Source organism: Cavia porcellus, unplaced genomic scaffold (assembly GCF_034190915.1).
Source record: "Cavia porcellus strain 051 isolate PalLab524CR breed Dunkin Hartley unplaced genomic scaffold, mCavPor4.1 scaffold_5, whole genome shotgun sequence".
NCBI lineage: Eukaryota > Metazoa > Chordata > Mammalia > Rodentia > Caviidae > Cavia > Cavia porcellus.
This window is the reverse complement of record NW_026947488.1, coordinates 65,701,446-65,773,534: the sequence shown is the minus strand read 5'-3', so window position 1 is coordinate 65,773,534 and position 72,089 is coordinate 65,701,446. Positions and strand designations below refer to the sequence as shown.

Genomic DNA, 72,089 nt, shown 5'->3' with positions numbered 1-72,089 from the left:
ACAGAGCCTTGCCCTTTGGGCAGAATGCGAGGGCATCAATGTCCTAATTCCAGGGAAGACAGAGTAATTCCTGGAACTAGGATTTTGGACAAGCCCTTAGGAAACTGCATTTTTCTACTCTACCTGGTGTTCCCCGTGGATTCTGGGGACACAAATTAAAGCTCAGGTAGAGGATTGTAGTTGATGCCTTCAATTCTCTGGGAAGACTGTTTCTTGGGGGTACACACCCCATGGTTTCCATCCAAGAAGGTGGCCACTTCTGTGTGATAATGATTGAACCCAGGGCTGCTGCACAGAGCTATAGAGAGCCTTTTCTGGTCCTTGTCTCGATCTGGCAAATTTATATTTTGTAATCCCATGCAAAAGTTATTGGAACTCCAATAAGTTAATTACCATCTACCACTTTCAATGTACTCATGGCAAAAATAATGACACTAAGCTATATTTGTAGTTATAGGGAGCCAAGGGGTCCTAAGTCTGGCCAGGATGAAGGTTCATCGGGACCAAGGTTTTGACCCAGGGCCCAATGTGAATTTTATTAACTCCTGAAGAAGATAGTGGCTTGAGGATGAGTGACTGTGAGAAAGGTGGGAAGGACCTGAGTGCTGTGAGCTAGGCTAGAGAGGAGGCCTGAGATCACCTATGCAATATGCAAAGGTGAGCATATTCAGAAAGACTAATCTGCATAACACAGTAAGGTGGCAGGTACTTCAGTTCTGATATGTAAAATTTTCTGGGAAGTCATAGCCTCTTATCTTGAGGCTGGATCCCAGTTGACAGTGTGGAGAGGTGAGCTCAACCGTGATTTTGGAAATCAGGGTGTGGAGAAACAAAGACTGTTGCCTAGTTTCAAAGCTTACACATCAGCACTTTAGCCAGGCCTATTTACATTGCTTAGAGCCAACTGAAGGGAAGAGGAAATGGCTTGGCCAGCTCTGTACATATCACATGGAGCTAGGGCCAGGTTTAGCCAAAATGGAGATAATTGCTCTTTATTCAAGGAGAGGTGTCCAGGTGGTCTTCCACACAAAACTATTCCCTTGGCCCCTTTTTATTTCTTATCTGAGACAAGATCTCAGTGTCACTATATTACTGAGATGCTAAGCGTGAATTTAGGATCTTCCTGCTTTAACCTCCCAGAGTGCTGGGATTACAGGTATGTTCCACCCAGAGCATCATGTCAGCCTTTGTCTATAGGGCAGAAACTCGAGTGAAGACATTTCAAACTCACTGTCCATCCTGTCTTGATTCTTCTGATGGTGTGATTCATCAGGACCTGGTTACATGGAATGGTGCTCACTAGGAGCAAGGTGTCATGGCTGAGAGGCCATAGGCACATGTCCTTGTCACACCTGGGGCCAAGGTGTGGGCTTTTTGTTCCTGCCTATGGCTCATGTGCAGGCGACAGATGCTTCTACAGCACTGGGCCACTGCACTCTTTTCTCTAATCCAGATGGGTAGCTGGGTAGGTGAATAAATTCAGAATCACTTGTCAGAACTGAAGCATTATACTGGAGGTGTGAGATAGAGCTTGGTGGAGATAAATAGAATTTGTTGTTATCCTACCATACTGCATTCTGGGGGGTATTGTATATCCTATAAAATGTGCTGTTGTGTTATACAGGGCTCACTCACACATTCATTCTGTTTATGCATTTGTCAACAAGCACTTTTGTGCCATGAATCTGCTGAACCCATGAAGAGCCTGGGCCTTTTGCTCTTCTTTTTCATGCTCCACATGCCCTGATTTATAGCTGGTCATCCAGGAGTCCTCTACAGAGCTAAGGACTGGTCTTGGGCTTTAGCCTCTGTAATCCCTTGGAATTAATCTAGTCCTTGTAGGGTCTTCAGAGGCCCAGTTACAGATTCTGCAACTGTGGGGTCAGACCATATGTACTTCACTTCCCAACCACTGGAGATGTTAGATTGAACTATGAATCTCTGAGATTTTAAAAGATTCCTGTTTAATGACCCGGCTTGGCTTCTGTCTATAAAAGTCATGGAACCTTACCTAAGCCAGTCGTCATGACTGGCAGACAGATTCATGGAGAAATGGGGAATCAGAGATACAGGGAAGAGGACAGAGCACAGCTGTTTCTGCCCTGGGAGTCCCAAGAGTCTAAGCCAACACCTCAAGGAGGGGCCAACAAGCAGGACTTAGTGATGGATGGATGAGCCTCATTGTTCCTAAGAGCAGAAAAGAAAAGGCTGGATGGAGCCACAGGTCATTTGTCTTTCCAGGGGAAGGGACATTCATCCCAGTGGAAAGAAAAGAATTATCAGCCTTTGAAGTCTTCAGCTTCTTGAGATAGAACTGATCAGAAAGTGGCTTCCTGGGTGACCCAGCAGCTCAGGTTGAACTAAGGAGGTTAGGAACCTAAGTTCAACCTTTGGCCTGGCCATTTTGGTTTTATGACCTTGGATAAACACATAAGCCTTACCTGTTTTTTCTTTATAATGGTATCAGGAATGCCGTCTTAATGGGGCTGTTGTGAACACTGAAGGTGGTGTTCTTGCCATAGGGCTGGCACTTAATAAGTAGTGGTTTTCCTCTTTCCACCCTTAAGTGACCATATTTCAGTGGAAGCTGGTCTCCGAAGACAACTATGTTAGTCAGATTTTCATTACTGTGATCAAATATTTGAAAAGAACAAAAGAGAAAATATTAATTCGGTTCATGATTTCAGTTCATGGTCAGTTAGATCCATTGTGTTTACAAGCTTTTGGTGAGGTAGGAGCATCATGGGAAAAGCATGGCCACCTTAGTGGAGCAAGGAAGGAGAGAGAGAGAGAAAGGGAGGAGGAAAGGAAGAGGAGTAGGAAGAAAAAGAAAAAGAAGAGGAAAAAGAAGAAAAGAAAAGAAGGAGAAGGATAAGAGGAAGAATAAGAGAGAGACAGAAAGGGGGGATATTTTAAATCCAAACCATAACAGTGGCTCTCATAAGCCAATCCTCTTGGCATTCATTCTTTGGCCATGGTCTGGAACAAACTGAGTGCAGGAGTTGTTCCAAGGCTAGGTTACTAGGAGCTGAAGCTCTTCATCTTCTCTTGGACCCTTTGGAACTCTTGCTCTTGGGATGTCCTTTCTGACAACCAAGCTAACATGATCACATGAAGAGACTGATAGCTCCAGCTAAATTTTTAGGTAACATTCAATTGCGACCACCAGCCATGTGAGTGTGCCATCTTGGATGTCCAGTCCAGCTGAGTCTTAGAAGTTTCTGGCCCCTCCCACTATCTGAGTGTCATCCACTAGAGACCAGAAGTGAGGGCTGTGTTTACCTGCCCCTCTGTCAGTTGCTGGCTCCAGGAGCATGGTAATGAGGACTCCCCATATCTCTGAGTAAAGCAGTTCCTGTTGGTCATAGTCAGCTCTTCTCAGGATTCAGGATTTTCAGTATTGCAACTAAACATTTCTGGGCAAACTGGACCGAGATTTCTATACTGTCTGACATTGAAGAGGGCCTGGGTGAGACACCAATATTATTTACTACATTGAATGGGGGTCTTAATGTGTGCAACTCCTCCAGCAATGGAGATGGAATAGTTACTGGTGAAAAGACATAGTCCTGTCCTAGGGGCCCACAGTCTAGCTTGGAGCATCACAATCATGATCGTGACTGCAGTGAGGGGAAAGAAGCTCTGGGGGCCCTGGTGATTCAGAAAAGGAACCACTGTCCAGCATGCTGAGGGAGTTTTGAGACACAGAGCTGGCCCAGGGGAAGATACCCGATAAGGGACTCAGCCAGCTGAAGAAGCTGAGAGAGAGAGAAAGGAAAGGAAGAGTGATGGTATACTCAGGAATACGACCAAGGTGAAAGAGAGAGACTCAGACTAAGGAGAAACAGGGAAAATACAAGCACGGACCTGGAGCAGCTTCATGTATTTGCTACCTAATGTTGAGAAGCAAATTGTCCAATATCAGGACTCAAGAGCACATTTATTGTCTCACAATTTCTGAAGGTCCGGATTTAGGAGCAGCTTAGCTGGGTGGTCCTGGCCCATGGCCTCTCCTGAAGTTTCAGGTAAGACACAGGCCCTGGGGCATCTGAAGGCATGGCTAGGACTGGAGGTTCCACTTTGGAGGTGACTCATTGACAGGGCTATGGACAAGGCACTTCTTTTCTGGCAGGGGGTCTTATCATTTTACCAAGTGTGCCCTTCTATAGGACTGATTGGATGTTCTCTGATATGACAACTGTCTTTTCTCAGAACAAATTATCTGAGAATCAGCAAAGCCTTTGGGACCCACTCTCGAACGTCACAGCCTGTAATTGTCACCACATTTGGTTCACTGGGAACAAGCCACCAAATGTAGCCCACACAAAGGAAAAGGGAATCAGGTTCCACTTGTTTAAGGGAACAGTGTCAAATAATTTGTGGGCATATTTTAAATTCACCACACCTTAGATTTGACTGGACCCAGGGACAAAATGAGGTGTCATTCTCTCTTTCCCTTCCTCTCTTTTTCTGTTCTTCTTTTTTTCCTACTTTAGTTCCCAGAGCCAACAGATCTCTTTACACTGGCACAGAGAAGACAGGCTGGCTTCTGGACTCCTAGCTTACATATCTTGGCTCCCTGAGCAAAAAGTTAACATCCAATCTACTTCATTTAGTAAAATCACAAGAAAAGGTTCTGACTGGCCTCATTTGAACCATGTGATCATGCCTGTATCAAGTTTTTCCTCCCTAAGGGACAGTAGTTCTGATTGGCTGAGCTTGGGTCACATGTCCATTCTTATACTGAGAAAGAATAAGTGTTGCTCATTAGTTCCTCAGGAGTCCCATGATAATGCTGAGGGAGAAAGATTTTTTTCCATGCAGACCATGATGTCTCTTATATGTGATGTGGCAGGGGATAACTCCTGTGTGGGTGACAGGTATAGACTACAATGCTTCCAGGCTGGCCAACTTATAGGGAGACTTTGAATGCTGGTTGGTCTGAAGGAGATAGAGGCAGCAGTCATAGACTAGCTAAAGAGGAGCCTTGTGATTCTGGAAACCTCTCATGCCATACCAAGTATAATAGTCAATTTTCTTGTTTCTGGGAAAAAATATTTGATGCCTGTAGGTATTAAAGGACTGGAGGTTTATTTGGCTCACGGTTTCAGAGGACTCAGTTCATGGATAGCTAACTGTAAAGCAGAAACATCATAGTGGAAGTACATGGTGGAAAAAAGGTGCTCAACTCATGTAGGTGGCTGGGAAGCAGAGAGCAGGGAAAGAGCTCAGAGAAGAAGGAGCCAGGGACCAAACATAGCTCCCAAGGTCATGCCCTCTGACCCACTGAGACACAACCATAAATGTGCTTTAACAATCTCCTAGCCATCTCTCAAGTCAATCAAGTTGACAATTTATTATTACTGTACCAAACCAGTATCTGTCTTGAAACAACTAGTGTCAGAACAAGGCCACGGTGTGATCATCTCTATTTGTAGAGAGATTACTCTGACAGTAATTACAGATTAGATTGGAAGAGGCTAGTTGGAGACAAGAATGCTGATTCAGAAAATGTTTCAGTGATACAGTTGAAAAAAACTGTTTTAGTCAGAATTTTAAATGTCATCAAGTGTGGTTGAATTTTAGCTGTTCTTGCTGAGTTTCTGGAAGAAGATTCTGGGTAGGAGAAATTTGGAGGTCTGTCAGCAGGATATTTATTAGAAATACCTTGGCTGTTCTTTTAAGCCCTTCTCCTGTGTCCCTCATTCACTCCATGACTGTTTATGAGGCACTTAGGCGTGGCAATCATTAAGCCAAAGAACTGAATTTTTAGTGATGAAATAGTGAGCATCATGGCAGGTAAGTTAGGAAGATATTTTTGGGTAAAAAAGCATAATTACCCTTTTTTTCTATGCACAAAACTGCCTCATTCCATGATAATTAAATGTCAAGGGATCTCTGCTTTTTACATCTTTACAAGTTTCATCCTCACATTCCTACTTGCATGCCACCCTACATGAGCACCGAGGGCCTGGCTGTTTGAGTGTGCAGGGTTTGACACCTGTCACAGTAACAGCAGCAGCATCTATACCAATTTAGAATGTTCTAGGCATTTTTCCAGGTATTCTGCACATATTATCTCATTTGATTCTCACAATAGCTCCAAAAGATGAGTACTGTTATTACCATTTTTGCAGCTGAGAAAGCTGAGGCATAAAGAGGTCAGACAGATTGTTCTAAGTCACACACTAGGAAAGGGTGGTTTAGAACCCGGGCAGTGTGATTCCTGCTATGTTGCTGTACCTGCTCTGCTGTGCTGACTCAAATGCACCAGAAGGTAAGGCAAGAGTGTGATCCTTGGGTGCACACTTGCCAGAGTGTGAGGGATGGGGCACCTTCATGTCTTCAGAGGAGCTAGCAGATGGGTACTGCTGTGAGCTCATTCTTCAGGAACATTGTGCTCTCTCTAGATCCCCAGGCAGGGTCAGGATTTCAGCCATGTCATTCTCCTGGGAAACATAAGAAGCAGCAAAGAAAAAAAAGCAAGCCAAAATCAAAACAAAAACCCTCAACAGCAACAACCACCACCACCAGTCAGAGCAGCATTTTAGAAAGAGAAAATGAGGCAACGAGGGGCACACTTTTCTCTCCGTCTTTGTATAGGTACAGGTGCACTGAGAAGAGCCTCTGAAAACATCCTTGAGCAGGGTCTTGAAAAAGTCCCCCAGGGTGGCCATTAGGAATGCAGTATTTCTATCTTTCCTTCTGGGGCATGGCAAGGTTGCACCTGCCTCTGCCTCTCTGAGGCAGATGTGCTGAGCAGCTTGTGTTGGAACCAGCTGACTTCTTAAGAGTTAGTTTGCAATTCTCCATGCTCCTGTCCTGTGCCATGGTACCCAGCAAGCTGTAGATGACTCCTGATGTCAGCCTGTATCTCAGAGCAAGAGAGTATTAACCAACCTGTGGCAGACCTTTTCCTGGAAACAGTGACATATTTTTTCTCTTGCAATATTGATTTTGGGTTATTAGTTCCCAGATCTAACTAATCATGGCTGATACATCAACTCAGTTCAATCAAAAGAGCCTTGTGTTCCTCTGCTGAAGTAATTACCTTGGGTTCTTAATTGCAATTTGACTAAAGGACAGATAAGTCATGGGAGACCATGTAGGTGGATTTTGATAGGACATATTGCTTCCCTCAACATCATAACAAGTAGGTTCAGTGTGCAGCACAAAGAGCATTGACCGACCATGTACAAGGCCGTGGGTTTGATCCCCAGCACCAGAAAATGTCATACTAGCCAAAATAGAATAAAAACGGAAAATCGAAACAAATGATCATAATGGCACTCAATACAGGTGATAGTTGCATAGAAACTTAACTTTGCAAAGAGTTTCTGCATTTATCATACCTTTAACCCAGAAGAATTACAAAAACAGTATGTAACAGAGTTCATTTTCCAAAGATGGCCTTGATGAAATCTGCTATCCCATACACGCTTCTGCTGTGTGGCCTTGCCACTTCCCCACTGAGAAGTGGGGTTGATTTCTCTATCCTTGAGTCTACATGGGTTAAGGTTACTTTCACCAATGAAATATACCCAGAAGAAGTCTTCTGGCTCCTGTTCTGGCAAAACCGCATCTTCAGTGACCAGCTTCTGGCTCCTGTCTGCCACTTCTCACAGGGAGCCTCCATTCAAGAAGCCAGATTACTTTGAGACCTCATGTGGAGAGGAGGCCAAGGCTGTGTGGAGGCTGTGGGGCGTGATGCCATCATTGAACTGGATCCTTCAGCCCCAACGCCCCAGCTAATACCACATGGCCTCAGAGGAAGCAGGTTGACAAGTTCTCTAAAATCACTGACTCACATAAATATGAGCAAAATAGTGGTTATTTTAGTCAGTATGCTTTGTGGTAGTGTTATACAGCAGTAGCCAAAATATTAAACAACAGTAGCACACTACTCTCTCATTTTAAAGATAAGGGAATTGACCTTAAAGACAATAAATCATTTTCTTGGGATCCTCGTGCTGCTTGATAGACTAGAAAGGACTAAAACACAGATGTTGTGATTAGCATGCAGCTGAGGGTTTTTCAACAGCAAACTATATCCTGGCATATAGGACACTTTGGGTTTAAGCTACAGAGGATCTACAAGAGAGGAAAATAAAGGCGAGAAAGGTTGACAGGCTGAGGGCCTTGGTGAAGGCCGCACAGCAGATGTGGGCCACTGACCAGCTAAGAATTCCACCTTCTGACTCCAGGGTCCAGTTCTCTGCCTACAGAGTTCTGACTCCTCCAACATGTAAAACAGGAAAAGCCAAGTTATTTGAACAACTGTGTTTTTGTTGCTTTTGTTCTTGGTAATACTCTATAAAAGTAAACCATAATTCTCAGGAGGATATTAAATAAAAAGCTATAAAAATGTCTCATTGCTACAGGCTGAACATTTGAAGGGAAATTTGGTGAAGAATACGCGATAGTGTTAGAGCAAAGGGAGCTAGGGACAGGAGAAGGTCTGGGTCTGTTTCTGTTTCCAATCCCCCCCTAACCACAGAAAGTCCTGGCTTATACCCACCACTGCTTATGTACTTCCTTCAAATAGAAACAAAGACCAGAGTGTCTTTATGGGTTTGCTTAACATCATACACAGACAGTTTCCCAAATTAAAGACACTCAGGTCTCCTAGGGAGTGGGACTCGAGAGCATGGTACTTTTCACTCTTTCTCCCTATCCCACCTTCTCACTGCTGGCTCCTGTACTCTCCACTTTTACCCCTCAAGAAACACTCCCAGTTTCTTACTGGTGGGTTCCCACCACCCGGCAGAGAACATTTTTAGCACGATTTCATTAGCATGATTCCAACCCACAAAGTTCTCTGGTGTCCCCTTGACATATAAGATTCTCACACATCTTCACCCTAACAGATGATGACAGTGTAGCCTGCCTAATTTTGTCTCATCTCTTTGTCCTGAAATGTTGAACATCTCATGCTAGGTTCTGCATTCATAATTTTCCAGGGAGGGGTCAAACACAAGTCAAACTCCCAGTGGAAATGATGGAGGTGTCTGAATATTTCTTGTCTTTGTATAGGTTAGCTATTGCCACAATAACACTGTCTGACAAACTACCCCCAAATGCAGACAGTGTAACAGTAGGCATGTGTTCTTATCCTCAGTGAGTTACAGTTCAATAGATAGATGCATGCTGGCCTTGCTGGGCAGCTAGGCTGCAAGCGGTGGTCCAGGTGGTCTGAGCTACTGGCAGCCTTGGATTTGCTGCATGTGCGCTCCTTCTGGGCCAAAGGTGAAGGAAAATCAGCTGTCAGGGGAAAAGCAACACCCAGGAGATAACAGAAGTACAAGGGAACAATCACATTGTGTGTTCACACCTTAGCTTCTGAGTGCACCTTATCTGCTTGTAGCTCATCAGCCAGAGCAAGTCCCAAGACTGAGTCAAAGGGTGTGGAGAGGTATGCTCTGTTACATGGGGTTAGCAAGTCTAACATTATGGGGTGGGGAAAACACTGCCATGGAGATGGCTGGTGGGAGGGAGCATTTTCTCAATAGAAATCTAGTTTTAATAGTCACCAGGCTGGGATTTAGATTCTGCAGCCCTACTTCCAAGCATTCCAATCTCTAGGCTATTCTCCTTCTACTTCCTTGGTGGTGGCAGGGCAGTGGGGAGGGGGGTGGCGTATTCCTTCTTCGTGACAAAAAAAGGGAAGAGAGTGATTCTGCTTTATGTTTAATGAACTCTGCTTGAATAGCGCCTCCTATGGAAAACCAGGATGGGGTAGTGGTCACTGGGTAGCTTTGCTGACTTTCAGCAAGTCTCGCGAGAATGTCAGGATTTTGATAGTGAGTGTGTGCATATTACCTTCTGTTCTCTGCTTTGGAGCTTTAGCTAAACCATGAAAGATTCCCAACCAAAGAAAAAAGATTTTTTTCTATAGAATTCTGCTTTAATACCTTTTACGATATGTCACCCCATATCAATCAATGGATATCTCTCTGTGAAAGACTGAAAAGACATTTTAAGCCCAAAGGAGAGATCAGCCACTGGAGTGCCTGGAACGTGGGCTCTGGAGCAGTGGTTGGTGCCTGTCACTGAGATAGACTAACATACAGAATGCCAGGATGAAAAAGACCTTCCTTCAGATGCCCAGCTGCTACTTGATGGAAGGAGTGGATTACGCCTGCATTCAGAATCCCTGAATGTGTCATGCATACCACGGAACGAATGCCCTTTCATTTACTTTTGATAAAGTTTGTATCCCCATGTTGCTGTCTGTATGACTTCTCAGTAATCCTATGATATTGTGAAGAACTTTGAAATACTTTTAACGTGTTTCTTTTCCGATTTTAAATAAATGCTTTCTCTTTTGAAAATAGAGGAAAAGCATAAGACTAGAGAAAAAGATTTATTCATAATCCCACCATCTAGGAGCTTATAGAGCAGATGCTGGTGTTTTGGCTCTGGTACAAAGGTATTTGTCCCTGCTATCAACAGGTTCTGCACCTACAGATCCAGTTAACTGTGGATGGAAAATATTAGAAAATAATGCATCTGCCCAGAACATGCATAGGTTTTTTTCTTGCCACTGTTCCTTAAATAACATAGCATAACATCTATTCACATAGCATTTGTTTTAGGTATTATACATAATCTACAATTGATTTAAAGTATGTGGTAGGGGTTGGGCATGAGAGTGGACACCTATAATCCCAGCACTCTGGGAGGCAGAGGCAGGAGAATCACAAGTTCAACTGCCCAGGCAATTTGTTGACAGAGTGAAACCCCAATTCTATATAAAAAATTAAATCAGGCTGGGGATGTAGCTCAATGCAAAGACCTTGGGTTAAATATCTAGTAGATGTTACATACATATGCAATTTATAGAAGAGATTTGAACATTCACAGATCTTGGTGTCTGCAGGGAGGATGGACTGGGACTGGCTGTCTGCCTGGGTCCTGGATTTCCCCCCGCCCCCAGAGACCCAAGAACCCACATTATTGTTGCTGGCTCTGCAGGACTGGAGAATAACCATTTTGGATGTTTCCTGTATTACGGGCAACTCAAGTGATCAATCATTTGCCAGGCAAGGTGGAAAAACAAGTGGCAAACGTGTTTACTTTCAAGTACATGGCCTCTGGAAGCTTAAGTTAGAAAGAAGGGAGTGTGTGGGAGGAGTGCAAGCTGGAAACCAGGCGAGGAATACTTGAGATAAAGAATAGGGCTATAGAAAAAAGGTTAATTTATTCAAACTCTGCTTGTCACTATTGTTAAAGTTCTTCCTGTTTTCACTGGCTAAAAGTAAGGCATCAAAGCATTTTAAACTTGCTATTTTGATGGCATGGGTAATGGCATGGGTACAAACTGAAACAGGCTCCCCAAATTTGAAAATCAAGGAGGGCTATTTTTTAAATACAATTTTAGTTTCTGTGACTTTGAGATGAATTTTTTTTTTTAAATGAGCAAACTCAACCCAGATCTCTTTATGTCTGAGAGTTGAGATATGGGAAAGTGCTCAAGCGGCCATGTGCAGAGCTTGTGACCTGGAGCCCAAGAGATGCGGTTTATAGACAGAGTTAAGTAACAGAACCCCTGGATATGGCATGATTTGTTCTGTTTAAACTGCACTCTAAAAGATTTCTGCTTTAATTATATCAGCTGTGATGCGAGGCGGTTTGCTCTGACATTGCCTCGGCAACCCTCCGTCACAGATGCCCAGCCTGGACAGGGCCAGGGAGACGGTGGCTGGACGCAGCAGAGATTTCTGACCTTGTCAAGTTTGAGGGTCTCCTTAAATGTCAATGTATTCCTGGCATCCCCACAGGTAGATGCTTATGCTTGACTCTTTGTATTTTGTATTTGTTCTCGTTATAACAGTGGCTTCCTACCTTTGAAAAACACAAGTGAGGGATAGGTAGGTGCCACTGTTTTCTATCTGTACTGGGGCTGTGCAGACTGATTCTTGGGGCTCTTTGGTGACCCTATGTGCTGTGTAGGCTGATTCTTGGGGCTATTTGGTGGCCCATCCCCATCTGGGAGCCGTCTGTAACCTGTTCATGGAAGAGACAGTAACAGGCCTCTCTAGGCTGCCCTTGGAAAATGTAAGGAGACCACCTTACTCGAATCTCAGTGCAAAACTCATGAGCTTAGAGATGAGCTGGTTCCTTTGAGAGCAGGACGTCTGAATTCATCCTAGAACCTCTGCATGCTTCTAGCGGAACAAGGTGGGATAAGGACTTCTCAGTATCACAGAAGTCCTGTGCAAAATCTTGTGTGTAATGTCTGTCCTTTTCTCTAACGCCCATCTTTTTCCATAGTCTCATTGAGAGTCAAGAATCTGAAAACAGAAAGGAAAGAGGCAGCCACTGGAAGGCTCTGCTGTCTGGAAGGGCGGCATCACATGGATTATTACTGGAACTGATCTCATTACGGGGCATCAGCAGCAGGCCAGGCCCTGAGCTGGCGCCTGTGGGCTCTGTTCTCATTCTTTATCCACATGGGTGTTCCGGTGGCCTTTTACAGAGGGAAGCCCTGTGGCAAAGACAGCATAAATGTATCAATAAGGCCAGAATCCTACAGAGACAGCAGACAGGCACAAGGGCTAGGAGCTGACATCACTGTTATTTTCCAGCACTATCAGAGAAAAGTGACAGTCTGCATTCTCCTGGGGATCCCATGAGTACAGTAGGCACTTTCTACCCTCGTGTATTCACGGGAGCCAGGAGAAAGAACCCATTTCTGTAAGCAGAGACCAATCCAGGGAGAAAATCTGCTTGTCTTGATGGCCAAGAGGAGTTCCCTTCACCCCTGCAGACACCACAGAGGTACTGGATCACTGCTGAGAGAAACTGACTTTTTATTTTTTTAGCCAGAGCTCATCACTTTTCCTCTCACTGGTGTCGTGGCTTATTTTAAACTCACTAAGGAGGAAATTGAGGTGCAGAAAGGTTAGGTATCTAGCCTAAGGTCACTCTGCTTGTAAACTGCAGAGCTTGTGCCCTGGAGGCTGTGTTGAGTTAGTTCCAGGTGCCCTGTCCCACAAGTAGTCTAGGAGAATCAAGCTCCAAAGCAGAGGAGCTAAGGTCAGAGGTAGGAAGGGACCTGGCCATATTCCTAGTTGTGCAAAGGGAACTGCCTTTGTTCTCTCCAGCCCTCCTTCATGGAATGGGGGGCCTGTCACTAGCTAGTGACCTTGGGCTAGATACTCAACCTTTCTGCACCTCAATTTCCTCCTTAGTGAGTTAGAGAAAATAGTGTCTACCTCATAGGGTTGTTATGAGAGTTAAATGAGTCAATGTACATAAAGCACTCGGTACAGTGCCTGGAACAGTGTTACAAGTATACTACAGTGTACTTACTACTGTTATTCACTTCCAGCTCAGTAATCAACATACGATCCTCATTATCCACAGGATAAATTCGAAATCTGTTTTCCACTAATCCTTACAATCTGCTCACCAGTCCCTTCTAGGCTTCTCATTCATTCATACTCATGATGTGTGAGTCTGGTCCAGGCCCTGTACCCTACCTTCTATGCCCACACCGTGTTTCTCTACACCTGTAATTCTCTCTTTTTTTTTATTTAAAGAAAAGGAAACAAAAAAATACATGGAGATAAAAAAAAGGGTAGAAATAATACAAAATTACAGAAAAACAAACGGTAAGAAATTGCTGGTTGATAAGTTACACATTGTCATCTTAGAAATAGCTGTTCAGGTTATAGAATTAAAGTATTTAGAATGACATTCAAAAAGTGACACTACAAACCGTTCTGCTCTATGATCGAACAAAAGCTCAGTAATATGGTTATCAGTCCTACACATTTGTTTTACATCTCAAAGAGAGTAAGATTAAACATATCAAAACAGAACAGAACATTTAAAAAAAACAGTTTAAAGAAGTACAGATTTCAAAGCAAGTCCACTGGAGATCTTGTCTATCTAACTGTCTCTAGTTTCTTACAAATAGTTGTCCCTATCTTCACCTACTTTATAAACTTATTGCATATTATAGAACTAATCAAATCATTACAGGATGATGAAGGCTTTTAGGTCCTCAAGTTCCAAATTAGGGAAGACAATAGTAACTACCATCGCATCTCTCATTCTCTTTGTGATAGCTGTCCCCATCTCTACATATGCTGAAATTGAACTTAAGAAACCAGTCCAATGTCATTCTAATCAGCGAACAATAGATTGCTAGAATTTATATTATAATGCTACAAAATAAGCCTCGGGTTTCTCAGCATCTCTTCTTCAGAGTATCTGTTCCTTACATCTTGCCTTATATAATCTGTTCCTGTAAATAGTTTAAAAAAAAAACCCATGTGTGAATTTCTACATATATATCTATCCTCTCTGTATTATAGGGAAAACCAAGTCATAGCAAGACAGCAAAACAATTTCCTAGAAAAACATGCAATGGATAAGACATATAAGACCACAATATAAATGATCTTCCGTAGCTACTATGTTTTCTCTTGTTATTTTCAATAGATTTGTCCACAATACTGGCTTATTATAGTTAAACATAGTATCACCTATTTTTATAAAAACTCAACTTTGACAGCATTATAGGATTTGAGAGCTGTTACTAATTAATACCTGTATGGATATCCTTTACATCTTGTCATCCTCAGAGTAGTTGCCTCTACTTTTAGGTACACCTCTAATTCTCATTCAGCCTTCACAGTCCCGTTATGTCCCACTCCTTCCATGAGTCTTGGCTCAGTTACCAAAGCCTACACAGCCTGATTTTCCCTCCCACCTTTGCAGGTAGATAAACCCATGGAGGGCAGAATTTCTTTATTTCCTCCAGATGCTAAGAGCTAGGCTGGTGCAACACTTGGTCAATTTTTATTGAGTGAATTTGTTGTCAGAGAGAAATTTCCCACGTCTGGCTTTATTAAGATGAAAGACTCTCTTTATTATGGTTTTCTTGGAAGAAAAAAAATCAAAGACATAAGCCCTGAAACAGCTACAGTTTTATACAGAAAGCATTATTTCTGAGCTAAATGATTTTTTTCCTGAAGAAAAATTTAGAAATTATAGCTCCTGGTGGAATTAAAGGAATGGAAATGAAGCCATGCACAGATTCGCAGCATCTGAAGAACGCTGTTTTGAACCTATTTTGCTAACTTCTACAGCTCAGTATAAACAATTCTAGCTTCTGGGCCAGCTCAGCTTTGCAGTAACACATGCCCCTTGGGCGGCTCTGTAAATTGCATTTCCCCACTTAGATTTAGTTAAATACTTGCCTTAAAATGTGGTAGCTTCTCTGAGAATGGCTACACAACCTGACTCAGTTTTTCATTGGCAAAGAAACTCTGTGATGGAAAGCAAAAAGTTCTCACAGATCATTCGGAGGTAGGGGGAACAGGAAAATGCCCCATCCCTCTTTCTTCCAGTGGGACAGCCCTGCTCTCCTCTTCCTCTGATATTTTATGGAAGATTTCAAACTGGCTCAGTGGATTTGCATGTGTTTTGGGGTTCAGACGTGTTTGCACATTGAACATGTGTGAGTGTGTGCTGAAAGGTGGGTTCACAGTGCTTTGTGAGTCTAAGTATGTGCTCCCTGCTAGGGGAGAGGGATCAAGTGCTGTACCTTACCATGGCTATGGACCAAGACAGCAGGTTCTGAGTTCTCTCTCCCATCACCTTCTAGCCCCCCGTGATTTCCCCTTCCTCTCTTCTTTTCTCCTAGGCTTCCAGAATAAATTCAGGCACTTCTTATATTATCAATTAGACATAGATCAAATGGAATTAGATTCATATTATTCATTTTGGACTGGAGCAACTGTGGAAATGATAGCCACAATTTAATTGATAGCAACATTTCCCCATAAACCCTACTTCTGATGATCTCTCAAAAGAGGGAAGTACCATATGTGGTAAACCGAGTTAAACCACTCAAAGCAGGGAGCACTTCCTGAGTCCTCTGTGTTTGATTCTCCTTTCTTTTCTGGCTGTCTTTTTCAAGCTGCCTCCTCCTCATGGCAATCTCCTTTGGCCTCTTTCATGTCTAATTCTTAACTCTCATTGTTAACCAGGAGCCATCTTCCAAAAACTTGTGTCACAATCTAGAGTTCTTTAGTACTTGTTAAGTTGGATAAGGACTGCTCATCAGAATCATGAAGAGGCTTTCAGAAGAATCACATCAGGGAACGTGGGCCCTGCATTTTCAGAGACTCCATAAGAGATTCTAATGCTCATCTGGCTTGATGATAGAACCCATGTCATGTACTTAAATGCCTAATTGCTCTTCAGTGTTGTTCTTGCAGTGATCAGAAAGCAACATAAAGACAGGGGTTTTGTGACTTTCTACTCCATGCACCTGAGCTAAGTTCAGGGCATTGCATGTTTTTAGTCATACCCACTGATGGTTCCCAACATTAGGTCCCCAGCCCAGGGCTATTCTTTCATATCCAGTCTTGTAGAGCTATGACAATTGTGAAGCTGGCACTCGGTCCCAAGCTGCCGTGTACACCAGCCTATGATTCTCATGCTGGAGTTCCACAGACGCCATCTTCCCTTTGCCCACTGGCTCTGCTGGGTGGTGTTACCAGAAGAGACCAGCAAAATCCTGGAGGAGTGTAAGGGGAAGAAGGAAAGTCCTCTGTCCAACACTCTTAATGGCATCAATGCAGCTAGTCTTTTGTGGGCAGTGGCAGTAGAGCCCTTGCTGGAATTCTCTCTGCATTCCTAGAACCAGTCCCTTGGAAGCCTCTTATGCAGAACAGTAAAAGCCAGGCAGTAATCCCTCCTCATTGATCTGACTCCCAGCTCAGAGCTCCTTCTCTAGAGCATCTGCCTCTGGTAATCTCATTCTTTTTTTTCTTCCATTTTTTTTCTCCAGTCCTAGATGTCACAGTGGCTTCCTGCCGTTGTTCTCTTTGTTATTATCCAAAAGCCCTTTTCCATCCTCAGTTCTTCAGTCCTCATTTAACCAGTCCCTAATATTCAATTCTATCTGTTAAAATAACTGGTAAGGTTTCCTGACTCCATCACCTGATGTAATATTCATGTGCAACTGTTAGATGCTACTCAGTTGTCTCTCAAGTATTTCACATTTCATTCACCCAAAGCACAATGTTTGTAGTTTCACTGAACCTTGCTTGTTTTCCTCTGTATGGATGCACAATCCATCAAATACTTACTGCTGAATCTTGGGCATTGCTCTTGATTTCTCTCTCTTGTTTTCTCTCTCTCTCTCTCTCTCTCTCTCTCTCTCTCTCTCTCTCACGCACACACACACACACACACACAGACACACACACCACTGATTAGAAAGGATTATCAATTCCACCATGAATCCCTTTCCAGCCTAGCTGACCATGCTTTGCTAACAACCCTTCTGTATTTTCTCTTGGCCCTTACACCTCATTTTCCACAGAAGCCAAAGTAATACTACCAATGATAAATATGGTTGTGACATAGTTTTGTGTCACCTTCTTCTTGAGCTTCCTGAGGTGCTCACCGTCTATGATGGCCCACCAGTTGTGCTAGGGGGGACATGTACATATTCCTTGTTTCTTGTACTCCAGCCCCTCAGTGGTGTACATTTTTGAACATACCAAGTATTTTAATGCTCAGGGTCTTGGTGCCTGCTTCCTTGTTGTCTGGAATGGTTTTTTTTTTTTCTGCAAGTAAGTTTTGTCTCCTTCTCATTGAGGAGTCCTTCACTGACATCCTTTTCAGAGTTGACACTTCTCAACTCCATGCTGCTTTCCTTGCTAATATTTCTTCTTATTTGTAGTCTTCGTGTGTTTGTATCTTTACTTACGTGATGTCTCACTTATCAGATAACAAGATATGTGGAGCAGGGATTGGTTCTGTTTAATTCACCACTGTGTTCCCACAGGTCTCATTATAGATGTACTAATGAAAGAATGAATCTAAAATGGGTATCAAAAGAAAAAAGGAGGGGCAAGAAAACTTCCATTAATGTAACTAGCTGGAGTTCTACCACACTGTGAGATAGTCTCAAGACTGCCACTAATTATTTGTTCCTGTAGTCAAAGATCTTCTTTAAAGAAAGGTTATTAGGGTTGTTAAAATATGTGGCTATACAGAGAAATTATTCCTCAATATGCTGGGGTATATCTGTAAATTTACACTTACCAGTCTCTTGGTTATATTTGGCATACCTATGTATGTACCAACAAACATATGTATCTTCACTTCAAGGGCAGTCCTGGGGTTGGGGTTTCCATCTGAATCATAGCTTGAGAGACCAAGCAATGGGCAGGAGTTTCCTTGTTGATTAGAAATTTCTCTTGAATTTGGTAAAATTCATTTTTCAAGAATCCATTTTTGAAAAATCCAACTTGAAGGCAGGTTTCTATGTTTGCTAGAGAGGCAAGATCAGGGAGTTACAGCTTATTTAATTCTAGTCTAGTCCTTGTTGGTGCCATGAGTAGGTATGATCATTATATTGTAATTTTATACAGTTAAAGTTTTTTTAAGTTTAATTTCATTTTAGTTTATCAGTAGTAAAATCCCTGCTGGCATGTCATTTAATTTGCTCCCCATGCTAATGATGATTCTGAAGCTTTTTACAGAAATGATTATATGGTAATACCAAATCTGATAGTGGATCCAAGCCATCATTTATAGTAATAGGATCATAACAAAGCTCCCTAGGGAAACTGTTCTTGTAATACTGTAATGTAGTCAGGCATCTGCAGCTCCTTATTTTCACAGGGGCACAGAGGGAGTGAGAGGGAAGGCATACAGTCTTTATGGCTCAGAGGTGTATCTCAGAGGAAGGGATGAAAGTTGTGGAAAGATACATTTGTGTTGGGAGCCGCGTCTGTGATAGCTCGCCTTGCGCGGCGGACGTGCGGCCTGTGGTAAAGAGCAAAGCCTGAGGTAGATTACCCCTCCCATCGAACATGTTAGTTTCCTGCTTACCGCGTAAACAACCCGCTCAACAATATAGTCTGCCTGGCAACTGATGATGTTAGCCAATCAGCTTGCCTTGCTTACTTTAACATGATTGGACACTGTACCCGTATATATACCGGTGCCACCCCTGGGCGGAAGAAGAAGCCAGGTAAAAGCCCAAAAGTAAAAGCCCAAAAGGAGCCGCGGAGAGCGGACCGGTAGAGGCTTTGGGGCAGACTGAAGCACAAAAGGAGCCGCGGGGAGCGGACCAGAGGAGGCTTCGGCTGGGAGCGATCCCAGGGCAGGCTGTACAGAGAAGGAAAATAAAAAGAAAAGGTTGTCCACTGCCAGACTTTGTCGTGTGTCCTTCCTGCCGGCCGGGAGCGGACATCGACACATTTGGGCTCAATAATTAGGAAGGACATTCTTACAGTGTTGGCTAAACTTAATATTGAAACGGATTACATGGTAAGGTATGAGCTCCCCATCAAAGAGTGACTCACTCAAACATCCAGAATAAGTCAGCATTAAAATGCATGCCCAGGGGATCCAACTACAGCTAGAGCTCTCTTTTTAACACCCAGGGCATGATGTTGACATTCACAACATATAGAATGTTGAGCCTAGACTGGACTGGAGTGAAGGAGACATACAAATTTGATGACTGTATCTTAGTTTCATCATGATGGTCATGATATCATGGATTTCAATTTATTAGCTCTCAGAAGACACCTGTTGGTAAACTTAGTCCTGGAAACTTCCATCTACAACCTCCATGAAGAATGTGATGAGAAAAATACAATACATAGGTATGTATATATATGTGTCTACTTTTTGGTGCATCTTGGAGGGACTCTGCAGACACTCAGAAGCGCTTCTGGAGGGCAGACTGAATATTCTTTAGCAGGCCCCACTTAGCTCGGTTCTTCCCACGCCCATCTGGGGTCACCACCTGCAATGAGAAGCAAAGAGCCATGGTGCTAGCCACAGAGAAACAGTGTCTCCTGGGAGCCCAGCATACTCTTGCTAGAACAGAAATGCACACACCAACTCATTGACTCCTTGCAGCAACCACACGAGGTAGGTACTCTCAGTCCTGCTTGAGAGAGGAAGAAATCTCAGCACAGAGGAGCTCACAGCTTTCACAGAGACCCAAAGCTAGTATGTGGAAGGGTTGTGATGCCATAGACCAGGTCCTGCTGCCTTTAAGGCAGCTCATGTACCTGAGTGCTAAGAACTCATGGGCTGGATCCAGGTGGGAGTCAACCCAGTACTCTACCCCACATCTTCCTCCATCCCCTGGAACTTGTTTCTGTCATAGAATTTATCAGTTTTAAGTTTTAGGTAGTATGTTTGACTCTTTCCAAACTGGGAACACCTCACCTTGATGGGAGCAGGGGGATGATCATCTCTCATTTACATAGTCCCAATACTAGTTATGGTAAGGAGAAGATTCTTACAAGAGTAGACAAACGTCATTAGGCTACAAATTATGCCCATCAAGGGTTTCCCTTTGGTAAGGCTGAAATAGGTGAATGGTCAGTAATACAGGAGAAAGGCAAATTTCACTGTGCGTGAGGGCGTGGCAGGACCTGGCTGGGAAATTCACCAACTCTGCTGAGATGTGAGACTCCATTTCTTTCCTGGAATGTGGTGCATTTTTATGTCTCTGATCTGGTGGCATTCTTCTTTCCAAACATTTAGAGAGTCAAGGTTGGGACTAAGGGATGAAACAGTTTTATGGGACAGTGGACTCTGTCCAGAGGAGTGGGGATTTTCAGGGTGAAGAGGAATATTTCCACGAAGCAAAAAGTCTCTGTGATAAAACTTTTAACCTTTTATTTTTATATACAAAGGGAAAAGGCAAAAAAATATAGATACTTATTAGCATTATACCCTCTAGTTTTATAAAGTTTATTTTAGGTTTTAGAGAACAGAACTGCATGAAAAGTAAAAGTCACATTATGTACTAGACAGATTACCCAATTCCTAGGTAAAAATGGAGATAATGTATAGCTATAATCCTGACAAACAGAAAATAAACAGGGAGTTATCAGGAGCAATAAGAAAAGGATAACAGTGGTATGAGGGCTTGGGAAGTGACTCAGAAAATAGAGGATTTGAATGCTTCAAACCACAGCCAGAATCTTCAAAGAAAAAGACCATACACGACATAAATGGGTCAGGGAGAGTTGAGGTGTGTGTGCAAGCAAGGTAATCAGATAAACAGAGGGCAGAAGAAACAGAAAGACAAAATTTGATAGTATAGAGATGGACAGGTAGCTGATATTCCCCTTCTTGGTCCAGGTGCCACAAGTTCCTCTGGCTCAGATTGCTTTCCAAATGAATTCTGCCAAACTTCTAAGATAGAGTTGCTCTAGAAAATGAAGAAGAGAAAAAGCACCACAGATTCTATTTTTTTTTTTTGTCTTTTTGACATAGTTTCACAATGCTGTTTAGGCTGGCCTTGAATTCACTTTGTAGCCCAGGTTGGCCTCAAATTCGCAGTGATACTCCTGCCTCACCTCCTGAGTGGTGGGATTGCAGGTATGTACCACCACCATGCCTGGCACAGATTTTTTAAATTAAGCTAATGAAATATGAGCTTCAGAACTAGATAAAAACAATATAAGCAAAAAATTGTAAGCCCGAGAAACCCGGCTGCTCTTGGAGAACAGTGGAGTTTCCAGCAAGCAGTTTCCAGCCCAGTCTATTTGGGACTCTTGCACTGTCTGGGTGCAGAATAAGGGCTGGGCAGATCTGGGGCACCTGCATTTGCCTCCCTGTGTGTCTGGAGGACTGTGCATTTCTCAGCAAGCAGGCGAGCATCACCAGTTCCAGAGGCCCCGCGGCCTGCAGTAAGTGCCCAGTGCACTCTGCCCCAAGCCCAGACTGTTTGGGACCCTCCAGGCTTCCGGGTGCAGTGAAATGGCTAAGTGGGTCTGAGGCACCTACATCCACCTCCCCATTCCAGCTGCGCTCGGAGAACTGTGGACTTTCCAGCAAGCAGGCAGGCGCACACTATCCCCGGAGCCCAGCCTATTTGGTACTCTTGCACTGTCTGGGTCCAGAGTAAGGGCTGGGCGAATCTGGGGCACCTGCATCCACCTCCCTGTGTGTCTGGAGGACTGTGGATCTCTCAGCAAGCAGGCAAGCATCACCAGTTCCAGAGGTCCCACAGCCTGCGGGAAGTGCCCAGTGCATTCTGCCCCAAGCCAAGACTGTTCCGGACCCTTGAGCCTTCTGGATGCAGTGAAGTGGCTAAGTGGGCCTCAGGTGCCTACATCCGCCTCCCCTTTCCAGCTGCACTCAGAGAACTGTGGAGTTTCCAGCAAGTGGGGGGGGGGCACAGTGTCCCTGGAGCCCAGCTTATCTGGAACTATGGAGTTCTAAACAGACAGAAGATAGCCACTGGTTCTCGAGGCCCAGTGGCCTGGGGGAACTGGGTGCTTTAGTCCCAGGAGCCACAAACAAAGAAGTGGATTTCCAACAAACCCCGAGGAAACTTTTGAATAACACTTAAAACACAGAAATATAGGAAAATGACAAAAGACCAAGTTACAACCTCAAACCTCCAGCCCATGTCAAGAAACCCTAGGAGTGATGTATATAGAAGAAAATATATGCCATATACCTCAAATATCCGGCATAATAGTTACTGAAATAAACAAGCAACTCCAGGAAGATTTAAAGGAATTCAAACTCAAAATAATCTCCCAGGTAAAAGAGGAAATGATAAAAGAAATGAAAGAGATTCTGAATATATCTGAAGAAAACAGTTAAAAAATTGGAGGAACTAAACAAAAAGATAGAATCCCTAGACGAGCAATATAAGAAACAAACAGAATACATAAAGCAGATGCACAGAGATATACAGGAAATCAAAAACTCCACTGAAAGCTGTAAAAACTGCCTCAATGAAAGTGAAGATAGAATTTCAGACCTTGAAGACAGGGTTGCAGCTAGTGAACAGGAAAGGAAAGATCTTTTAAAAATAACAAGGAATCAGGAAATAACAATTCAACAACTGCAAGATGATGCAAAGAAAAATAACATAAGATTGATAGGGATTAATGAAAAAGGGGACAACATAAAGGATGTCAAAAGGATATTTAGAGAAGTAATAGCTGAAAATTTCCCAAGCATGACATCAGAAACCGACATCAGGTTCAGTGAAGCCTATAGAACTCCAAATAGTCATAACCAAAATAAAATTACACTCAGACATATAATAATCACTATTGCAGAAATCCAACACAAGAATAGATTATTAAAAGCCATCAGAGAGAAAAGACAGATCACTTATAAAGGAAAACCTATTAGAATCACAGCAGACTTCTCAGCACAAACAATAAAATCAAGAAGAGCATGGAGTGAAGTATTCCAGATGCTAAAGCAAAATGATTTCCAACCTAGACTGGTGTATCCTGCAAAACTATCATTCGAAATGGGTGGTAAAATCCAATACTTCCATGACAAAGAACAGCTGAAGAACTTCATGAATACCAAGCCAACCCTGCAAAAAATATTGAGAGATAGTTTAGATACACAAAGGAAAAAACCACTAAGCAAAGCAGATAATTAAACAGAACAAAAAGATAAAGATGCAACAGAAGAGAGATAACATGTCAATAATAAACCAGCATATAACAGTTATAACCATTAATGTAAATGGTCTCAATGCACCAATCAAAAGAAACAGACTAGCAGAATGGATTAAGAAACAAAATCCAACCATATGCTGTTTACAGGAAACCCATCTAACCCAGAAGGATACTCACAGACTGAAAGTCAAAGGCTGGAAAACAATACTTCACGCAACAGGAATCCAAAAAAAAAAAAAAAAAAAAAAAGGGCAGAAGTAGCCATTGTGTTTGCAGACAATGTGAACTTTAAACCAACAATGATTATTAGGGGAAAACTCCAAGAGGAAGAGATAACTATCTTAAATATATATGCACCAACCTCCAGAGCACCCAGTTATATAAAACAACTATTAACAGAAATGAAAACTCAAATTATCAGTAACACAATTGTAACAGGAGACATTAACATGCCATTGACACGAAGGGACAGATCAACCAGACAGAAAATGAGCAAAGAAATAACAGAACTGAATCACACCTGTAAACAAATGGACTTGATAGACATATACAGAATGTTCTACCCAACAACATCAGAATACACATTCTTCTCAGCAGTACATCAGTCATTCTCTAAAATAGACCATATATTAGCTCACAGAACATATTTAAACAAATGCAAAAGAGTTGAAATCATTCCTTGCATGTTATCAAATCATAGCACTTTGAAATTAGAAATTAGTGATAAAAGATATTACAAAAATCCCACAAACATATGGAAACTGAATAACAGACTCTTGAGTAACCAGTGGGTCACAGAAGAAATTAAAGAAGATATTAAACAATACCTACAAGAAAATGAAAATACAGACACAACTTAATGGAATCTGTGGGATGCAATGAAAGCCGTCCTGAGAGGAAAATTTATTGCACTGAGTTCCCACATCAGGAAAACAGAATGAATACAAATAAATAACCTGATGCTATACCTCAAACAGCTAGAAAAAGAAGAGCAAGTCAAGCCCAAAGCCAAAAGAAGAGAGGAAATTATAAAAATCAGAGCAGAAATCAACGTAATAGAGACTAAGAAAACAATCCAAAGAATCAACAAATCAAAGAGTTGGTTCTTTGAAAGAATAAATAAAATTGATAAGCCTCTAGACAACCTTATTAAAAAAAGGGAAGAAAAAGCTCAAATTCATGCAATAAGAAATGAAAAAGGTGAAAACAGACTCTACGGAAATACAGAAGATCATCAATACCTATTTCGAAAACCTCTACTCTCAAAGGTTAGATAACACAGAAGAAATAGACAGATTTCTGGAAACATATGAAGTACCAAAGATAGATCAAGAGGATGTAAAACTGCTGAATAACCTAATCTCTATTAATGAAATTGAAAATGTAATTAAGTCCTTACCTATAAAGAAGAGCCCTGGCCCAGATGGATTCACTGCAGAATTCCACAAGAAATACAAAGAAGACCTAATGCCAACACTCCTCAAACTATTTGATGAAATTGAAAGGGAAGCAATCCTTCCTAAGTCATTCCTGAAAGCAAATATTACTCTAGCATCAAAACCTGAGAAAGACCCAACTAAAAAAGAGAACTATAGACCGATCTCCCTAATGAACACAGATGCAAAAATCCTCAATAAAATATTGGCAAATAGGTTGCAGCAAATCATCAAGAAGATTATACACCATGACCAAGTGGGATTCATCCCAGGAATGCAAGGATGGTTCAACATACATAAATCTATAAATGTAATCCACCATATCAATAAAGCCAAAAGTAAGAATCACATGATCTTTCTATAGATGCAGAAAAAGCCTTCGATAAGGTCCAACATTCATTCATGATAAGAACTTTACAGAAAATTGGAATAGATGGTCTTTACGTCAATATAATAAAGGCCATTTATGACAAACCAACAGCCAGCATCATACTAAATGGGCAAAAATTGAAAGCCTTTACTTTAAAATCAGGCACAAGACAAGGATGTCCTTTATCACCATTCCTATTTAATATAGTACTGGAAGTACTAGCCAGAGCAATTAGAAAAGAGAGAGAAATAAAAGGGGTAAAGATAGGAAAAGAAGAAGTTAAACTATCATTATTTGCAGATGACATGATACTTTACATAGAAGACCCTCTAAACTCCATTGAAAGACTCTTAGATATAATAAATAAATTCAGTAATGTATCTGGATACAAAATCAATACTCAGAAATCAATAGCACTCGTATACACTAACAACAAAATCACAGAGAGGGAAATAAGAGAAACTACACTCTTCACACTAGCAAGAAAAAAATGAAATCTTTAGGAATTACTTTTACAAAAGAAGTGAAAGACCTATACAGGGAAAATTATAATACACTGAAAAAAGAAATTGAAGATGATCTCAAAAAATGGAAAGACATCCCTTGCTCATTGATAGGAAGAAAAAACATTGTGAAAATGGCCATTCTCCCAAAACTGTTATACAGAATTCAATGCAATCCCAATAAAAATACCATCAACATACCTTATAAATCTAGAGAAATCACTCCTAAAATTCATCTGGAACCAGAAGAGACCTAGAATAGCAAAAGCAATTCTAAGCAGCAAAGACAAGGCAGGAGGCATCAAAATCCCTGACTTGAAGTTATACTACAAAGCAACAGTAGTAAAATCAACATGGTATTGGAATCAAAACAGAGCCAAAGATCAATGGAATAGATTAGAAGATACCGCCACAATTACAAACACACTCAACCACCTAATCTTTGATAAAGGAGCCAAGCAGGTTCACTGGAAGAATGACAGTCTCTTTAATAAATGGTGCTGGAAAAAATGGCTCTCCATTTGCCAAAAACTAAAGCTAGACCCATGCCTATCATCATGTACTAAATTAAAATCTAAATGGATCAAAGATCTGAATATTAAAACAGAAACACTAAATCTATTGGAAGACAAATTGGGTAGAAACCTTGAAGACATACGGGTAGGTAGAGAATTCATGAACAAGACTCAAACTGCAAGGGAAATACTTCCCAGATCAATAACTGGGAACACCTCTTATTAAAAAGTTTCTGCATTTCCAAAGAAATCTCCAACATAGTGAAAAGAAAACCCACAAACTGGAAAAGATCTTAGTGAACTCCTCCTGAGACAAGGGACTTTTATCTAAAACATATAAAGAATTAAAAACCTCAGACCCCCACAATTCAAAGATCCAAAAACGGGCATCTGAGATGAATACGCACTTCTCAGATGAAGAAATACAAATGGCAAATAAATACATGAAAAAATGTTCATCATCATTGGTCATTAGAGAAATGCAAATTAAAACCACACTGAGATACCATGTCACTCCTGAAAGAATGGCCAGGATCAAGAAAACCAACAACAACAAATGCTGGAGAGGCTGTGGGGAAAAAGGAACTCTCCTACACTGTTGGTGGGAGTGTAGACTGGTTCAACCTTTGTGGAGGTCAGTCTGGAGATTTCTCAAAAAGCTGAGATTGGAAGTCCCATTTATTCCAGCTATTCCACTTCTAGGCATATTCCCAGAAGAACTGAAAGCATCATACCACAGTGATATATGTACACCTATGTATATAGCAGCACAATTTGTAATTGTCAGATCTTGGAAACAACCCAAGTGTCTATCAACTGAGGAATGGATAAAAAAGTGGTGGTATTTCTATACAATGAAATATTACTCAGCTATAAAGAAGGATCACATTGAGATATTTATCAATAAATGGGCGCAGCTTGAGACCATACTCATAAGTGAAATAAATCAATCTCTCATGTGTGAATACCAAACGGTTTCCTTAATGTAAGTGATGATTCAAATATATAAAGGTATGTGGTAATCATGATTCCCCATTATGTGGCCTTGAAGCCTTATAAAGTTTTCACTTATTAATTGGAATGGCTTTATTCTGGGCTGCTTGATATTGTTGCCTGTGATGAAATGAACAGCTATTTTGAAGAAAATAAGTCATCATAATAGCTAGTGCTGATTTACTATCATCTTGTTTTGAAGCCCCACCAAACTATGGCTCTTCTGTCTCCATTGGTTTTATCATGATGTATCTTGCTGGATTTTATTATATGTGATAGTATAAACAAAAATTGTTATAGGCAAAGAGATAATATAGAAACCATTGTTCGTTTTCTGGTAGCTGGTTCTAAATACTCTAAAATGCTTTCATCCACTTGAATGGTTTTACACTGACTTGATATATTTGAAGCTATAGTATATGAAGTTATATTCAAATAGTTCAAGGAAAAAGACACTATGGACCTACTATTAAGTCGGGTTATTTGGTGGTGAAGCACTAGGTTGCTGAAACTGTCATGCTTTGACCTGTATTGTTATGTTGTTATATCCTCTTTTATCTCAATCTCTCCCTTATTCATTAAAAAATTATTTAGTTATTTTATGATTTTTTTTAATTAAGGGGAAAATAAAAAAATTAGTGGGTTATATTATAGTAACTTTTTTGATTTCCTATTAACTTGATTTGAAGTACTGTAATACTCCCACTATCTTATTTTGACTGATTAGACTGTTCCATTCTGTATGATAGTATCAAGTTTGAGGGTGTAGGCAACTACTTTGAAGGCAGTAAGATTCACTATGATGCCCATTCTGGTTTGATTATTTGAAGTTCTGTAATGTTTAAAAGGTTTAGGTTTTATTGGTCTTGTTCCCTACTGTTTTGTTCAACTTTATAATACCTAATGAGATAGACAATTCTTTTTAAGGAAGCAAGAGGGATTATGGTAACCATTGTTGATAACCTTGTACTCTGTTCTTACATCATGTGCTATATCTATCCTTGGTTTTTACTGACAGCTTTGTTTTGCCATATTTGACTTTATTCTCTTCCAAAAAAGTAATAAGAACTAAGGAGTAATAAAACCCAAAATATGTAAATTTTGTTGTAAAAAAGAGAGGAAAAAAAAGTGCTCTGAAGGATACAACTGCAAGTGTGTTTAGGGGTGTTAAATAGATGACCATATTAATGTTTTTGGCTGGATCATTGAACACAACTGTTTGCAGTCTCACTGTTGGAATGTCCACTTTGTATGCTTTGATACTGTGACTTGAGCCACTATCTCTAAAATGATAATGTGTAATCTATTAACTGGTGATTTCTTACTTTTTTTTTGTAGTTCTGTATTACTTGTACCCTTACACCACTTTGTTTTGTTTTTTCTTTTTCCTTTTAAATAAAATTTAAAAATTGTAAGCCCAGTTCACTTATGATAATAAATATAATAATTTAAAACAAAAGATTAACTACCTGAAATAGTTATTAAAGAGAGTATTAAAAATTAACACATAACAATCACATAAGATTTATTTTATGAATGCAAGTAGAGTTTCGCATCAGGAAATTAATCACTGTGGGGTGGGTATGTAGCACAGTGGTTGAATTATGCTTAGCATACATAAAGCCCTGGGTTTAATCCCTAGCACTCCTGAACGGTTATTGCAATTGACTTCATTAATAATGGCCTCAAGGCAATAATTATATGATTATATCAAATAATGCAAACAAGTTAATAAGGTTTATTATTTATGCACAAGTTCTCAGAAACCTAGAAGTAGAAGGAATTTTCTTTAATAAATATTATACGCAAGAAAATTAAATTAAAAAAAAACCTAGAAGAGAAACTTAAAGATAAGGAATGTGACAAGACTATCTGCTATCGCTGCTGCCATTTTATGTATGACTAAAGGCCCTACCCAAAGCATTTAGGGAAGAAAAGTATAAGTTCAAAGATTGCATGGAAAGAAATAAAATAATCATTTATACATAGTAAGATCATATGCCTGGAAAAAAGGAGAATCAACAGATAGACTCTCAGAATAATAAAAGAGTTTTTTCTGTCCCATGTAGTATTTTTTATTGTTTGTGTTTATTTTATGAAAAATAAACAAAATTCCACAGCAAAGTAATAAGAAAGTAACAATAGTTAATAAGTTGTATATCATTATTTTCAAAGTAGAATTAAGATGAATCTACAAACAGCAATGGTCTTTATTCTAAACAAGTAATCCATTAGAAAATAGAACAAAATACAAAGCAACAATCTTAAAATCAAGTGTCTGCAAACTATTTTTATTGGCTATATGTAAAGTGTGCAAAGGATGTTTTGATACACATTTTTGTAGTGAAATTACCTAATGTGTGTGTGCGTGTGTGTGTGTGTGTGTAAGAGTACTTAAAATCTTGGTAAATTGTTAGTTTACAGTACTACAGTGCTGGTGTTTAGATTAGACCTCTAAAGTATGATACTTTAACCAGGAAAGCATAGTATCTCTATAGAGAAAATTTTAAAACACTGTTAATATATAAAACAGTTTAAGTAGTCAGATGTATTACAAATATATCAATTACCTCTTAATTAAAGACTCAGTGTCCTCCTCAAATTCTGTATGCATATGAAGAAAATTAAATTTACTTACTCCAAAAGTTATATGGAGCTATAAATCTGCATATTATCTAAATAGGACTTAAAATAGAAAGAGGTCTAGTGGAGATACTTATCTTAGCAGTTCATCAAGACAAAACACAAAGCTGGGATTGAAACAGTCAAACTCGTAGTATTGACGAAGGACAGATACATAGACCAATGGGATACCAGCACAGACCAATGTATAATAGAGAACTCAGAGATGTGCCCATAAATACACAATAACTTAGTGTAAGATTAAAATAGCATCCTTATTGCATACTAATAGAGAAAAGACATTTCTTAGTAGATGGCACGGGAAAAACTGGCTCATTAGAGGGCAAAATAGGTACATCTGTATGTGATAGCTAAAGGTAAATACAGTCTACATTGGATTAAAGAGCTAAATTTAAAAATTGAAGCTAAAATTTTATAAAAGAATAGGTTATCTTTGTTATCTAAGTGGAAGAAAAGACTTTTCAAGAAACTTTAGATATAAAGCTTTAGAAAGTCAGAACAAGGAAAAATAATTGATGATTTTTACTGGATCAAGTGATGGTCTCTGCAGTCTCATGAAGTACTATACACTATGGGTAGAGATAATACACAAATGTCAAAAGGAGAGAAAATATTTGCAATGTCTAAAACCATTATCTAGAATATTGAAAGACCCTCAAAATAGAAAGAAAAATGCAGTAGAAAAATAGATAAAGGATGTTAATAGGTGTAATGGTTGATACATCGTGTCAACTTGAGAAGTGAAGCAGTTCAGCAGGGGATCAGGGTTTTCATTTTGTAAACATTCTCATCTTGTGCAAGAGGATGGCCTGGAAGTGATGTGTGAGTCCTATATCCATCCTAAAGGGTGGTAGCCTGCTTACAATATAAGTGAGTTTGCTCCTACTGCTTTTGCTGTCTTCTGCCACCTTGAAGTGTTGCCTCTGTGCCATGCCATCCTGCCTTGGGCCCAGCAGATTATAGACTGAAACCTTCAAAAACTGTGAACTAAAGAAACCTTTTCTTCCTAATTAGGGTGTTGAGTATTTTGTTCCAGCAACAAGAGAAAAGTAACCGAGACAGAATTTGGTACCAGAGGAATTAGGTCATTGCAGTGACTATACCTAACCATTTTGTTCAACAGCCTTTGGGAATGGCTTGTAGGAAGAGGTTGGAAACGTTCAGAGATGTCACTGAACAATAAAGCTGGAATACCTTAGGCTGTTCTGTATGTGAGATTCTGGTTGGAACTCAGAAAATCAGAAGGCTGGGAAAGCTTGAAAGGTTTCTGCTGGGAAGGACTGCCTTGGTTGTTGGACTCCAGAAGATGTATGTTATGGGTCGGTAGAAAGATTTTCTGCATTTTTCTTGTGTTCAGAGATTTTCCTGAGACTAAAATTAAGGGTAGTGGACTAATTAATCTGGAAGAAATTTCAAGGCAGTTGAATGTTGAGGCAGTGGCCTGGCTATTGTTGGAGATTTTTAGCCAGATTTATTTTGATAATCAAGAGCAAAAAGCCCAACTGGATGATTTAAAACATTGTGAGTTTGGTCAAAAAGGAAGCTCCAATAAATCTTTGGACTGAAAAAACAGAGTAAGGAAATCTTGATTGCTAAGAAGGCACAGGAGAACAGAAAAGATGGCCTGAAGGCATCACAAAAAACATCAAGTCTCTCCTCACTGTAACTTCAAAACTGCAAAAGCAAAAGCCTTCTTTGAGGAGAAGTGAAGAAGAAAGCCATGGAGTGTAATATTCCAGAATGACAATGGCCATACCAGATTCCAGAATGGTGGCAGAATAGAGAATATGCTGTTCCTCAGAATTGGATTCAGAGTGCCCAGTGATCCAAACACTGGACCCCTAGAACCAAGAAAGAGGGAAACCTGGCAGCAGATCTTAGCATCATCAACATGGTGCTGGTTTTAGGTGCATGCACACTATGCAAGAGTTCGGCTTCTGCTCCAATTTCAGAAGGCCTGGGAGGCCAGGCAGTGTGCTCCTGAGAAGGCAGCATCTGAAGATGTAAATGTAAGGCCAAAGGTGCCGTGGATACCCTAGAAGTTTGGAAAGGCCAGTAATGTGGATCATCTGAGGGAACCTGAAAGGAGGAAGCAGAGTGAACCTAAGAGAGAAGCTTTGGGAGCTTCAAACATGAGGAGTGTCATAGAGATAGAGCCATGCAAACTCCTTGGAGCAGACAGTTTGTCACAAATTGCCTTAGATACTGCACGGGAAACTACAGGACTTAATGTTTGATCTGCTGGATTCTGGACTTGTTTTTGTTCCAAACCTTTGTATCCTTCTGTTTGAAACTTTTGGAGTGAAAACTTTTATCTCATGTCATTGAATATTGGAAGTTTTAACTCTGTTTGCAGGTAAGAGTTTGTCATACATCTGGGAGGAGACTTGGGGCTTGGAGTTTTAACTCTGTTGCAGGGGCTTGCAGGTAAGAGTTTGTCATACATCTGGGAGGAGACTTGGGGCTTGGACTTTTCAGCAGCAATGAAACTGTTAGGTCTTTGACAACTCTTAGAGAGTAACTAAAGGGATATGCATAAAGGGATGCACATAAGTCTTTGAGGGCCCAGGAATGGAATGTTATGATTCTAATGAAATATAATGTTGATAGATTTAGTACTTGAGGATTGTTAAACCTGTGTTATAATGTTCAAGCTGTGAAATGATAAGAATAAACATGTTTTGTCTGGAAACCTGTTTACAGAAATGTGTCTGCTTGCCCAGTTGACAAGGGGTGGATTGTAAGGGTTGATACACTGTGTCAACTTGAGAAGTTTAGAAGTTTAATGAAGTGACTCAGTAGGGGTCAGGGTCCTCACTTTGTAAACATCCTGAGTCTGTGCAAGAGAAGGACATAGAGGTGGTGTATGAGTTCTGCACCCAACTTAGGTAGCAACCAAGGCAAGAGGGTATTTATAGGACAGAAAATTCTAAAAACTTACAAGTATGTGAAGTGAAATGTAAAACAATAAGAATATATCAGTTCATAACTATTAGGTTAACAAGATAGAAAGGTAGATTTTACTAAATTTAAGTGAAACTTAGAATGCAAGAGCCATCATTTATTCCTTATGTGGAAATATTCACAGATGTGATAAAATTAAGCACACACCTTTTTTATGACCTGGCAATTTCACTCATGGTATATATCTGATATAGGCTGCATTGTGCCTCTTCAAAGTTTATATGTTGAAATGCTAAACCCTAATACTTCAGTTAGAAATTCTATTAGGAGATAGGGTTTAAAAAGGTGATAAAGCTAAAAAAATCTGGCCACCAACATGAGCTCTAATTCAAACTGACTGTTATATGAAGAGGAAATTCAGACACTGAGACACCAGAGATGGACATGCATGGGAACCTATAAGCAGTCTATAAGACAAAGGGTGATGACCCTGCTGATACCATGATCTTGGATTTTCAACTTTCACAGCTGTGAAAAGATACATTGCTATTGTTTTTTGTGTACCACTCTGTAGCATTTTGCTATGGCAGCCCTTGCACACTCCACTATAACCAATGAAACTTTCACATCTCTATCCTACCTGCAAGATGTCATACACAAGGCTGCTCACCACAGCATTAGTTGAGGTCCCCTGGGTACCCATCAATGGACAAAATGTCTATAACGGCATGGGTAGATCATAAAAATGCATCATTTATTGAAAAAGTGGGCCAGAGAAAAGCAAAACATGTAAGGCAACAGTATTTGTGTAAACGAATAGCATTGAAAACAACATACATCATGAAATAATAACACATGAAAACAAAAGGATAAATAAAATATATTAGAATGGATGTCACAAAAGGGCATATGTGAACAAGAAAAGAGCCTTACACAGATTGGTGTTGATAGTGGACCATAAACTGAGGTTTATCATCAATTAAACCTTCTGGCTATGAGGTTAAAAATCCAGGTCCAGTTTGACCCTAAATGATATTTGCTCCAAGCTTCAAGATTGTTTGTAGGTTGGGGAGAGAAGCACCAATGGAGATCTAATTACATGAAGGGTAGCAATTTTTTAGGAACCAATAAACCTTAAAAAGATAGAGAATGCATTGATATTTCATTTCAGGTCTTGGAACCTTTGCCAAAGTATGGCTGGCCATAAGCCTAGTTCTTCTGAGTGTGGGATAGTAATGGTTACTCAAGTTGTTTCCCATCTTCAGCCCTTGAAGACATGTGGTCAGCCCGAGGAGAGGGTCTGCAGTAGGGAGAGAGGAAGAGCTGAGGGGATTGTGTGACAGGAGGGCAGCACTGCTGAGTGGCTAGGCTTCAGCAGAGGTGTGGACTGTGCAGGCAGAAAAGAACCAGCAGATGGCACTGTGAGAGGGACTCAGCCTAATGTTGCTGGCTTTACAGAGTCTGGAAGAAGGGACCGTAAGTCAAAGAATACAAGTGGCTTCTAGAACCCAGACAGGGCAAGGCAATGGATTCTCCATTACCCTCCAGAAGGAACACTGCATTGCTGATGCTGTGATTTTGCCCAGTGAGATCCTTTGGGATTTCTGAGCTCCAAAACTATAAGGCAATAAATAATTTGTGTTGTTTAAAGCCACTCATTTGTATGGATGCAAAGGAAAACCAACACTCAGCAACATTTGTCATGAGAAGACTTCGTGGAAGTTGGCGGCAATTTACAATGAGAGGTATGGAGACTATAATGGGAAACAGGAATGGTAGTCATCAGGTATGTTGGGAATCAGAGAAAGATCAGGATCAGGAAAGAAAGTGTCATCAACATGACACACGCCTTTCCTCAGAACATGTTTCTCTATCTCTTCAAAATTAGCAATTGGACTCTTTTATGCCAGATGGTCCCAGCTGGGGGTTGTGAGCAAAGTGGGATGAAGATCAATGTGACACCCATCATCATGGAGCTGGAGCCAGGTACCTGAGTCAAGATGGTGCAGTACTCTTCCAAATGTATGATCCTCTCTTGAAAGAAGGAAAGAAAGAAAGGAAAGAAGGAAGGAGGGGAGGAAGGAATAAAGAAAGAAAGAAAAAAGAAAGAGAAAGAAAGAAATCAATAACAAAAGTTTCAAAACATCAGTTCTCCCTACTGTTGGCATTCACGTTTTTCTCCTAGAGTGAGATATTATGACCCTCAGCTGAGCCCACGTTGCTCCAGACTCCATGCATCTGCTTATGATGCAGGGGAACAAAGAATTCTGACTTTGGAGACAGACCTAAATTTCTAAATAACCTCCCTTCATGTGGGGTGAGGCCACTTTCCTTCTGAGTGTCCGTCTCCTCTTCCAGTGAAAATCTGGGTCATAGCTCCTTCCTGTCTGGCTGGTTGGGTGACTGGTGATAATGAGCGGGCAGTGGCTGGCATAGGGCTGACCTTCAAATTGGGACTTTTAAAAAGCCTTCATTTTCTTGATGCATATTCACTACTCCAGAGAAAATCTCTTAAAATCAACAGATCTTAGACTTATGCAAATCAAATATAAAAGGTGTTATTTCACTTCTTTTACAAAAGTACATATGATGGAAATATTGCATTTTGGATAAGAAATGATTCTGCTGCCTTACTGCAGCACTTAAATGAAACCTTTCAGGAATACCAGCTTAGTACTGATGCCAAAGGAAAAAAAAATCTTGATTTTATAGGAAGGAGCTAAAGTCATTACTTTTATGAAGCTTCATAAATGTCATTCAAACACACCATCCTATTTTGATTTGCTATTGAAGCCTTTACTTATGCAAATGATGACAAACGTTAAGGGAACCAGTTTCCTCTGGAATGCTAATACAACCACACAGAAGGGAGGAAGAATTACTTCTGAAAGAAAAGTCTATATTGTGGCTCCTTGAATCAGATAAAAATGAAGCTTCCAGAAAACCTCATTGATTAGGGCTCTGCTCATTTAGATATTCTGTTAAAAGCAAAGGACCCGGAATCCATTTTCTTCTTACAGGGAGGGCAAATTAATCTCATAAACATAATTTTAGAGAATGGAATTTCTTGACGTATTTCATAACACACTTCGTTTTCAGATGTCTTGTGGTACTTTGTAATTATTAGTTTTATTTATCAATTTATTTCTTCTCTTTAATTTAGACATTCACTCATATATATTCATTTGATTGGCCCCTTTTTCATGTGTAGCTTCATTCAATAATCATTAAAAACCTGCTCTATACAAGCTTCTGGGGCAAGCATTGAGAGGAAGATGAGCTTTGAATTTTGCCTCTAGCAGTCTACAGAGCGAGAGGGGCAAGAAAGCACCCAGGGAGGGCCCAGCAGGGTGACATGGCAGACTGACAACACACTTCTGTGTTCCTGCCCATTGCTGTTCATCTAGAAATGACAGAAGGTACATTTAACAAAATTAGAAACAGCACTGGTGCCCTTCGTGGGCATTATGTGTCTGAGGGATTCCTAAAACCTGAGAAGGAAGATGTAGTGTGGCAAGAGGAAAAATCCACAGTTAGAAGACACACTGCGAAATGTGTTAGTGGCTGTGGGCATTCCACGTTCTGAAGGGAATTGGTGCCAAGAGCCAGATGGGGCAGCTGACCAACAACAGGAGGGTAGTTGGGGTACAGCAGGAGGAGTGACCAAGCAGGACTTCCATCCCTCTTCCTTCACATACAAGCCAGTGTCTGACCTCTGTGGGAGGGAGGGGAAGATATGTATGACGCTGCTGGGGCCCCAGGAGCTGCCATCAGGATGGATTGGCCCCACTGCACAAACTGGCTGCCCAGCAGAATCCTGCCCTACCTAATCTTCTATTTCCCCCTTATCACTAGAGGGAGTAACACATCAGATTCTTAATCTCAAACATTTTATCAGGGAGACAAACAGAATATGAATAGCTAGGTGTTGGAATTAGAGTTAAGGTTACACCACATGTAGGCTGCAGGCAGGTTTCACAGGAGAAAAGACTAAAAGCTGGTAAAAATGGTACAGACTCAAAAAGAAGTAGAGATGGGAGAGAGAGGCGAAAGAGAGGATCAGATAAGGAAGGGTAGGGAGGGGTGAGGAGGGGAGAGAGAGAGAGAGACAGAGAGAGAGAGAGAGAGAGAGAGAGAGAGAGAGAGAGAGAGAGAGATTTTCTAGCTTTCCAGTTCCCTTGAGTATACCTATAGATCACAGGTATGTCCTGACAGAGGTCTCATGAGAACTCTCTCTTTTTCAAAAGATGAAATGAATGAATGTATTCTTTGGAACCCCTTATTGAGACATAATGTATTCTGATTCCAAAGAATACTATCATAGTTATACAGTAAGATCAGTCTGGACAGTCAATATTTTTCTTCTTTTAGTATCAATAAAATTATATTCACAAGTGTATATCCCTTGGGGGTATAAAGAAGACTCAGCCTTGCCATTACAAAGAAGAAAGAAAGAAAGAAAGAAAGAAAGAAAGAAAGAAAGAAAGAAAGAAAGAAAGAAGAGAAAGAAAAAGAACAAAAAGTAAGAGAGAAATAAAGAAAGAATTTATTTTCTTTTACAGAGGCTGCTTGACATGTTCAGTGGCTATTCCTTAATTTTCAGATTAAAAAATTATTTTAGTATAAAAAGATCCTAAATAATGAAATATACTTACACTAAAAATTCTATTTATTGTCTGTGAGAAATTTAAACTTCACTGAGTATCTTATTTTAATTTGTTAAACTTGCAGTATCTTTGCCTAGGGAGAGGATCCCTTTTTAACTTTTTCTCACATTACAATTAGTTCTTATTTTCTCATACAAAAATTATTAGTTTACTAGACCCCAAGAACCTTGAAAATAGGGATTATGCTTTAATTTGCTCCCAGTCTCTGCATTCTAACACATTTTAACAATGCCTAGAACAAATATTTTTTGAATAAAGCACAACTTAATAACCCTCATGCCTTATGTGCAAAGTCTAGTGAAGAGCAATAGTCTTTATATTGGTCCTGTGTTAGCAAATTTTCTGGGTGGAGAGAGTCTCTGTGGGTTCTGTGGTCTCACAATCATCTTTACAGAGTTTCACCCAGAATCTTTCAAGAAAATCCACTTACAAGATAATATGCATGGTACCTTGCAGATGTCACTCCAGTGCCCAGGACCGTTGTCATTGATTGCTCTAACTTTAAACAGGTACTCGGTGTTGGGGGTCAGGTTGTGTATCTCCAGATTCTGCTGCGCTATGTCCCGAATTTGTCCACAGAGCTCTGTCCGCACGTTGTTAGGAGGAGTAGTAATGATTTCATAGAATTCCATTTCAAAAGAGTCCACATCTTCTGCAGGGCATGTCCAGTAAACCTAGGAAGAAATGGACACACTGGTGTGGGACTAGTATTTATCACTCAGGTTTCTTTCTTGTGAAGATTTATGCTGACTCCCTGGAGCTCCCTGGCTGACCACATACCCTATTATATCCCCTTTCTTTTCAATTTTGGAATATATATATTCCAATAATTTGGATTATACTACACTGATTTCTTCTTTCATTTACTATATTTTATATATTTTCCTGTATTATTAAATATTCAGTTGTGTGCATCTATTAAAAATTGCCCTATAAATAATTCAATCCTTCTATAATTGAGCATTTAGGTTGTTTCTAGTTTTATACTCTCATAAATAAATATTGCAATGAAAACATTTGTGCCTGAATCTTCATCTGAACTTTCAATCATTTTAAAGGAAGGGATTTCTAGAAATAAAACTGAGTTTAAAAATTTTGAGGATTTTTACAATATGTATTAATGATTTATAAGACTAATTTTAACAATACAGAAATACCTCAGTTCATGATTGCTTCTCTTTGCAAACAGTTTGATTTGCAAAAGAAAGTATTTGGCAAAATTTTGCTTCATTTGTTCAAAAACTGCATCAGATGACAATCACAGCCACAGCCACCTTCTCCACACAAACACAAACATAGCCATCTTTCTCAAAATTGTAAAGCAAATTAAGTATGTAAACTGAGGTACCACTTGTATCTTCTGTGCCCCAGATCCTAAAGATTTGAAAAAGATTCAACACAGACTTATCTTACAGAGCAGTATGATTCCTATGACCCTAAAATAGAGATCAATGATATTTTTATGTCAACTGTCACTGCGTGGCAGTAGGTAAGGTGTCTTTTCTTGATAACCAATGACTTGACTGGGTTGTTCTTTGTAGATCTCTTTCTTGAGTTCACCCAGGAACAACTGTAGGGAGTATTGGGCGACTTTTCCCAGAACCAACTATAGGACAGATACCACCAGTGCTTTCTCTTTAAAACAAGGACTTGTCAACTCCCTACAAAGTTTGGGTCGTCACAGAGATGAGACCCGGCTGCCGTCCCTGACCTGGTGTCACTTACACTATCGATTTTGCTGGGTTAGAGTCATTTTGCGTCAACTGCTCAGTCATGGGCATCTCTGTGTGAAGGGCAGGGAGGTCTCACTGTGTCTGACTGCTTTCATGTGGTTGTTCTTGGTGTCAGTTATGGACTTCAAAACACAGATTACCACATCTCAGAGGAAGTGATAGTTGGCTTGGGTCTGGCCTTCATTTTTTTTGTTTGTTTTTTGATAAACCCTTTTTACCAAAGTGTGATCAGTATATAGTAGCACTGGAAGTCTGTAGAGAAACAGACTAAACCTATGGAACAGAATCTGCATTTTAGTGAGATCTCCAGGTGTACATTGATGTTGGAGAATCACTAGCTTAGGTTCCAAAAGCACTAAATGTTTTTGAGAGTATAAATCATCTTCTTAGATTATGGGGTCTCTGTTACAAGGCAGCAGATGATTGCTTGGCTTGGAAGCTGTCCTTCAGGAATAAGACAGACTCTCATGGAATACCTACTTACATGTTAATCACTTTGCCTCTTTGAATTTTAACAAAGTATCACATAAACAATTCGATTTAGGTACAGCTGGACTTGAAAGATCATTTGTCCACTTTAGGTCATGAAGACCAAATGGGAATCATGTCTCTTGAGGCCAAGGGACAGAAGCTGACAAGACCTATGTGAAATTTCACTCTCATCTTTCCCCTCAAAAAAAAGACTGGGGAGGGGGGCGGTGATCTCAAGAGGTAAGAGTTGGAATTATATTATGGAGTATCCTTTCAATTTTTTCAAACCACAAATCTGAATATTTTCTTTAGGAAGGATAGTAGTTTAAGGGGATCAATAGCTGAGTAACCAAACCTACATTTCTATGCTTACTCTATTACAAGCATTGTTTTGAAAAATACCACAGTCTTGAAGAAGTCTCTTCAAATTCCTTTAGTTCCAGTGTGGTTCCCTTTGTATCAGGGGCAGGATAGTCTGATGAATTTGCAAGGATAAGTTAAATACACTGACTGGTTTAAGGCATTCTTGGCTTACTGAAAGCTTTGAAGGCGCTGACTGTAAGTGTCCAGGGGAGCACATTTGAGTGACCAGATCCTAGTGATCAGAGAAATATATACAACCTTCTATGACTATTCGCTTCCCTTTTCTGACCTGTGCCGGTTCCTTACCTTGGCAGCTCTTGGATACACCAGAGTCTGGTAGATAACAATTGGACCTGGAGTCTTCACAGAGGCCTCATTGAATGAGTACCAGTTGTGAAAGCTGTTGCTATCTTGAGCAAGCTGGTTATCTGCCGCAGTACTCCAGTAGCTGTAGAGGGCGTCTGTGGGTTTGGCAGGGGCAGCCGACTGGGCTCTCCCACAGGCCTCCAGGCCCATCTTGGCCTTTTCTGCAGAGGGGTTGAAAGACAACAAGGAGGAGCTTCGTTGGTATATCTGCTTGTTGCCAAAACTGTGGGTGCTGAATGTGACCTTTCTGGCAATCATCATTTCTGAGTGATTGGGATAGGGAGAGGGCAATGAGTCCCCTGAGGAGCACACCTTCTTGGGTCCTGAGGGGAAGAGCTCGTGGATGGCACTGGAGAGCTCAGCAAAGTCCAGGGGTATGCAGTGCAAGGAGTGGAACCGTAGGTGGGGGTCGGGCCTGTAGGTGCTCTGGATGCCGTCCTCGATCTGGTCCACAAGAATCTTTGCAGACTGCAGGAAGGCCACCTGGCCTGTCTCCTTCAGGGCTTCCTTCGAGTAGGCAATGAGGCCATCCATTTCATTCACTTTCAGGGTTGTGATCTGCACATATTTTTCTATCTCCTTCTGCCTGGACACTTCTAGATTCTCCACCTGTTCCATGATGTCTTTCTCTTTCTCGTGAAGGATGCTGCGCAGCTTGAGAAATCCGTTTCTGATCTCTTTTCGCTTTGCCTCCTTGTCAGCTTTAAAGCTGCCTTTTAAAATGTTGAATTCCATTAGGTCATTGTCAATTTCATATCGGACTGCAAAACAACCAATGTTAGTTACTGTTAAAATTTTCATCTCCCCAGCTGTCAAAGCTGGAGCAAATTATATCGGGCTCCACGGGAGTGAGTGGGGAGGGAGGGAAGACACTTATAGGTGGGTGAAACAGGTCGGAATTAGGCTTACAAAATGCATCCCCTTCTCTCCTTCCCTTCCCCTTCCTCTCCCACTTCCCTCAGGTAAAACCCACATGCTTCCCTGGCATATGTCTGTCTTGTAACAGTGACCTTTATGGCCTGAGGTCTGAATGTGAAAGTTTATAGCCACTCTTGACATTGGTTTTCACCAGACTTCACTTGTCTGCAAGTTGGACTAGAGATGAGGTGAACTCAAAAATGACGGGCCCTACTTTCTCCCGTGGGGAAAGTAAGCTTTTGCAGAAGTAGGAGAATGAAACTTCTGATGATTTCCTCTAGATGATCCCTTGCCCAAGAATTCTTGCTGTCAAAAATCCAGCCCCCAATACTGTATGGTATCTCTCATTTGAGTAAGGCAAAATATAAACAAGGAGTTCAACAGAGCATGGATAGAAGGAGGCAAAGAGATGGGTCTCTTTCAAATGCAAAAGGGACTCTAAGAGATCTACAGTGAGATATGAGGAGTGAAAGGGCACATAAGCTGAGTAGAGGTATGCTATGCATAGGGACCTACCAACCTCAGTGAGTGTGAACATTATATGGCATAAACTCGAATTAAGACTAATATCAATAAGAATGAAAATAAGGAAAGGAGAATTAGAGGGGGGGGAAGATGGGATATTGGGTTAAAAAAAGAAAGCAAGTTGTATGATGTGTTTGTGCCCACTCCCCAAGATGACTGTAAAATGCATACACTATAGACATATACTGCAAAGAAAAGAAAAGAAAAGAAAAAAAGAACTCAGCCCAAGAAAAGTGGGAAATCACAACAGTTATCCTTCAAGAAAGGGTCTGTTGTCACCTTTGGAGGCGAACCAAGTGACCCTGTGTTCTCTGACACAGTATGTGGAATTTACGTCCACTCTGTCAAACCTGGAGCCCTGCTGTATGCTGCCTGCCATTTAAGGGGCCAGGGATACAGGCAGGAGGAATATGAGCTCTCACATACTCACCAGTGCTCCAACTTCAAGGAGCCATGGCAAGGGCAACACCTGGCACTTCTCTGTAAAATTAGCACCTTTATTGGCTTTGAGGGATTTTAGTTACTAGGCAGCAATTTAAAACCCATCAACTTTTGATAGTGTGTACTATAGTTAAGATCCTCCTCCGGGAAGACCAAGGCTTCAGTGAGCTGATAAACTGTACATTTTATCAAATTTTATTCAAGAGCAAGGGTGACCAAATATTTTTGCACTTAGCTCTTAATATTACCCTTTGTTCACAGAAAGCTGTCTTCTATGGATGGTGGCTATGGTAATAATGATGTGCATTTGAATAAAAGAAACCAAGGGTCCTGTCAGCCTGTGAGAAGGGGGACCATGCCTACCTTAGTTACCACTGTGACCAGAGAGTGCAGAAGTGGGTAAATGGTTTTGTTTTCTAGCATCTTGGAGGCCAATGCCAATATTATTACTTTTTGACCGTTTCTGTAATGTCTCCATTTCCTTTGCCCACCTTTTGCTTCACAGTGTTCTTGATGCAATGCAGGTGGGAGTTTTACAGGAAACTATTAGTTTGTAATTTCAGTTTCTTTTTGATCTCTTCCATAAGCAAGTTCCTTATTGGAACTTATGGCAGCTGAAATCCTGTTATACATTATTATCTTTGACTATTCAATAGTTACCCATTGATAAACTCGGAAAAGAAATACCCTGCGTTGTTAGACATTAGTTAAGCTTATGTACAACAAAGTCCTGAAAGAAAGAATAAGAACTTTCAGACAAGGGAGATGAGCCAGTGCCAAGAGAGAAGAAAAGAAAGGGGCTAGAAACACTCTCATTCTAAAATCTTTTTTTTTTTTCATTCTAAAATCTTGCAAGCTTAGCAAGAGTTGATCTCAGAATAGAGTCGAATCAAGGTCTTTTTCAGATAATATACTAACAGCTATCTATTAAACATTTATTGTTAACCATATCCACATATTATCATATATTATATGTGTCTTCCTATATCATAGATATTGTTTCCATTTATAGATAAAGAAACTAAGATCAGAGAGGTGAATCGAGTGCCCGGAGTCACATGGTCAGTACATGGGAGAAACCAGACCCTGTCCTGCATCTGTTTATCTAGCACCAAAACCTAAGTTTCTTAATTTCTCCAGCTGTGGTTCTCAGCTCTCTGTGAACACTGGAGTCACTTGAGTAGTTAAAAAACACAAAAACTGTTTTCTTGACCGCATCTGCTGAGATTTTAGAATCAGTTGGCCTGAGACAGTGCTCAGGAATCCAGATGTCAGAGTTTTCAGTTAGGTTTAGAATTTAACCCAGATCTTTGTAAGTGGCCAAGCAAGGTGCACCAGCTCAAGACAGCCCTTTCCCTTTGTCAGACACTGTAGTCTCTGTCCTACAAACATGCACACGCACAGAGGAGGGAGGCAGCTTTTCCCTGAGCTGCCCAGAAAGCTCCCATTGAATATAGAGATGGACCAGAGACAGACTTTGCTAATATTCATGTCACCCACGACTTCTCACCAGCATGGATTTCAGGAATACTTTGCTAAAAAAAAAAAAAAGTATTTTTGCTAAAAAAAAAGATTCAGATTCTGATGCAATAGGCTAGATGGGCTGAAGAGTCTACATTTCTAACAAGCTCCTAGGCAGTTCCAACATCTTGGGACCACACTTTGAGTGGCACAGAGCTGCATTTCTGAGCTCCTCTCAGTCTAGTTCTCAATCTTTGCTGCACATTAACTCACAAATGGGAATTTTAAAAAAATCATCAGTCAGTTGCACTTCTGTAGAAATAGGTCAGGGGCATAGGATGTTAGTAAGGCTCCCAAACTGAATTTTCTATCGAGGGCTTATTTCTCAGTGTATATTCTCAGATCACTCGCTTTTAAATAATCTGGGGATGTGTTCAAAACAAACATTTATGGCACCTCCCTAGAAGCTGAACCAAGTGCTCAAGAGCAAGTTGAAAGTGTAGTTTCAAATGTTCTTTGTGTTCCTTCAGGAACAAAGAGCAGGCTAAATTCTTTAGCTATGTATGCTATCTAGTTTACCTACTAGCCCTCCCCTTCAAACTGCTGGAAAATCCTGAAATTGGTATTGGTATTGCTCCTGAACTCTGGATAGAAGTTTACTACCTGACCTATTGATGTCCTGGATTCTGAGAAAACTGTCCTGACTCTCCTATGTTGACACTCAGGCTTGGTACAGTGGCACTTCAGTCACAGCAGGTTGTAGGCAGTAGCCCATTTCCTATGCTGAAGCCCAACAATCCATCTAAGCCCTGACCTGGGCAGAATGGGAGTGGTATTTTAAGAGGAACTTCTAGGAATCAATAGGTCTAACCATTTTCTTGGTGCCTCAAACAAGGTTTCTTTAATGTAAGGCTTCCCTGCTGGTGGCTTCAAAATGGAATAATTTTCCATTCATACTGTTTCCAGGGATGTGGCAGTTGAGAAAATCAAAGTATTCCTGAAATATCCATGCTGGTGAGAAGTCCTAGGTGACATGAATATTAGCAAAGTCTGTCTCTGGTCCATCTCTATATTCAATGGGAGCTTTCTGGGCAGCTCAGGGAAAAGCTGCCTCCCCTCCTCTGTGCGTGTGCATGTTTGTAGGACAGAGACTACAGTGTCTGACAAAGGGAAAGGGCTGTCTTGAGCTGGTGCACCTTGCTTGGCCACTTACAGTGGGCCTTTCCTTAAGGGCATGGACTATGGGTGGAATGGCTGCCCACCCCTCTATTTTTAGACTGTGGTTACAGAGTATTTGTGAAATGAATGCTGTGTAGTTGATACAGAATTGGAGTCAGATAGCCTGGGTCTGCTGCTCACTGGCTGCCTTGCACTCATTTCTTTGAACCACAGTTCTTTCATCCATGGATGTGATTTTAATGCCTGGACCATAAGATTACTGAGAGTGGACAGAATACATTTCAAAGGCCTGTGTAGAGTCGGCCTTTGTATAAGGTGTTAGCCTTGGATCTGAGGGGCCCTAAAAGGATACCTAGGGTCCTGTCTATCCAGGTGGAGTCATACCCAGAAATTATAGCATCTTTTCTGAACTCTTTGAAATATTATTGTACTTGGTTCCATCATAGAGACTAGGATCTGTTTCCCTTGTAACTATATTATATATTATATGCGCCTAATGTACCTATACTACATAATGATGTTATATCCACCCAAGATAAACACCTATGAACAGGGATACAGAGGAAAAACAAACAGTTGATCAGGATGTTATTGGCTATTTCTGAGTTTTCCTGTTACTTATTATGGGTTTGTTACCACTTCATTTAAGTCATTCTCTAAAACTTTGGGAGAAAGTTCATGGGGAAAATTTTTAAACTGGGATGACTTTTGGTATTAGCTCAATCCTTTTTCCCTGAAAATTGGGTGGGTGGTGGTAAAAATTGGGTGGATGGGTGGTGGATTCAACTTCAGTGCAGAACACCTTAGAAATGTTCACAGAACTTCAGAAAACTAGAGGTCAAACTTAATTTCTAACCAGGAAAGTGAAGTCAGAGGATGTGGAAGTCATAGAATCTTCATGGGCTATTACATACCAGATTTTTTTGTGAATGCTTTACACAGAGTAACTCAGTGTTTACAATACTAAGGCCATGCTATTATCTCCACTGTACAGAGGAGGAGAGCAGGCACAGGGAGGCTAAGGGGCTGGTGGCAGCGGCCAGTGTGGACACGGTGACAGTGACCACAGGGGAGCGCCTTGTTTTCAGGGTGTGGATTGCTCTGGTGGGTAAAGGTAAGACTGGCATTAACAGAATGCCCCAAGCCACCTTCCCCACCAGTTCCTGAACCAGGAGTTGCTCTGGAGGGGACAGACACACACATACTAGCACCAGGACCTGCTTTGAACTTGGCGATGGCGCTGAAGAGTGCGGCGGCTCTCTCCGAGCAGGCATCGATGAGGCTGACGGTGTCGTGGCCGCTGTGGAAAGCCACCTTGCAGAAGGTACAGAGCAGCTGGTTGTCGTTGCGGCAGTACTCACTGATCCGGCTGGACGGGTGCTGGATGCAGATCTTCTCATCCTGGTCCTGCGCGCTGGTGTCCGCGAAGACGTGGTCCTGCATGGCGACGTCCGAGTGGAAGGCCTTGAGACACTCATTGCACAGGTTGAGGCGGCAAGTGACGCAGCGCTTGTAGGCGATGCGCCGGCGGCGGCAGACCTGGCAGTGGATAGGCCCAGCGGAGCGGTCAAAGCGCCACTTGAGGTAGCCGTGCTCCTGCATGTAGCGCTTGGTGAGGCGCCCCCGCAGGTAGTTCTCTGGAAGTCGCATCTTGTGGCTATAGGGCATGCAGTGAGAGCGGCTGCACACCGGGCAAATGAGGATGAAGAAGTTCTCGGTGACTTCAGCGAATTTTTGCAGCTGCCGCAGGCACTTCTCGCAGAGGCTGTGGTTGCAGGGCAGCATAAACGAGTGCAGGCGCAGCCGGTTGCACATGGGGCAGCTGAGGTGTTCGATCAGGTGGCTGTTCGCTGGTAGGGACTTCAGCTCATCCATCTGGGTGTCGCTGGTTCCCACACGCAGCGCAGTCTTGGACCTACAGGAAGAAACAAACAGGAGAGCTTGCTCTGCTTCGCAGGCACGCAGGTGGGATAGGGAAGATATGAGCTTCTGCCTGGGTGGCTGGTTCCTAAGCTGCCTCCTCCATCTTTTAGCTGAGTGAACTCTGCCTATTCCTCACACAGCAGATACCCATGCCATAGAATTCCTGGAGAAAATTAAATTTAATTTCATAACTCCAAGGACTGAAAGCATGAGCTGGAAGGGATCTGCAACTGCTTGGTGCAATTTTCCAGCAAGAGTAAAGCGGCATCCTGGCTTAGCATGGTCAATGGGGCCTTGAGGTTCTTTTGGTTATCGGTAATGTCATTGAACCCACAAGAGTGCAATGATTGTGATAGAGTCAAACAGAGCAGAACCACTTTACAGCACTGAAACTCAGACAAGAACATTCTCCAGATCGCAATAATGACCACAGTCTCATATGGATCAACAGGAGTGACAGCTGCTAGTTCCTCTCCCCCATCCTCATTCACTCTTTTCTTCCCATCGTCTATTAAGATAACCAAAGATTTACCTTCATGGTCCTACTTACTATGGATAAGTTACCACTTGTTGAAATGAGTCCATGAACCCAATCTTGCCCAACTGCAAGTGTGTTCTTGTTGGATTGTACTGAGAGGGCATCGACATTACTATTGTACATCAGAAGGAGCACAGACGGGGGGACTAAGTATTTCCAAGGACACCAGAAGGTCAGTACCTGAGCCAAGACTAGAGCCCACCTGTATGATCTAACTCCCAGACCAACAGGTAATGAATGGTACAAGTCTTTACCATGACTACAATCAACAGTTTCTTAACCTCCATCCTCTTAGTTTCCTCATCTTTAAATTGAAACTCACCGTACTATTGTTTCATGAGGCTTTGTATAAAGTCTAAGTGAGCTAATCCATGGCAAGGGGCTGGCTGTGGGTAGATTGAAAGCATTGAACAAGTGTAGTCACTGTAATAACTCTGCTACTAACTGTTTATGTTCACAGTCCAGGAAATTTCCACAGTAGAGGAACACAGTGGTCAAGGCCATGAAAGCATGTACTTCTGTGGAGTTGTGTATGTTAAGATCATTTATTTGTCTAACGTCTGAGGCTGATTTCCTGTATTTATCTGTAGGAACAATGGATGAAGTGAGAACATTCTTGTAAGATTTAAGGTTATGGTCTGAGAAGTTACAACCAGAGCAAAAGCAGTTTATGAAAATGAATGAATTGCCTGTGGGAACGGAAGTGTAAGCCAAGCATGACCTGTGGCTATTCTTGTCTCTATTCGCAGCAATGTTTGTGGACTGGTGTTGACACTGAGCCGTGTTCCTGTCTGCCTTTGCTTTTCTGCTTTCCCTGTATCTCTGTCTCCTTCCTCACTCTGTTGGCCAGGGACCTAAGTCTCAGAGTCCAGATCCTCAAAGGAACTCTCAGACATACTACAATGAGTGACCCTGTGATGACAGTCTCACTCCAGAAGATGCAGGTATCTGGAAATTTTATCTCTGAGGACAGTGGTGGTGACCCTATGGCACACATGCCACCGGGGGCTGTTTGTTATCATTGAATGCTCTAAAAGTTTTACCATCACTACCCTAGGATTTTAGATGCTGGGCTCTGTTTGCTGTGTTTCTTCTCTGCTTCCAAGCCTTCTTCTTGGGCCTAAAGGGCCAGCTGGATGTGTGGTAGCTGGATGGACTTCCTTTAGCAAAAATGTAGGACTCTGAGACTCAGTGTGTACCGTAAAGAGATATAATGTGAAAAATCAGAAAGTGGGAGGGTAGGAGGGGAGAAAGGAGAAGTCCTGGAAGAGAAAGAACACACACAGGTTTGACCAGAGCTAATGCTCAGTAAGCTGTGGTAGAGGTGAAAAGGAAAATGACAAAATGAATGAGGCTGAGATGTTGAGTAAGACTAGAATGGGGACAGCTGCTGGGGAGGAGAAGTGGTGTCCAGCATGGGGTAGGAGCAGGAAAGCAGAAGAGAATCCAGCTGGAAGTCAAGCTCCAAGATTCCAGAGCTGATCTTCTGGCATTTGCAATACTCCCCCCACTCAAAGACTCAGGTGTCAAATGGGCACTCAGGGGCCTTGGTTCTGTGCTAAAGCAGAAAGCCCAGCAGCCTTGTCCTCCTGCTGGGTTAGGGTTAGATTCAGGCCTGTTCTTGCATCTGGGTTCTCACCTGACTGGTGAGGTTCCCAGATTCCCTCCTTGCCCACTCCAGATCATTCTGCACATTAGAATCACCCAAAGAAAGCAGAGATTTTACAATTCTGATTCCCAGTTTGTACCTTTAGACTAATAAAAGTCACTGTGTTTACGAGCAAGGACAGGAATCAGAATACTCTGAAGATGCCCAGGTGATGTCAATGTACAACAAAGTCTGAGAGCCACTAATGCCTGAGACATCTTCCCAAAGCTGTGGTTTAATCCCTCCCTGGTTGAAAGAGGTTTAGTGACTCCCCATGGCTGGTGCGTAGAGAATGGGAAAGCACAGAGAAGACCCACACCTTAGAGCTTCCAAACTCACATCCAGAATCTGCAATGTTTTTTTCATGCATACAGCATGAGAGGGTCATGGGTGGTGAATAAATCATTAGATGTTTGCTAAGTGTTTAATTTTAAGGTTATAGTTCAAAGCTTTGCCCACAGAATTGCTTTCCCAGCTTTGAAAACCTTCAAACATTTCCCTTTGTTCTCTCTCCTAATCTTGTCATCTGTAAGTGCTGCGTTATGATCTTTCTTCCTCTCGGAAATCTACCTGTATTATATCACACTCCCCTCATATATTACATAAAAAGACTAATTTGGCAGAGAAGGAAGAGGGTATGCAGTACCTGACAAGAAGGATTACTGCCACAAATGAGTAATTAAGAGCCTTACTACTGTGATTTCTGGATGTGAAAGGAGAGAACTCCATTAAGAGTTCATAGGTGTCCAGGGTCAAAAGTCGCTCATTGAAGTTCTCACTTTTCCAATAAACATTTCAGATAGCAAAAGTTCATAGGAAGGAGAACAATTCATATTGTTCAGATGGCAAAGTGCATAAATAACACTTATCTCTACCCTACGATGGCAGTTGTCTTTGTCCCTATTTTTTAGTGCAGCATTTTGCATTTCAGAGCACAGATCCTGCATGTAAATCCTGACTGGATCTTACTATGCTGTGTGATCCTGGGCATCTTAACCTCAAAACTCAGTTTTCTTGGGGCTACAGTGGACACAAGATGAGGGTCCAGCATGATCATGCATGTAGCACCTGGCAAATTCCTTCCACACAAAGTGTAAGTTCTTACTATCTGGTACAGTTGTGAGGGCTGGAGTTTAGAAGGTTTCAGCACCTATTTCCATAGCTGATGGAGCTCTGGTTTGGAACTCAAGGTCTAGACCTGGTTTTTTAGGATATTCTTAGTTGCTACAGAATTCTTGGCCTTTCCTTTTCAAATAAAGCAGTGTACTCAGAGGTGGCACTGGCATGTTCTGGGGACTCCACAGCTGTGAGGTCCCCAGTTTTCCTGGGCCAACATGGTCTCACTTGAGAGCTAGGTACTTACGAGGTGCGGATGCTCTTGAGGCGGCCCTTGTGGAATATGATGGTGGCATTGCGGCAGCAGCGGCTCTCATAGTAGTAACACTTGATATTGCTGGTGGCTGTGCAGCAGCACTTGCAGTTAGGATCATTGGCCCAGGAGCAGCAGCACCAGTGGCAGTTGGGGTTCTCTGCGCAGGTACAGTGGCAGAACTGACAGTTCCTCTCATCCTTGTAAGGGCAGGGGAAGCAGGTGCAGTTCCGTTCCGAGGTGAAGATGAACTTGCAGCACAGACAGGAACACAAATGAGGACAGCATCTCTGCCACGTACAGCATGGGGAACAAACGCACATAGCAGTCTCCATGATGTCTGTACAATTGCCACCTGGTCCCCAGGGCTCTGGTCACCTCCTTTACTAGACTCCTGCTGTCCGTTCTCCAGTAGAGGAGTCCCTCCTTCTCCTCGTGAGGCCTTCTTTGGGGGCTGCAGGAAGTTAGCTGTTTATGAGGCCTTCACAGGTGATGTCCCTACTAGCAAGCACATGGGATGGCTTTACATACATCTGCTTGATGGCATTTGCTTATGTCACAATCCCTGTCTCCCTATTATCTCTGACCAAGTTGAGTAGGGAGATGACTCCTGAAAGTGGTGGCACAGGTAGGTTGAGGGTCTGTGTCTGTGGCTGGCACACGTGCCACAGTGGCTGCTTGTTATTGCTGAAAACTCTAAAAGTTTCACCATCACTGTTCTATACTTTCACAGGACCAGCTCCAGAGCAGAGGTGATTCAGTATGGATCCTGGAGGTTTGGCTGTCAGTCATCTTCCACATTATGGGACAAGTTTTATAAAATATTTCTTCTTGGTTGGTGCTTTGCCTGGAGTTTGAGTAAGTTGACTATAGGTTATGTCTTCACTGACTGAAGGCCTGGGATATGATGAATTAGAAAATAGATTGGCATGATTTTCCTTTCTGTGGACTTTTTCTGCCCTGTTACAACTCTTTATTTGTTGAACAAAAAACAGTGCTTACAAATAATAGTGATGGCACATTTAAAGAGACATCACCATTTGGAAAAATAATTAAAGGAACAATGGTATAGATTTACTGAAGTACGTCTTTCAGTGATCATTGAACTTGTTGGTCACTGCTTAGTTACTGTTATTTTCATGAGGCCTTGTACATAAGTCTCTCAGAGTTATCTCTTGACTTTCTTTGTAGTTTCGTGAAGTTTGTCTAAGGCTCAGGTTTTGTTTCCTTTCCTCCATCTCACCCCACCATTATTTCATTAAGGCTAGATCACTATACAGAATCAGTAACTTTTATTAGCATATGCTCAGAACCCCTCAAAAGAAGACCCTATATATATGGGAGGTACTTTACTTTCCTCTTTATGCAGCTTATAAAGAGTAAAAGAGCAGAAACTTCATAGAAACCATACTATGATACAAACGGTCTTTTCCAAAAAAGCAGAATAGAGAGCTGAATTTGGCTTCAAAAATTCATTGTATAATTTATTATCTCTCCCTGTGATTATCACTTTTAAAATAGAAAAGAAAATTCACTGAACATGAAATGTGCCTGCTTCAGATTTCTACAACTTAAAACCCTGGATCACAGGATATGTGCTTCACTTTTTTTTGATAGTATCGATTTAGTAACACATGTGCCAGGTTATACTGACACAGTAAAGGATGAGAGACTTTTTTCTTCATGTGTTTGAGCAAACTGAATTTTATCAATATTCTTCCTCATCCTGGAGTAACTAAAGTTTGCCTTTGAGTCCCAGCTTCAAGGTGCATTTGTGTCATGTGTCTGTGTGAGACCCCTTGGTTTCTTTAATTTTTTTTATTGAGATATATTTCACTTGCCATTAAATGTTCAGTTTTAAGGTGAATGGTTCATAGTTTTTAGTATATTCATTAAATTTTGCAGTCATCACCATTATCTAATTCCAGAACACTTCCATCACTCCCAGAGGATGTTTATTAGTAGTCACATCACTTCCCTTTTGGCCCAGCCCTTGACAGCAATCTACGTTTTCTGTTTGTGGACTTACTTATTGTGGGACTTCCTGTAAAGATGAGATTTGGGATTTTGTGTATGAATTCTTTAACCTGAAACAGTGTTTTCTGGATTCACCCATGTTGTAGCATGTATAAATATTTCATTTTTTCACTATTAGAAATATATTCCTGTAAGTATTTTTGTACAAACTTTTGTATGCACACATGCTTTCAGTTCTCTTGTACATAGAACTGCTGTATCGTATGGTAGCTCTGCTTAACTTTTTGAGGAAGTGGCAAACTATTTTCTGAAGTAACTGCACAATTCTACATTCCTATTAGCAATACAAGAGGATTACAGTTCTGTATGCTTATTCAAACTTGCCATTGTCCTTTTTGCCCCGATTATAGTCATTACAGTATATATGAGGTGGGATCTTACTGTGTTTCAGGTCTGAATTTCTCTAATGGCTAATGAAGTTGAAACTCCTATATGTCATTTATATAGTTTTAGAAATTTAGTTGTCTTTTACTATTGATTTTTAAGAGCTCTTTATATAATCTAGATCCTGCATAACAACACAATTTAAATTTATTTTCTCCATTTTCTAGGTTATCTTTTCATTTTAAGTAGTGTCCTTTTGTGGGGGTAGGGGTCTATAGACAAGAAAATAGAGTAGGGTTCTCCATAGATCTTCGAGTTAATTTTGACTAGAAAGAGTTGAAAACAAGCTTTGATACAGAAATTCTCCTGGGAAGCAAGTCAGAGACAGAGATAGAGGAAAACAAAACACAAAAATCAAAACAAAACCAAAAACCCAGATAAAGAGAGGCAGCAAATAGCTTTGGCATGTACACCAAGAGACCAGAAAAAGAGCTGACAGGCAGGACACAGAAAAAAGCCAAATATCAGCCACCTCCACTTCTAATAAAATATTGGGGAAGCAAAGGGGAGGGCTGCCTAGCATTAAGATAGCATGTACTCACATCCGTACACACTCGTACACACACATACACACACATGCATTCATCCATTGTCGAGCCACTATTGTAAAGTATGATAGAGATGCACACATCCCCTTACTAACTCTGGGGTACCATGAGTAAGTTACCCCTTTGCCAGCTAGCCACTCACTCCAAAGATAAGGCCTTAAAAGCTAGGCCAGGGACAAGTAAACACACAGGTGAAAGAAGCTGCACAAAGGCCACGGGAAGAAATGACAGTAGGCAGCAGCGCTCAGAAGCCAACCCAGCGACAGGAACTTCTAAGTGGAGGAGGAAAGACCACTCGCCCCTCATATAAAAGCAGCTGGGAACAAAGGGGCCACAGGTCCTCCATCTTTCCGAGACCCTGCCCTGATTCTTCCTTCTCAGGGTAGCTGCTATCCTCTCCGTTTCACCCTTTTCTTTTCCTCTTTATAAAGTAGTGTCTTTCTTTTGTTAAATTTTGTCCCTCTAATTTTTAAAATCTGGACTCAATTTATGATGCCGGTGGGCCGTTTGGACAGCAGAGCAGTGGTCCTTGTCCCCAGACAGAACATCTTTGGCTCCCTGACTAGGAGCCAGATGTGACACTCTGAAATACAAAAGTCTTAAATTTTCATGAAGTTTAATTAATATTTCCGATTTATTTTTGTAGCTTGCTTATTTGGTGTCATTTAAAAAATGCTAACTAATTCAAGGTCTTGAGTATTTATACTCATGTTCTTTTCAATTGCTTTACAATTTGAGCTTTTACACTTGGGTCATTGATCTGTTTTAAATTAATTTTTATATTTGGGGGGGCTGATGGGTCCAATTTCATTCCTTTGCATGTGGGCAACATATTGTTCCAGCACCTTGGTAGAAGGATTATTTTTGAAACCCTGTTGAAAATCTATTGAAAATGGGTGTATAATTCATTATTGGAACCTCAAAATCTGCTACTCTGATCTGTACACATTTTTTAAAAATACTAACCACATTCTATTGATTATTGCAGCTGCGTTGAAACTGGGTAGTGTGAGTTCTTCACTGTGGGTTTTTAAAAGATGGTCTTGAATATTTTGTGTCCTTCATTTATCATACTTAGTTTAGGCTTAATGCCCCTGTTTCTGCACAAAATTTATTAGAGTCCCGACAAAAATTACATGGAATCTGTAGAAACTTGGGGAGTGTTGTCTTCTTGTGTTCTAATCAATGAGCACAGAATTTTTTTTCATTTATTGAAATCTTCCTTAGTTTCTTTAAGCAATATTTTATAGTTTTCAATGTGCAGATCTTTCTTACACTTCTGTGGCTAAATTCATTCCTATTTTATCCTTTTTATGATACAGCAAATGGAATTATTTTCTTAATCTTATTTTTGAATTGTTCTTTGTTAATGTGTAGAAATACAACTGTTTTTTTTTTTTTTTTTCTTGTACTGGGGATCAAACTCATGACCTCGCACTTTCCAGGCAGGTGCTTGTGCCATTGAGCTAAGTTTCTGGCCCTCTTGTTTTTCTTTTTCTTTTGTTTTTTACAACTGATTTTTCCATACCAACCTTGCATCCTGAACTTTGGTGAGCTCCATTTATTAGCTCTAATCTGTTTTTGTCGATCATATATATACACAGTCTGCCAAAAACCTGTATACACACTTTTGGAAATGAAAACTCATATGGTGTTTCTTCATATGGGGACCCTAAAGTACATCCTGTATTGTAGGAAACCTGCTACACTGCCCACCTTTAGAGAAGAAATTGAAAATGTATGTGCAGCAATTGCAGTGACCAACGTTACCCGAAAGCAGTTCGTAGTTCTAAGTGCTTAGAAGCTAATGATAACCACATTAAGCATCTCTTGTCATTATAGAAGCCAAAGATAGCTTGTATTAATCTCATATTTCAATCAATTTAGAATTAAAATATTTATATAAATTTTTCTTTTCCTGAAGTGTGTATACATTTTTGCTTGTCTGTCTGTCTCTCTCCCTTTCTCCTCTTCCCAATTTGAATGTTTTCTCCTTGACAAATTGCTCTGACTATGTCTTCCAGAACAGTGTAGACATCCTTGAGTTACTCCTAATCTTAAGGAATCTTTAATCTCTTCACCATTAAGGATGATGTAGCAGGTTCAGGAAGGTCTGCTATAGTCCTAGCTTACTGAGTGTTTTTTTTCCCTTTAGTGTAGAAAGGGTACTAATTGTTTTCAGTTATTATTTCTGAATCTACCACATAATTTTTTTCTTTTTTATAGCAGTATGGTACATTACGTTGATTTTCATATGTTGAATCAGTTTTGTACTCCTAACATAAATTCTACCTGATTGTGATGCAGTTTAATATTTTGTGTTCAAGCTAAAAAGCTTGGTTTAGAAATGCTATGGTTTAGAAATGATTTGTTCCCCCCAAGATTTGTGTGCTGAAAGCTTGACTCCCAGGGTGGTGGGTGGTATGGAGGTGATGGAATCTTTAAGAGGTCAGGCCTAGGATGAGGTAATTGGGCCATGGGAATCACCCTCATGAGTGGATAATGCAGTTTTGCGGGAGTTCTAGCTCTAATGGGACTGGATTAAAACTGGCAGCGGAGATCATAATGCAGTGAGGCTACTTTACGTACATGGCTCCTTCTATGTCTGTGGCAACCAGGTCCCTTTCTGCTTCTCTGCACTGTAGTGATGTGGCAATTTCATCACGCTGTTTGGACCCTCCAGCTGCCAGACTCCTAAGTCACATAAACTTCTTCACTTTGTAAGTTACCCAGGTCCAGGTACTTCATAATTGAAACATCAGAATAACTAAGATAATTTGCTAGTTTTTTCTTGAGGAGTCTGTAACTACATTTACGAAAGACATTAGAAATTTTCTTTTCTTGTAATATGTCTGCTTGCATTGGACTTAAGGTAATACTGACGTAAGAAATGACCTAGCAAGTGTTTCTTTCTCTTCTATTTGGGAGAGTGTGAAGCACTGATGTTAAATTTATTTTAAAAACTTGATAGAATTCACCAAAATGCAAGAATGGCATTCACATACAAACATGACAGAATGGGTGACAATGGTTACATGATCATTTCAATAGATATAGAAAAGGCACTTAATGACATTTAACATTCCTTCACGATAAAAAACTCTGAGCAAATTAGATCCAGAATGAACAAATCTCAGCATAACTAGGGCATTTCACAAGGAATAGTGGATGTCACACTGAATGGGAAAAGCTAAAAGCCTTCTTGCTAAGATTTGTGCTGAACCAAGGGTATACCAAATTACATGTTTTATTCATTATTGTATTGTATTAGAAATCTTCATTGAATTAATCCAGTAAGTGAAGGAATAAAAGACATCCAAATCAAAAAAGAGAAAGCCAAATTGCCATGTTTATGGATATAATCAGATATAAGGGAAAGCTTGAGGACTCCATCAAAAAACCATCAAGACTAAAGAAGAATTCCACAAAGTTTCAGAGTACAAAATCAACAGATAGAAACCAGTAGCATTTCTATACAGCAACAGCAAATTGTGAACTAGAAATCAGAAAAGCATAACTTACAATAGCCTAGATATGGAAGAAACCTAAATGTCAATCATTGGATGAATGGGTAAAGAAAATATTAACTCCCCCAGAACTATTATTCAGTTTATAAAGAAGCAAATCTTGTCACTTAAAGCATGAGTGAAGCTGGACGTGATGGTACATGCCTATAATACCAGCACTCAGGAGGCTGAGGCAGGAGGATTACCATAAGTTTGAGGCCAGACTGAGCTACATGGTGACTCCAAGCCAGTCTGAACTATGTAGTGAGCCTTATCTCAAGAACAAACCAAACAAACCAAACATGAGGGAACCTAGAGGGCACACTAAGAGTAATTAAGTCAGATGCAGAAAGACAAATGTTACATGATATCATTTATATGATGAATCTCAGTCTCATAGAACAGAGAGTGGTTATCAGTGGCTGGGGTAGAGGGAGATGGGGCATTAGTTAAATGGCTCTAGGTTTATAAAAGATGGTGAAGTCTTTGAGATCTATCATACATCATAGTGCCTATAGAAAATAATACTGTATTTTAAACTTAAAATATGTGATAAAGGTAGAATTATTTTTATAGCAAACAAGTAAAAAGGCAAGGTAGAAATTTTATAGATGGTGGGTAGGTTTTTGGTGTGGATTGTTATAATCAAGCTCACAAAATTCTACACATTTAATACATACAACTTTTTGTTTGTCAACTGTACCTCATAGAATAGTGTAAAAAAGAAGTTAAAGGAATGGGGTGAAGAGATGGATGGTGAGGGGAGAGAGGGAAGAAAAGGGGGGATAAAGAAGGAATTAAGATGTATTACATAGTTGTGCTCATTTCCCATGAGGAATGAAAACATTATGTATTACAAACATGCGCTAAAAAGACTTTAAAGACTGGCATACATACACACATATATGATAAAACTTCTTAACTGGAGGTCACTTCTCTCTTTATTTATTGTATTGTTTAGAAATGACCATAGGAAATACAAAGGGATATGGAAAATGTTTAAATTTTTGAAAACTAATTACAGGAGAAGACGTTGCCTAGAGTGATAGGATATGGATATTTAAAGTAAGAAGGGTATTTTGAGTTCTTTGAGGGGGACTGATGGCAATGTGTCACTGATTATAATAAAATTTTAAAATTCAAATGTTCACTGTAGTTTTTGGTCAGAGCTGAATCCATTTATAGCAATTTCTTTCTTTCCCAGCAATTTTTGTCAAATTAAAACATTACAGTGTGTCTTTATCCACTTTACTTTTCTAAATCTATTATAGTAAAAGACACATTACCATTAATGACCTTCATCCAACCCATTCATTGGATCTGTGTAGTGGATTGGTAATGGGTAGTCAAATTAAACACTCGCTGAACTGAATCAATGTGGTGCTGAGCGTGGATGGCCCACCTGAGGACTGATGCCAGCATAAAAAGGAGACCTGGTGAGCAAGAGTAGCATTGTGGGTTCTCCTAAGTGTTGCTGTTTGGAGCTGTTGGTTCTTCTGGAGGAGCCTGTCATGATATGAGTTTGGCCATTATCATTGGAGGAGCTTGGGACCTTGTCACTGGGGATGCCTTGGTTCACTATGTGGGATTTCTGGTTCTTACTTTGAGAATTGTCTGCTGGCTCCAGAGGGGAAGATGTGTGCTGTTTAATTTCCAGAAGTCTGTCATGCTGGCTTCCCGATCTATGCTTGGCTGTTATCATTGGAGGAGCTCAGGGCCTCATTGTTGCTAAGGATGACTATGGTACTTTCCAGGAAAGCCCTGGTTCTTATTTTGAGCATTGCTTCTTGGCTCCAGTACAGGACCCTCAACATACTGGCACAGATCCTTCACCTGTGGCCCTTGAGTGTAGCTTCCTGGCTCCACTGTAGAATCCTCAGCCTACTAGTACTGATCCTTCACTCCATTGGCATAGACTTTCTAGCTTCTACTGCTAAACTTTGGGCCTTCTCAGTCCAGATCTGTGAAACAGACTTGCATGAGTCATTGTTGTGGGCTCTAGGTCTTTAGCTGAACTCATGCAGGTTATTGCCATGGGATCCAGGCCCTCAGCTGGATTCTCTAGGTCTTTAATGTGTGAACAGATTTCCTACACTTTCTTTGTATTTGACTGCTCTGGTGACCATCATAAATAATACTGTAAATTATGTGTCCTGTATGTAATTGTTCTCTTTGCATCTCCTGACTACAACCATCTGGTAACAATGTGACCTTTGGCTCTTTCCCAAAAGCAAAATGACTGTGAAAGGTAAATGTTTTGAATTGATTAAGAGCATCAAGGGAGCCACAACAGTGCAATTAAAGATACACACACAAAAGGATTTTCAGACCTGCTTTAGAAAATGAGAAGAATGATAGGATAAGAGTGTCTAAAGTGAAGGGGGATATTTTAAGGAGAATAAGTGCTGAACTCACGACTGCCTGCTTGCAAGGCAGGTGCTTATGCCACTGAACTAAATTCCAAGCCCCCTACAACAATTTCTTTAAAGGATGTAAACATTCATTGTAGTTTCCAGTCATACCTCAAAGCCATGTGACGCTTGAGACAATGATGACCCTCATCTCCACTTGCAGTTAGATTTCTAGGAAGAACTCAAGGAAAATTAGGTCAACTAAATTTGGCAAATTTGAATATTTCACTTGTACACAGCTCTATGTGTACTGATCAAGGTGTATCTGTACCTCCCTAAAACAATAAAGGAGGATTTTCATGAAAAAAGGTGAAATCATTTAGGTTTGCAGATATATGAATATGTATATCTGTTGAATATGTGTATCTATTGAATCTATGTAATTAATTAAAAACCACTATAAACAACATCAAAATTTAATAAAATATCAGATTATAGAACCTGCATACAAAAAACTAGTAGCTGTTATATATGCAAACAAAAACAGCTGCAAGATATAAAATTTTAAAAGATCAGTTTATATTAGGGATTAAAGCAAAAAATAATGATAACACTGAGGTATAAACTTGAGCAGATAAATGCAAAATGTATATAAGAAGTTATAATACATCCATGAAATATTTATTAAATGTACACTTCAGTAAATGGAAGTATCTACCATAATCAGGGTTAACAAGACTAAGTATCATAAAAGATATCAGTTTTTCTAAATTAATTTGCAATAGTGGAATTTCAATTAACTATGTTTCAGAATTTTTTCTAAACCTAGATAGGTTGAATATGTTTACTTGAAAGAAGAACAAGCAAAAATTGCCAGAAATACTATTATGTTAAGGAGCAGTCTAGTTGTACTAGATATTAAAATATATAATAATTCCTCTATAATTTGGAAAAATACAGTACTGCTATTAATGGAGTAATAGACTGAGTGGTGGAAGAAAGTACAGAATACATAACCCAAATAGACCAAATTGCATATGGGAATTTAATATATAATCTAGACAACATCTCAAATTAGTAAGGTAAAAAAAAATATTTAGTACATCAAGTTAGGAGGGTTGGGTTGCTTGATGTAAAAGAATGGATATATATTTCTGGAGACTGGGCAGCCTGGGGTGAGTGTCCCCGTACCACCCCAAGCCCTGGGAGTTTAACACCCTTGCTCCAGCCAGCCAGAGAACTTCACAGCTTCCTGCCACACTGAACCTGCTCAGCAGGTCTTGGGCCTGCCTGTACCAACTTCCTAGCTTCCTGCCATGCTTGTGGGCCTGCCTGTGCCCTCAATTCTGGAAACTGGGCAGCCTGAGGTGAGTGTCCCTGCACCATCCTGAGCCTGGGAGTTTGGGATCATTGCTCCCACCAGCCAAGGAACTTCACAGCTTCCTGCCACACTCGACCAGCCCCCACCCCTCAGGGCTTGGGCCTGCCTGCCCCAGCCCCAGTGACCCTCTCTCAATCCTGGGAACTGGGCGGCCAGAGTCCCAGGAGCTGAAGGCATAGAAGAGAATTTCCAAAGGGCCTTGGGGAAGCCTTGGAATAACACTTGAAACACGGAAATATAGGAAAATGATGAAATGAAAGACCAAAATACAATCTCAAACTTCCAGCCTATCCCAAGAAACCTTAAGAGCTATGTACATAGAAGAAAATGCCATACTTCTGAAATACCTGAAATAATAGCAACTGAAATAAAGAAGCAACTCTGGGAAGTTTTAAAGGAATTCAAACTAGAAATAATCTCCCAGGTAAAAGAAGAGATGATAAAATAAATGAAAGAGATACTGAACGTATCTAAAGAAGACAGTTAAAAACTTGGAGGAACTAAACAAAAAGAATCCCTGGATGAACAATGTAAGAAACAAATAGAATACATAAAGCTGATACAAAGAGATATACAAGAAATCAAAAATTCCACTGAAAGTTGTAAAAACTGCCTCAATGAAAGTGAAGATAGAATTTCAGACCTCGAAGACAAGATTGCAGCTAGTGAACAGGAAAGGAAAGATCTTTTAAAAATAACAAGGAATCAGGAAATAACAATACAACAGCTGCAAGATGATGCAAAGAAAAACAACATAAGATTGATAGGGATAAATGAAAAAGAAGGGGCCAACATAAAGGATGTCAGGAGGATATTTAGAGAAGTAATAGCTGAAAATTTCCCAGACATGAGATTGGAAACTGACATCAGGATCAATGAAGCATATAGAACTCCAAATAGCCATAATCAAAATAAAACTATACCCAGACACATAACAATGGTCATCCCAGAAATCCAACATAAGAATAGAATATTAAAAGCTGTCAGAGAGAGAAGACAGATCACCTATAAAAGAAAACCTATCAGAATCACAGCAGACTTCTCAGCACAAAGAATGGATATAGTCCTCATACTATACATCAAGATAAATTCCACAGAGATTCGAGATTCAAATGTGGTAAAAGATGAAATTACTCAAGTAGTAAAAGAATCATACATCAATTGGCTTATACCCGAGCAAACCTTCCTATATGTGATACACAGTTTAAAAGTAACATAGAGAAACAGACAATTTACAATGTAAAAAGCACTTAAACAATAGGACAAACAAAAACAAAGCCCTTAAAAATACCAGCCCTACTAACAAACCAGAAGAACAAATGATAAATTGGAAAAAAATGCAACTTATCAGACAACATTTGATATGTAGAGATTTTCTAAAATCTTCAGTGGAAAACACTGTTTTCTATAGAAAAATTCACTAACAATATGAAGATTCTACAGAATAAATGTAAATAGCTCACACCATATATAATTTTGCTCATCTTTGCTCATAATAGAAATACAAAATAAAACTATGCTGAGATACCACTTTTTACCTGTCAGCTTTCCTAAACTCCCCAAACTGAGAGTATGTGCTTTTGAAGAGTCTCTGGGCAGGAAGTATCCTTAGCTTCTGATGAGACTATTTGGCACAACTCCATGGAGAGGAATTTGACCTAACTCTCAAAATAACGTTTATTTGTTCACTGAACAACATAATTTCTACAGATATCTTCCAAAGATAACTGACAAAAATAATTGTTCATGGACTTAAACATTTACAAATTTTGATACACGTAATGATTGATGTTTATGAGGTGTAATGTGGTATTTCAATGTACACATATAACGTGTTGATCAAATCAGGGTGTTTAATGATTCATCTTCATATCAATATTTTGTAGTTGGAGCCTTTGAGCTCTTTCTAGCTATTCATAAAATCCATAATAATATAAAATATAATCACTCCAACTGTGTTGTGGAACACTAGGCTTTATTCCTTCTATGCTTTGATACCCTTTATCCAATTGATCTCTTGTCTTCCCTTTTAGCCTCTGCTAATCACCATTTTATGTTTAGACTGACATTTTTTAGCATTCATGTATGAGACAGACCATGCAGCATTTGTCTTTCTGTCTGAATTATTTCACATAACAAGTGATCTCTAGTTTTATTAATTCCAATGATTGGTTATAATTTTTATGACTGAACAATATTCTATTGTGTATACACTTACTACATTTGCCTTATGGGCTATCTAGATTTATTCATATTTTGAGTATTGTAAACAGTGCAGCAATAAACACGGCATACAGATAGCTTTTTGAAATACTGATTTCATTTCCTTTGGATCGATAGGAATAGGACAGCTGGTTTGTATAGTAGATTTCTTAGTTTTTTGAGGAAACTCCATGTTCACTGGATGGCTGTACTAATTTATATTCTCCCATCAGCAATGTATGAGTTCCCTTTCCTCTGCACTCTCTCAAGCATGCATTTAGCTTTATCCTTTTCCTAATAGCTATCGTAATTGTTGTGAGATAATATCTCATGATGGTTTTGATTTGCATTACTCTGATGACTGATATCGATCAATTTTTTTCCAGAAATTTGTTGCCTATTTGATTTTGTTCTTTTGTAAAGAAGAAATTTGTATCCATCCTTTCCTCATTTGACAGGAGATTATCTGTTTGATACTGGATTTTTGGGTTTCTTATATATTCTGGAAACTAACTTTTTACCAAATGAATAGTGTGCAAATTTTTCCCAAGTTTGCAGGTTGTATCTTCATTCATTGTTGCCCCCACTCTGCAGAGCACCTTAGTTTGATATTCCATTTTCCTATTTCCCTTTTGCTTGCAATGTGTTTGGGGCCTTATAAGAAACATCACTGTCTTTACTGAGGTTGTTCTGTTTTCTTCTTGTAGTTTCACATTTTCATTGCATTAAATATTGTATTTATTTTGAGTGGTGGATTTTTTAATAGGTTGGGAATAGAGATAAAGTTTCAATTTTCTTTATGTGGATATGCAGTTTTCAGACTCCACTTAGATGATTAATTATGGAACTAATTGCAATAGTTCAAAACTACAGACACTAAACATCCCTCAGTAGGAACTAATTAAATGAATAAGGTATATCCACACAAGGATGCCTAATGTACCAGTTGCAAGAATGAGAAAAACTCCATCTACCATTCCAGATGGATTCTTAAATTATATTATTGAGAAAAAAACACAAAGTCTAGAAATGTGTAAATAATATGTGTCCTGTTTAGGGAAAAGGCTCAGTCCTTGATTTACATTTTATGTGATACAGAAGATAAACCCAAAGTTTAGATTTATTCAAGAGAAAAGGAACAAGATGGATGGGAGTATATATTTTAATTTGTAAAATTTGTTTAAAACCATTTAATTATTTTACATAATGATAAAATAAAAGTAAACTAATGATCTTAAAAATTAAATGAACTTAGCTATAAAGTAAGTTGATCACATACCCATGCAAAAGAAATTATTGCAGATTAGCTTAAAGTACAGTAGTTTGATTGTATTTCCTCAGCTTCATTCATTTGTCCTTGAGGACAAATAAAACAAACCAATGTAAAGAAAAATATTAATTTCTTTCTGTAACTTATTGTTTTGGGTAGTTTGTTTTTGTTACTGAGAAAACATTGTGCGTGTATTGTAAACAAAGCAAATGAAAAATTATGTTGAGGTCCATGAGACTCAGAACTGGCACAAAGGAAAAGACATACAGATGAACATTCACTGAAGTAAAACAAACAAACAAACAAACAAACAAAAGAAAACTCATAGTCTTGAACTGAAAATATCAAATCAACATATGTTGTATTTTGCCTAAATAAAAATGTTCCCTGGCTACAGCAAGAGCCCTGAGACCATAACTTATTCAATATGATGAGGCCTTCATGCCCAATCTGTGGACTCTGAATATCATTAATAGGAAGTGGAGTTCATTGGAGGAAGCCATGACTACAGATATGGGAAGAAAATATACACAGAAAACATGTGTTTAGCTCTACATTTTATAGCATTGATGGGTCCTTTCTGGAACCAATTCAGCTTTGCTAGAAGATGTGAGACAGAAATGACAGTGTGTCATCAGGGCACTGTCAGATGTGGCAGCTCAGAAGGGAGAAAATGAGAGCAGATGCATGGGCACAGCGGTGCTGTGGTGCATTTCCTGGGTATCATGGTAGATTGAGACCTCATTCTTCCAATTGCCTGAGGCGCTGGCTGCTCAGAGTTTACAGCTGGATTTTTCTCTTGGAATTGCTTTCAGTGGAGAAGAGCTGCCTTTCTCAAGATTATACCCATTCGGAGAGCAGCCTTACCTCAATTGGGACAACCTTAAATCAACATCATATTCACTAAGGAGGTTATGTTGGATTGGCTGAAGTTTGCAGCAGCAATTTGCAATTTAGTTTTCCTCCCTGCCCAGTTCTGTTTGCCTCGCTTCCCAAGAGTAGTCTCTAATAAGCCACCTGTGCACAAATCTCTGTCTCATAGTCTGTTTCTTATGCAATCTGGACTAAGGGAATGGCTGTGGGAGCCATTTGTTTTAAATGTCCCATTACCCACATGAGCCAGTAGCTTTATTTCATCCCATGGGAATAGTTTTGGGGGAGGTTAGTGAGGAACATGTCCAGTTACAAAAATGCACTGCATTCAGGGAAGCTCAAAGTGTGGATTCCTACCAGGCATTTATAGTTCATTTGTAGTTCTCCTAAACCAGGTATACTTTAATTATTAGAGGTCATTTTTACCATAAGCAATGCTGCTTGGTAACCTATCTGACTTTTCACCTTCATTAGTTTCCAGGGGAACATAGCTAGAAATTAACCCAAGGTCATTTTCCTTAAAGAAAGAGAATGATTTTTGTTAACTCTTTATTCACTTTTGAAGACCCATGTGTTCATAAAAATAATGGATATAAAACAAAAAGCCCCAACAACCCTCACTTAGAAATGCTAGAAAATGAACTTGTTATTTCAATATGTGGTAAATAAAGGGAAAGAGCGATTTATTTAGACTTTGTAATACACACTGTGCCTGAGGATAACAAATGACTTGATAAGAGAAATGTTTTCTTTATAAAATGTTCCAAGTAGCTAATAAATGAAGAAGGCCAGAATTAAGATATCACTCTTTTGCAGCTTCTACTGAAAAGATGAATATAAGCCTTAATCATCAGCGACGGCTAATAGCACCGCAGGGAGACAACTTGGCATTCCATGCCCCCTGATGGAAGGGCACAAGGTGACATAAAATATTCTTGCAGAAAATTCTAAGTTGCATCTAATCAAGTTTCTATCTCTAAATACCAACTGCCAGGGACAGAGGAAAACGTTAAGTGATACTATGATGATTAAATGTTCAAAATCCAGACTGCAGAAAGCTGTATAGGAAAAATGAGATAAATGACTTGGTGTCTTCAACAAAGATGTTAACAAAAAGGAAGAAAGAGGAACAGGAAAAAAGATGGAGAAGAAAGAAGAGGCAGAGGTGTGGGGGCAGTTTACCTAGTTACAAACATGTCAGAGACAAAGTGCACGTTAACCAATTGTAATGTATGCACCTTACCTAGATCCTGATTTGAACAACCTGTGAAAACCATGATTCAATTGAAGAAATTTAAAACTAACTGAAGAACCTATGATAGGAAGCCATGACTTTTAATTATTAGGTATAACACAAGTTCAGTTTCCTGTTTCTAGAATGTTTGGGAGCACAAGTGGTTTGGATTTTGGTTTTTTAGCATTCTGGAATACTCATGTATTCCTAATGAGATATCTTGGGGATGAGCCCTAAGTCTAAGCATGACATTCACTTTTGCTTCATATACATATACACACACTGTCTGAGCACAATTTTATCCAATATTTTTAATAATCTTGTTCATAAAATAAAGTTTTATGGTGTAGAATTCCCACTTTTGGCATCATTTTGGTGCTCAAAATGTTTCATTTCAGATTTAAGAATTTTGGATTAGAGATGTTCAACTTACAATGGTACCATGGTTGTAAACTAAAAGAGTTCTCAACTTTTAGAGATACAATTAAGTGACAAATAAAATAATCAAATAATAATTTTTCTATAAAATAATGGGTACCACGGGGAAATTGGTAAAGGATTAAATTAAACAAGGCTGGGCATAAACCAGTAATTGCCAAAACTGGGCAATAGGTATATGGAGTTCAAAATACTCTTTTCTTTACTGTTTTGTGTATGAAAATTCCCATTATAACAATTGGAAAATATATGCATTTAATTTTTAAAATAATAATTGCAATCCATGGAATCTATCTATAGAGATCATTTCTATAAAAAAGTTTAATATGGCAACATCTATAAAAAGAAAAAATGCTTTAAGTAAGCTGAATAGTCAATGATGACATATGGTTGAATACTGTGGTATGTTCATGCCATGTAGACATTAAAAAGAATAATTTAGATCCAAATAAATTCATCTGGGGGAGTTTGTAGGAACATTTAGGAATAAGAAAAGCAAAATGCACATATGTATGTCTGGGACCCTATTTCTTTAAAAATAAAAAACTCTACATGTAGATGTGCATAATGAAGGAAGCACAAGTTGTTAGCATGGTTTCTTGGAGCTGGAGAAGGAAAGTGTTTGGAGTGGCTGGTAGATACATTAAACTGCTGAAAAACTGCATAAATGAAAAGAAGCTGTGGTGTAGCCTGTGTTCTATTGGGGTGGGTGGTAAGTTAGTCGCCTTTTCATTGTTTGGACAAAATACCTGACATACACAACTTCAATGGGAAAAGTTTTATTTTGGTTCATGGTTTCAGAGGGTTCAGTCCATGATTAGCTGGTCCAAAGGCATAAATATGGTTCAAGAGCATGGTGTAAGAGAGTTACTTACTTCATGGTAACCAGGAAATAGCAAGGCAAAGATTGGAGAAGAGATGCACCCTATGAAGTTGCTTTGCCAGTTACCTACTTCCTGCCACTGGTCCCATGTCCTAACATCTCCTTCAGCTATTATTTGTATGAAAATTCCCATACTAAATAAACTCATCCGTTGGTTAAGGGCCTTTTGATTCAGTCACATTGCCAAATTTGACCTTTGAACTGCTTCACTGGGGATCAAACCCATAACATATGAGCTTTTGAAGGGAACTCTTTAAACTGTAACAGGCTGTTTGATTATAAGCTGTATGGTCATGTCTGTGGGATCCAATTGTGCAGCTCTGCTCCTTACCAGTAGTGATGCTGTGAAGTGTTCAGCTATGCTCATGGAACACTTACTGAGTGCTCTACCTGCACACAAGCAAAGAGGCCACCCTTGTCCCTTAGAAGCTGTCATGCTGAGGTCAGCATTTTATGCATAGGATGCATATTGCTTGACTTCAGGAGCCTTAGATTCTTCATCCATGAGTTCCCATGATTATTATGAGGTTTAAATATGTGCAACACGATGTAACTGCATCCCCTTGGACCACATTTCTCCCATGATAAGGACCAAACCAACATATTGTTACTGTCTCTAGGAGTTGGAGGTTGAATGATGGGAATGGGTGAGATAGAGTCAGCAGAAGTCAAGTAAAAGTAAGCCTGAGAGCTAAGGCATAGAAAAGTAGCATAGAATCTTTTAATGATTTCTTGAGAATACATAAGAAGGAGGTACATTTACTCATTCACTTAAAAGCATTTCTGGTACATCATTGAATAAAATTGTCTTGGCTATAATCCAGAAGATGACAATAAATAATAGACATCAAGAAGAATAAAAGTAAACATGGAGTATGCTAAAGGCTCCACTGAGAAAGGAAAAAGAACAGGGGAAGTATTTGCCTGCTGTGGCTACTCTAACACTGTCGCTGTATGGTTTACAACACAGAAACTGATTCTCCCACAGTACTGAAGACTAGAAGTCTGAGATCAAGGTGTGGGCAGGGCCATGCTTCCTCCCTGACTTTGGGGAAAGATATGTTCTGAAGTCCTCTCTCAGCACTTGATAATTGTTGGCTTGTGGCAACACAAGTCCAATCTTCTTATGATTCTCTCCCTTTGGGCAGATCCATCTCCATATTTAAATTTCCCATTTTTGTGATTCCAGTCACTCTACTCCAGTGTGCTCTTATTTAAATTATTTCATCAACAATGTCCTGTTTTCAAGTAAATTCTCCATTGGAGGCACTAGGTCTGGAACTTTTGCATAAGAATTCACATAAAAAGAGGAGAGCTTGAGGTATGTTAAATAGGGGGTTCAGGGCTGACCTCATTGAGAAAGGGACATTGGAGTGAAGGCTTGTGGGAATTAGGGAACAACCCATGGGGATACCTGGGATAAAGCACTCCAGGAAAACTGCCTGCCAATGCAAAGCCACTCAGGTACGAGTACGGTTCATTTCCCTAGCAGAAATCCAATGTGGTTAAGGCAGAAAATGAGTGAGGATGCAAACCAGGTGGTGAGAAACAGGCCCAGACTGTGTAGTTCCTAAAGGCTTGTGAAGGACTTTGGGATTTGGGAGCATAATGAAGAACTATTGCAGGTTCTGAAAGAGTAAAGATTAGATGTGGCTTGTGTTTTGAGAAGGGGGTTTTTGGTAGTTGGTTGTGAGGATACACAGTGATTAGAAATCTTGAGTGATACAGTGATTAGAAATCTTGAGCTGTGATCTATGTGAGAGATGACTGAGACAAGAGAGCGTGTAAGGAATCCTGGGGCAACATTCTGTATGGGCAGGTGGGGTGGCATCTGGTGCTCAAAAAAAGGCCTGGGTTTAGAAAGCAGAGGAAGGGCATCCAGTATCTGAAAATATGTGTAATTTAAATATTCTCCTCTTATAACATATTTAAAGAATCTAGCAAAATACTTGTGGGCAGAGGCCTCCAATAAATGTCAGTTTCTTCTGTTTCTGTTCCATCCTCTTGTGGATGCATTCTCCACTTCACAGTTCCTAGTCACTAAGTTTGATCTCTCCTGGCTCTTTAATCCTCAAAGGGTATGAGCTGGTATTGATTTAAAGTAATGCATTTTGAATGGTCATCTGAACAATCCTAGGTTTTTAAGGCATTGTCTCAGGGCCCAGGTAAAAATAAAATAAATGCAAAGTGGAGGAACTCCAAGATATCCCTCTTTGCTCCATTACAACAAACAGAAACACTGAAATGTCACCCAGTATTTGGAGGCAGATTTATTTATGTCGGTGGGCAGTGATTGGAATCATTCCCAAAATGTCAGGCTCTAGAGGCTCAGGGAGAGAAGTTTTTATGGCGCTGCAAAGGGGAAGTACAGAGGTAGAGTACTTGGCTGGCTTTGATTGTTCTTACAATATGCATCATAGTGGCCAGTTGTGCATCACAGTGACCAGTTGTTTCTAGGAGACAGAAGCAACCAGAATTGCAAAAGAAACTGTTACCTGGGCAACTAAGAAACTGAACTATTCTGGCTGGGGTGGGGGGAGAGGCATTTTATGTTACATTTCTCCTCTCTGTTAATCTTCCACCTCTGGAATATCGTTGCTGGGCATGTTACATGTAATCTTTTGAAGCAGTAACATTAGGGCTGTCCGTGGTCCTAGGATAGACTCCAGCCAAGGTCTCCAAGATCGTCTTATTATAGAGTTTTTCTCCTAAGCTGTTTTTAGGAAGAAACAAATTTAGACCTGTCAGTTCTGTGACATTACTTTGGTGAGGTAGTGAGGGCAAGTGTTTGATTAATTGTTCTGTTTTCTTGGAGCAACTAGCCATAGAGTTTGAGGAAAAAAGCCACAGCTAGTAGGAGAGCAGAGAAACGAGGATGGGAAAAACAGCAAGGGGAATAGATTGTAGAGCAATCCTGTGAATGTTGTACTCAGGCTTCAGCCATGTATGGACTGGTCAGTGTCTGGAGTGACGAGAGCAGGATTTGAGTCTGTTTCTCTAGAGTGAGCTGTCTAGTGTAGGAAAATTCTCCTGTGGATATAAAGCTGGATTTCTGAAACTTGTAGACATAGTCAATATGCACCTGGGTTATATGTGTGTGCAGGAGTGTCTATAGACATTGGTGGTAGCAGGACCTTACAAACTCTTGTTGTCTTTCCAGTGTGGATAAGGTATCTCTTAGGCCAACTTAAGCAGGTGCTGATGAGCTCTAAGAGATATTTATAACCCCTATAAGATTTTATTTCTGTGTAATGTAGCTATACATCTTTAAATGGGGAGAGTTCACTATGCTACATGAGGTCAGGGCCAGTTACACAGATGCTGAAGCCTGGGCTGGTTGCAGGGGTACAGGTGCCAGCGCTGTGGCTTGAGCTTGCAGAACAAATGGTGGGGAAGATCTGGCTCTCATCTTCCAGGAGTACCAGGTAAAGTTTTTCTGGCTGGGGTTGATGTTTCAGTCAACTGGATCCCTAGAAGAGACTTAGGAGTGCAGGTTTGGTGTCATTGGTGGCAGGTTTTCAAACAGCAGCAAGAAACACTAGCAGGAGAGCTTTCACCAAAATAACTTTGTCCAAGGTGACCAGGCATATCTAGCCTGTCAGACTCATTACTAAAAAAAAAAAACTACTTCAATCTGTAAACATGGTGTGCTCAGCATCTGTCAAGGAGTTTATTTTTCAGTCGTGGTCTGGTGGGCCAAGCTTGGGGACAGATACGTGGCAGGATTGAGCTATCCACAGTTATTCAGGCAGTCTAACACAATATATGATACCTGGACAGTTAGCTCTCACTTTTCTTGATCAGAAAGACATTGGCTATTAGAACATAAGGACAAAGAGGGGAGGTAATCCTTAGTGTCTGGATCCAAGTATTTTTACATGTAGGCCACTGGGCACTCCCAAGTGCTGAAGATCTGAGTAAGCAACATTGTGTGAGTAGGTAGGTGTGTGTGTGTGTGTGTGTGTGTGTGTGTGTGTGTGTGTGTGTGTAAATTCAAGGATTCAGATTCCTTAGAAGCCAGCAGCTCCAAGAAATTTGTGGAGTTTCCTTCTTATACTCAGTTTCTGATAGGTATTGTAGTAGATGTTTTGTGTCTTTCCAGCAGGCTGATTGGGTGTCATTAATTGGAAGTGTAGTGATGTTTGTGCTGGGAAACTAGTGAGGTCAGCTGTGAGAGCTTCTCAAAAGAGAGTAAACAAGTTTTTGAACCCCTGAGAGGCTGAGTCCAGGTCAGTTGACTTTTGAGTTTACAACTGGGGTCTTTATGAAAAAGGGCTGCCTGACAGGAACCAATTGAAGGCAGAAACCATTCTTTAGGTCCAGGCAGGTATACTAGTGGCTGTGGGTGGCAACAGACCAAGAAAATGAATATGGAGAGCAATTATGGCAGTATTGATCCTGAACTGGCTTTATAGGCAGGAGAAGTGTATTTTAGCAGTTGGACAGTCTATAAATATTTTACTGTCTTGAAGCCTTTGGATGTGTAGTTGAATTTTTAGTTGAGTCTCTCATGGCATAGAGTACTGTTTGTTTGGAGAACTGTGATGGAGATGAAAGAGACAGAGAAACAGG

The 72,089-nt window shown here is 40.3% G+C and overlaps 1 protein-coding gene across 1 annotated transcript; it reads right to left on the bottom strand.

Moving 5' to 3' along the window:
* Positions 1 to 19,550: 19,550 nt before the first annotated feature.
* On the bottom strand, positions 19,551 to 50,919 carry Trim42 (tripartite motif containing 42). Its single transcript, XM_003476749.2, has 5 exons — positions 50,405 to 50,919; positions 46,150 to 46,847; positions 40,349 to 41,169; positions 37,925 to 38,149; positions 19,551 to 19,792 (listed from the first exon to the last, which is right to left on the bottom strand). Exons 1-5 carry the CDS (start codon positions 50,743 to 50,745, stop codon positions 19,706 to 19,708), a joined length of 2,172 nt encoding a protein of 723 aa, XP_003476797.2. The 5' UTR covers positions 50,746 to 50,919; the 3' UTR covers positions 19,551 to 19,705.
* Between the last annotated feature and the right edge of the window lie 21,170 nt (positions 50,920 to 72,089).

Bases quoted from the DNA above. Each gene is read 5' to 3' on its own strand.
- Trim42 (XM_003476749.2), bottom strand. From the start codon at position 50,745: ATGGAGACTGCTATGTGCGTTTGTTCCCCATGCTGTACGTGGCAGAGA. The intron at 41,170-46,149 runs GTCCTGGTGCTA...GTTGTTTTGCAG, and splicing joins CATCGCCAAGTTCAAAGCAG to TCCGATATGAAATTGACAAT. The intron at 19,793-37,924 runs GTACCATGCATA...TTCTCATTGCAG, and splicing joins ACTGGAGTGACATCTGCAAG to GTGGTGACCCCAGATGGGCG.